Genomic DNA, 72,089 nt, shown 5'->3' on the forward strand with positions numbered 1-72,089 from the left:
CAATTTAATGAGCAACTAGCAGCATGAGTTCATGTAGAAAGATCCTGGAATACAAACCAGAACGAAAGTATGAGTATAAGCACAGTCAGCTACAGGAACCTGAATTTGTCTACATAACATTATACCAATAGCCATGTGAAAAACATGTTTTTAATTAAAATAACCCTATAAGGAAAAATATAAAACTAACTTTTGGTTGATATACTAGAAAAGACAGCACTTTATTAAAAAAAAAAACAATAATTGCTATTCAAAAGATACCTTCAACCCAAGCCACACAACCACCACTGGACTCCCAGTGGTACATTTGAGTGCAGAAGATACCATTTCAATACACCTACTCCATCTTCCAATAAGCAATTATTCACACCTTGCTAGTAAGTGGTTTTCAAACCAGGCAAATATGGACTGTTTATGTAGGCTGCCTTCATGAGTACCTCCAGTATGAAAGCCACTGTAGACGGAATCCTGACAAGATGACAGCTACTAGCAAACCAGGAGACTACAGATGCATCGAATTTTATTTTAAGATAATTTGCTTATGTGTAAGGAAGTATTAGGACTTCAGGGGTCAAATTAAAGATTCTACATAGACCAAGGGAAATTTCATTCATTAGTTGCCTCTAACCTAACAGTGCTTGGATTAGCTATAAACATCTACCCTGTGTCAAAGACATGTCTTTTGCTGATTAGAGAGGAGTCTTCTGCCTGGACCAGGAATCAATCATGCAGCTCAGTCAGCAGGACCGGAGCATGCGCTGGGCCAGGAGGGGCGTTCTCCAGGTGGCCGGGTGCCAGAGAACTGATAGCCAAATGGACAGCCTGGTATCATGACCTCTGTAGTGAGTAAAGGACGGTCAGTATGATTGTGTGCATGAACTATCTGACAGGAAATAGGGGGCCACCCATCAAAAATGAACCAAAATAAGAAAGATGGTAGAAAATATTTGGATTGTATTCTGAAAACAGTGGGAAATTAACTAAAAAATTCAAACAAACCAATAAAATTCAAACACAATTTTGCAAATGTCACCCATTTTTATAGAAATTTTATATAGGTGAAAATATATCCTTTTGGTCATCCTAAATACCTTTGCTCTTAAGATACTTCATTTCTCAGCACCTCTGTCTTTTACAATTTGGTATATAAAACTTTCTTCCATTATTTTTATTTCTTTTTATCTTTGTGGCTCTTTATCCCCTTCACCTATTGCTTTAAAATTTAACAGTAAGAAATTTATGTAACTGGTACATCAAGTCAGTCCTCTACACAGGTGATAACATATTTATTCAGTGATTATTAACAACAATATTCATAGACTTAAATATCACATCTCTTCTGTTGGGAATTTTATTTGTGCAGTATTTTTTATTCTTTCCTTTCATCTCTCGAGAGTTTTATTGATGAGTAGAGTAACGTTGCTTTTTCTTACATTACTTCAATACCAAATTGATCCATCTTCATTTACTACATCTGACTTCATCTCTAAAGTTAAGAATAGTTTTATTCCTATTAGTTTTCTCCTCTTTCCTTGTACACATTTAAATAATTTAAATCACTTAACTCCTAAAGCCAAATATAACTTAAAATATTTTATTCTTTTATATTCTTCCAAGTATCTATAAATTATATCACATTCACCAGCTTACTGGATAATATCCTTAAGCTCTGGTGAGTTATAGAATCTTGCAAATGTTTATTCTCCATCTTTATAAGTGAAAGTGATAAGAAACAGTAGAAATCCTGTCTGATTAATGATCTATGAAGTTTATAACTTTTCTAAAACAAGTTACATATGTAAAAGACAGAAAATAAGAGATGTAAAGCAGTGTTCATTCATTCTGCATATTAGTTTCTGACAGTATACTATAAGGACAATTGAAATAAGTCATCTGAGACATAGACCCTCATTATAATACAGAGCAATGTAAAACCCAGTTATACTCAATGAGCCTATGTGTGTACTTCAGCCAAGAATGTTCAACAATGCTATTCTGTTGTCACATTCATCTCTTTCTCTATGTTCCTGTAAAACCATTTAAAGTAGGGATTTCAATTTTGGTTAAGTGTATTGAATAAGATAGACCCTATCTTATTATCAAAAGGATTTCTTAGAATAGTGATTGTATTTGAATATTTGGACAACATACATGTTTAGAATTACTGGGGTTAATTTTAGAAAGCTAACATTTATTGAGCACTAACTACAGACCAGCAATGTTCTATTTGCTTTACATGTGTTAATTAATTTACTCCTCATTCACACTGAATTAGGTATTATTAGTACTAACATTTTACTGATGAGTAAAGTAAGGCACAGGAGGTTAGATTACTTGCCCAGTTCACACAATTTGGAAACACGATATTGGAAAACTCTTATTTTAAAGAAAAATTTAGATGTCAACTGGCTTGGCCAACCTCCACCGACACCTCTTGGGAAAAAAGAAAATGAACTCCAGTCTCTGAACTACTAATTAAGATCTCTTCCCATAAAATTATTCTACTTTATATTTTCAAAAATAGTACGTGAAGTTCAAAGGAGAAAGTGGTAAGTTCTACCAATTGTGAGCAGAAAATTAAAAACTGTCATTTGATCTGAGTCTCTGAGAACAGGCAAGTTTTCAAATGGCACAGATTGGAAGATAAAAATGGATCATCATGGGCAAAAAGATGAAAATAAAAAACTGAAGAGATGTGTGAGGCATAGCTGAGAGAATCTAGGAATAGAGTGAAAATTTTTAAAGCAGGAGAGGGGGAGGAAATTGGAATCAAAATGAAGCTCTGGGTAAATTTAAAGTTGATGGAGCTTAATGGTATTCTTTGAGAAAAAATTTTAACAGAAAATGTTCTTTTTATTTTTCATTTTGAATAATGTGACTGTTTGCATGAGTTCCAGTTTACAATCTCTAGTAGCTATACAACGAGTTCATTTGCAAGTACTATACATAGGATGAGACTATAAGCAGTCTAGCCCAGTGTTCTTGCTGAGACAATAAACCAAAGTTCATGCAGCAGCTGACTAGGGTAATGTCTGCCACGGTATCCACCTCACAGGCCTGATTCGATTCTCTCAGCATCTCTGCCGTCACTAGGACGGACCTCTAGTTAGAAATCAACTTGAACATGGCAAATATTTACATATGTTTATAACCACATTTCGTGTGTGTGTGTGTGTGTGTGTGTGTGTGTGTGTGTATACCCGAAATCTATACTGAATGCCACAAAATATGGGAGAAGCAAATGCACACTGTAAACCACAGAAATGCCCTAAAGCACAGGTACAGGCACACTCACGGGGTTGAAGCCACTGGGCCTTCAAGTTTAGTATTAGCAAAATCTGTGCACACACGTTCCTTGTTGTCCATACAGTTCCTGTGCTAAGTTCCCTATCTTCTTGTTCATCCTGTTTACTTTGTAATGATGTAATGGTTATATAAAATGTGCATGATTTATACAAGCATAAAAAGAGAATATAATCTATATTCAGAAGTAAAAATTATATGCATTTTAATTAATATACATCCACTTTTTTTCTCTGCATATGCATGTGTATGTGTATATATATTTCATGTGTACATATTTCAAGCTGGGCTTCCAGTCTCTGTCTCTAGTTATAACTCTAAGGTATACCCTTTTGCATAGGGCCTATTTGTTATTGTATCAGAAAAGCCAAGTGTTTAAACCATTCCTCAGCTGATTCATTACAATAATCATGATGCTATCAATATTTTGGAAACTTTTCCTTCTCATCTGCTTTTCGGATGATATGATACACCTAAGAGCAAATCCCACCTTTCCAGAGTTTGCACCCCCAAGAGCTGACTAAGAAACTTCCAGTCCTCAAAACTGTGATCATTTATAAAACCAAGTTGGAATTTAGTACAGGCATGAGTATAGATAATGATTTATAACACTAAATAGATTTCAAAATATAGAGATTTTAAAATATAATCTGAAGCTATAATTACAGGAGTATACTTCCTATTTTCACTCACAAACTCTAGAATTTATTTCTCACCCATCTCAGGCTTTTCTACAAAGGTCTTGTTATGAATGGTTCCAAATATTTTGCAAAGAGGCAAGTCACAAAGGGTCCAATCTCAAAACCAAGCAAACAAGTAAATTAATGCCTAGGACAAGCTTTACTCTATGTGGGACAGTTAGCTGTTGTGAGCCTCCTCTCTAGTCCCATATTCCTTGCACATGGATCACCCCAATATTTCCAGGCTGCCCCAGAGGCACCTGCAGACACTGCCACCCCCAAATCCCACTTCTGTAACAGAAGGAAAAGCCAGTGACATTGATCTCCCTTTCCCTCATCACTTAGCATAGCGCCAAACACAAAGAAGTTCAATAAATGTGGGCTAAGTAAATAACCCAGAAGAAGGAACTAAAAACTGTATACACAGGAAGATACACATAAAATAAAAAGAAATATCGCCAGTGTAAGTAGCCTGCTTGCTAGCAAGTATGGAAGAAAGAGGAATATCGCATCCAAGAAAGTGTTGTCTATTTAAAACAAGTCATGCTAAGGCTTGAAAATCACTGCTAAAAGGCAAGAAAAGTATGAGGAGTCCTAGAAAAAGCACTGGACAATCTCTGTGCCTTTACCCTTCCTCTTTTCCCCACAGCAGTCGGCAAAGGCTCCCTACCCACCCTCCCCTCCCCGGGGTAACTCTCCAAGTGCACTCTTCTCTCTTGGCCTTTTGCCCTGTTCCCTTGTTTGCCCATTCTCTTTCTTCCTATTTGCTGTTTCCCCAGCTGCCTATGATTCCCTAAATTTTAAATATAGTCAAGGTCTCTGCTGGATTCCATCGCGCTCTCTCTTCACTGCCCAATTTCTTGCAAGGTTCATTTCTGCAGCCTCCGCTGTCTTCTCTTCTGCTCCCTACCACATGGCTCATCACCTGATCCTGGTGTTCTCTTGCCTTCAGCTCAACTTCTGGATCTAATTCCCCATCACCATAGTCTTGAATATAAAGACAAATCTTTAAATGTCCCCCAAACCTATTAATATCTTTTCCAGTAATGTGAGCTAAGAAGAGGCATTCCAAAGATAAATAAATAAATAAACCTCGAAAGGAAGCCATCTCTCTCCCAATTATAACTGCCAGTGGGACATCTGGGCAAGGTCCCTAAATAAATAAACCTGATTGGCCACCTCTCATAACCAGCTCAGTGCATCTCCTCCCCTTCCACTGTCCTCAGTTATTTTCCTAAACCCTCTCTATTGTCTTGGCATTGTTTCTAGTCCGAATGTAATATGTAGGTCCTTGTTACCTCTCATTTGTTCTACTGGTATCCTTGCTTCTAGCATCTCCAAACTCTGATCCATCCTAAACTTCAAGCTCTTCCTCAAAAGCCTCAGTTATTCCTCAACAACCAAATCGAATTCAAACCCACCTAGTAATTTCTGGACCCCACATTCATGCTAGCCCTATCTTTCTGGTTCTTTCTACCACTACAATCTCTTAGCATAGCAAATGCATAGCTCTGACACCAGAGAACCTAAAATCTTGGCTCTGCTACTTACAAATCAGGTTACCTTGGGCAACTTCTTTACCTTCTATATCTCAGGTTCCTCATCCACAAAATGGGGATAATAATGTAGCTATTTATATGTTAGTTTTCTGTGATGATAATTAGGTTAATGATATGAAGGGTTTAATAGGTATCTGATGCATAGTAAGTATCCAATAAATGATAGCACTTACTGTTATTACTCACATGCTCTAGAAACTCTCAGCAGCCCTCTTTCACATACAAATGATGTTTTGCCAAATGTACTTTTACACATGCTGTTCCCTTGGTCCCCAGTTCAAAAATACTACCCAGCCTTCAAGACCCATCTCAAACAACATTTCTTCCAAGACATATGGCCTCTAGGGAGTCATTTCTGTCAGAGTGATTTGTTTACCTTTGTGGGTATTCTTATCATGTGCCAGGCACTCTGTGCATATACTGAAATTAGACAGGGCCTTGCCCCAGAGGCATAATCTAGTGGGGAAGCAGGTTGCTTTCTCCCTTCTGGGTTAGCACTCCAGGACCATGTCTTCCTCAGCTTTACATTCCTACCAAGTCTTCCTGGACAAACCTATGCTTATTATATATTTTATTACAGTGTAGTAAAATTGGTATTTTTAATTTGTGAGAATGAAAAAATATAAATTACCATCTAGTAACCCTATGCCTAACATTCTGAGGAACTGCAAGTGTTTTCCAAAGTACCAGCACCAATTTATCTTCCCACCAACAATGTAAGAGGGCTCCAATTTCTCTGTATTCTTGCCAATACTTTATACTATCTGACTTTTTGATTATAGCTATCCTAGTAGGTATGAAGTGATAGCTCATGGTTTTAATTTGCATTTCCCCCATGACTAATCATGTTGATAATTTTTTCACGTGCATATTGGCCATTTGTCCATTTTCTTTGGAGTAATATCTATTCAGGTCCTTTGCCCTTTTTTTAAATTGGATTATCTGTGCTTTTAGTATTGACTGGGAGAAGTTCTTTATATGTTCTGGATACAAACCTTTATGAGATCTATGATTTGCAAATATTTTCTGCAATCCTGTGGATTATATTTTAGCTTTCTTGATGTCCTTTGAAGACAGAAATTTTTAATTTTGAAGAAAATATTTAATATTGATGGAACATCTATTTTTCTTGTGCTGCTTAAGCTTTTGCTGTTCTATCTAAGAATATTTTGCATAACTCAAGATCACAAAGATTTACTCCTATGTTTTCTATTGTTTTATAAATTTACCTCTTACATTTTGGTCTATGTTCCATTTTTAATTAATTTTTAGTATATGGTGTTATGAGGTCCAACTTCATTCTTCTGCATGTGGATATCCAGTTATTCCAGGACCATTCGTTGAAAGGACTAGCCATTCCCTATTGAATTGTCTTGCTATTCTTGTCGAAAATCAATTGGCCATATTGATCTTTATGCCAATCTTAACATCTTGGTTATTATAATTTTGTAGTAAATTTTGAAATTGGGAAGTCTAAATCCTCCAGCTTTGTTTTTTTCAAGAGAGTTTTGACTATTCTGGGTCCTTTGCACTTATATATGAATTTTAGGACTTTTTAATTTCTTCCAAAACAGCTTGCTGGAATTTTGATAGGGATTGTGTTTAACCAGTATATTATTTAGAGAGTGTTGACATTTTAACAATGTAATTTCTTCCAATCCATGAAAATGGAATCTTATTCCATTTGTTTAAGCTAATTCAATTTCTTTCAACAATGTTTTCTGGTTTTCAGAGTCCAAGTTTTTCACACCCTTTTTGTTAAATTTATTCAGAAGTATTTTATTCTTTTGATCTATGGTAAATGCAACTTTTTTCTGAATACCATCTTTGAATTGTTCATTGCTGTCACAACTGATGTTTTATATTGATCTTATATCTTGAAATCTTGCTGAACTAGTTTATTAGCTCCAGTAGTATTTTACTTGATTCCTCAGGATTTTCTAAATATAAGATCATGTCATTTGCACATAGAAATAGTTTTATTTCCTTTATAATTTGAATGCCTTTTATTTATTTTTTCTTGCCCAATTGCCCTGGCTAGAACCTCTAGAACAATATTGACTGGGACAGTCAACATTCTTGTCTTATTCTTGATCTTAAATGTGAAAAAAATTCAATTTTTCACCATTAAGTATGATGTAAGTTTTTTATAAATTGACTTTATAGTTTGAGGAAATTCCTTTCTAGTCTTAGTTTGTTGAGTGTTTCTTTTCCTGAAAGGGTGTTAGATTTTGTCCCTTGCTTTTTCTGACTTAAGATGATCCTGTGCCCTTTCTTCTACTGACATGGTGTATTACATCAACTGACTTTTGGTAAATTAATCTTGCATTCCTGGAATAAATCTCACTTGGTCATGGTGTGTAATCCTTTTTATGTGTTACTGGGTTGGATTTGCTAATATTCTGTTGAGGGTTTTTATCTATATGCACAAGAGCTATTTGTCTGAGTTTTCTGATGTCTCATCTGGTTTTGGTATCAGGACAATACTGGCCTCATATCATGAGTTGAGCAATGATCCTTCCTCTTGTTTTTCTAGAAGACTTTGTGAGGAATTTATATTAATCCTTCTTTATGTAGTTGGTCATATTTTAACTTTTTCAATTTTTCTACTTTAAAAAATGCAATTCTGATAGCATCCCCAACAGGAGGAAATGAATGTCTACCTTTCACTCTGTAATCCTGAAACTAATCTATGGGACCTATGATCCACGTTATTGTCAAAGTTTGACTTACAGGAAAGAGAAAGAACTTCAATTCGTCCTTTAAAAAAAATTTTTTTTTTAAGTAGAGGAACTTACATCAGCGTGAGCTGCTTCTCCTGTCTCCCCAGCTCTCCTCTATTACACTACCCCTCTCAAATGCGGGGTTCGAGCCAAGTGAGAGCAGATCTGTTCGGCGACACTAAGGATGACATGTGGCTGATTCCACTTCCATCAGCGTCTGGAGAGGGAGGGGGTTGGGCCCAGAGGGTCTCCCGGGGCGGGGCGGAGGAGGAGGGAATGCAAAACAGAGCCTCGCCCCTGACACCCACGGAGCAGCAACGCCCCTCGCTATAAATTCGGAGCTGCAGCGTAGCTCATGATTCCAGCGCTCGGCAGTCAAGGTCCCGGGCATTGGGCGACAGGGCGCCTGGGCAGACGGACCGCTAGCCGCTCTGCCGGACCAGCGCGGCGATCGATGGGGAGCAGCCCCAGCGCACCCCGCGAGTGAGGGCGCACAGCCGGGGCGCCGAGGCGGCGCGCGGAAGCCCCGCACCAGCGCAGCCAGGTCCCGGCCAGGCGTGGGCGCAGCGTCCGCGGCGCGGGTGAGTCTGCGCCGACCGCCCGGCCAGCCTTGGGGACTGCAGGGCGGGGGTGGTCAGTTTGAAGTCCAGGGGTCCTAACTGCGGGAGCTGTCCTGGGAGGTTCACGCGGACCAAGGAGACACAGCTCTTATTTCCCGGTCGGCGCACCCCGGGAGCTGGCAAGCCCTTCCCCAAATCAGATGAGGGAAGTCTGGGCTGGGGGAGAACAATTTGATATCGTTTGCCCCAGAAATTTAATTACCATCTGACTAAACTTTTTCGACTTACCCTATCAAGAAATGTGCAGAAATGGGATGCAACCAGTAAAACTTTCTTCCTGAGGCTTTTAGCTAACTCTTGTCTTTTCACCGTGATGACCTGAGTAGAAAGCTGGTATAACTCCACGGGGTGTCCATTTATAAGTTGTGCTACTTCTAAAATGAAGTTAAGAGTGTCCCCAGCCTCCCTCTCTGCTTTACAGGCGATGCCCCAGCATCTCTCATCTCCCCCTTACCCCTGCCCGCAAACCATACCGGTGGGGCCTTGGCACCAGGCACTGCTCCGACCTGGGTCAAACTCTCCCGTCTTCAGGTGTTCCCAGGTGTCCCTGGAGTCATCAAATTGGGCTGGAGAGAAGCCTGAACGACTCCACAAACCAAGCCCCACAGGCCTCCTGGCCAGTGCACATTTGTAACCAAGGAGGGATGTTAGAAGCTCTGGCTGGCTCCTTCCCTCCCCTCTACTTCTCTGTCTAGCACCCCATTCTCCAGTTCTCTTAAACGCCCAACCCAGTCTCTCCACAGAGCCAACCTGTTACTTCTCCTGAAAGACCTCAACAAGTCGTTCCCAAAACATATCTTGCCCTATTGTCTTTGGACAGCCATTAGAGACCTGGCTATTTTACCCATCTGAAGCTTCTTACCAATTCTTTGTTTGTAGAGGGCCTCATTAAATATTAAAACCCCACTACAGGCCCTCAGAAGCCCTCAGTTCTTGGTGGAAGTTTGTGTGTTCACTCTCCCCTGGGATCAAATTTGGGATTTGTTTGCATTTATTGCTAGTGTCATTCAGAGAAGAGAAAATAACAGTGAGAGAGACAAAAAATCTGGCTCTCCATGTTTTATCACTTTATTGAGCAACTTGTATCCCCTCCTAAAGGTGCCTCCTCCCTCAAGTGATTCTCTTGGTAGTTAAATCTGCAGGTCCTGGATCCCCAGGTATTTATTCCCTTAGCATAAACTGTAACCCCATTACAAGACACTGCCTGCTCTCCTTGTCGCCTATACTGGCTCTCAAGGCCCACGTGGGTAATCTTTCGTCAGGCAGCCGTGCGTCCCACCACCCTTCCTGGCAGACAGTGCAGGGGCAGGGAAGCCCATGGGGCAGGGAACAGAGACTCCCACTTAGCTGACTATGTGCTATTAGAATTATTTCACAGTTCTGAACCTCAGGTGCCTGCACATAAGGTTTCCTCCAATGATAGAATTCCTTGATGTCTTTTGTTTCCTAGTTTACTGCTTAAAAAAAAATTACCCTTTTAGCCCTTGATTGGGATACTCAAAACCATCCCAATAACTCTCTGGAAAAATTACCTGCTCTGGAAAATCATTAGGTTTCAGTGCTGGCTCTAGGCATCCATCCCCCAGATTACAGTTGGTAGTTCTGTAACTTGGCTGAAAGCTCAGGGAGGGGCCCCAAGTTCCTAGATCTCAACATTTGATAAAGTTTCATGATTATTAATGTCAGGTCTGTTATCTACTCTGCCTGTCTCTTTTTTTCCTGACTTCATTGTTCTTTGTGCCCATCATGAGGCCTTGATTTCTGGTTTGGCTTCTCTTTGACCTTAAACTGAATCAACTGATCCACCATCCAACTCAGAAGAAAACTGGTTTCCTTCCACTGGGTCCACTGATGCCAAAAAATACTTATTTTCCTTAAGATTTATAAAATGTCTTCAGTCACTGTTGCTTTGGCAAAGCTCACCATCCCAAATTTCTGAGCTTAAATCTTTCCCATCCCTCTCTAACCCTGGTTAAGTGTTCGAAGAAGGACAAATCTGTCGACTGGGTGTTTCTTCTTGCTTTTCTCTTTTCCCTAATTGGAGTTGAAAATTGCCTATGTACATATATACTTTTGTGGGGGGGGGATTGTTTTTGTTTTTCTACTGCTCTTGTTGTTATTACCATGTCGATTTGGCCTATGCTAGAGGGAAAATAATGAAAGGTTTAGTCTGCTGCTTACCCGAAGCCCAGGTAAAATCCTCAGCTACAATGGAGTTTGAAATGTTACATACCTGATACATGTCTCCTATAGTTTTATCTGTGCTGTCACTTTGTCCTTTTTAAGCAGATAATTGAGAGTTGCTGTATTTTGCTTTCAAATTTGTTAGAGGAACCAAGCCCAAATCGTGCCCCGGCACACTTGATGTTTTGGCTGCCTGATGAAGGCTCCCGGCCTTTAGCCCCATGCTCATTAGTTTACCTAGTCCTTTGCCCTCTCAGTCACGACTGGGCAATGCCAGAAAGTCTCCCAAGTAGGCTAACAAATTAAGAATTTTATTTAGAAGTGTGAAGTAAATCCAAGTGTTGTAAAGATTAAAAAGCTGTCCTGAAGACACATTGTAGCAATAAACAAATATAAAGCCAGAGCAACAAAATATGACCAAGTATCCAAGGTCGGCTTAGCAACACTTTTCTCCCAAGTTGTCCAGCAAATTGGGCAAATTAGCTTTTAAACCCATCATCACTGGAAAGTACTATTATTTTTCTTCAAAATAGTTCAAAATATAATATATCTCTTTCAAAATTGTCTAAAGTCATTGAATTACATGGTTTGTGTTTCTTTTAATATAGATATTTATTAAAACAATATTCCAAAGTTCCCATAAGCAAAAGAAAATTTTTGTAAACAGGAAATTTTTCCCATTTCCAGCTTAAATTTAGCTATCACTTTATATTTTCTATTTTATTCATGATATGAATTTTAGCTACCAAAAATCAATTTTTCAGTGGCTTAAACCATGTTAAATGAAGCAGTGTCTAGAGATATTTAAGGTAATATTAAGCTGATTTGGCAAATGACTATTATCCTATTAAAGCTCTAAAATACATCTAAAATAAATACATCTAAAAAAACAACTGAAGAGCTATAAGTTTGCACAATATTTATTAGTAGTTATTTTAATGACAAGTTTGACAACTGGATATAGAAAACAAAGTATGTATTTCGAGCAGTCATAGAAGTGACAAGTAAATCTTGCTTTTAGGTATGGTCATATTAACATTGAAAGTTTTGCTACCTGATTTTGATTCTTTCTCTTCCTAGCAGATGATCACATGGGGGAAAAAGTCCCTTAAGCATGAAAACCAAAACTGTCTTTCAAAATACTTACTAACAAAGAATTCACTATATACTATAAATGCTGTATGACAGCTTTATTTTACATTATTCTTATAGCTCAATTTAGAAGAGATTGTTTTTGTTTGGTTTGGTTCCTAAATAACATTTGGATGGCATAATCCAAACATCTTAAGTAGGAATAAATGTCTAGAATCTGCCAGTTACTATAAAAGTTTCCTTCCTACTCCCAAGAATATTTTAAATTGTTTTGCTAGCAAAAGTAAATTTACTTACTTTTCTAACATTTACAAATGGAAAACCGGTATGCTTGGTTTTTCACAATTGCACTATACCTTCACAATCAGAGTCTCAATTCTAGATGTCCTTAAAATTTTAAATCAGAATTAATAGTCCTTAAAATTTTAAATCATAGAACTAATAATCATTTAGCTTGGGTCCACTTTTATGTGATTTCTTGTTCATTTTATACACATATAAGCTGTTTTGTTCTTAGCCACATGATATTAAAATCTCTGCTAGTTCAGTGGACTTAAACTCTTTGAATGGTTAACTTCAAAGTAAGAATATCAGAAAATACATCTGTGGTTGTGCAGTCTTGAAGAGAGTTTATGATTGCTGATTTGCTCTCTAAGATTTATTCACATGTTTCCTGACTTACATTTATCTAAACTTCTTTCATCTACCTTGGAAAATGAAGAAGTGTATCTATGAAATGTATCAACAAATGGAGAAAATACTTACAGAGGGAGTACTATATATCAAGTCGCATCAAGCCCTCAGGACACACGAAAGTATAAAACTGGTCTTTGCCCTAGAGAGATGTTGGTCTAGCTAAGTACATATTTAGATATGGGTCTCTCTAATCATCCCAAAGCCACTGGGACAGGAAGCCATTTAAAAACAACCCTCCTACCAGCCTACCTTCAGAGCAGGTGGAATGTCTAATGTGGCCACACTGTTTGATTGCAGCCACTTCCATAATAACTACCACAACCTTCCCCTCCCTGTGGGATGAGAACTCCTGTGATAGCATGGACCACACCCAATGCCTCTGACTTTAGAAGAGAGATGTTACCCTGGTACATACAATAAAATGACTTAAAATTGATGCTTTATTCATACTAACTGGGGAACTAAGTATTAATGCCATATTTTAGTCTAAAGCTGTAATGGCAAGGCAAAAGTAGAGAGAATGGTAAAAAAAAAAAGGAGAAATAGAATAAAAGGTTGAAATATAAAATCAGTGGTTCTTGAGACATTAGGAAACAGGTAAGGCAAGCATATTACAGTCACCAGGAAGCACTTTCAATGTGTATATGTTGTCTGCATTTCCACCTATTGAGAACCACTACTGCAGAGTAGGAGCAACCATCCACGATTCCCTCAGGTGTCAAGGTCTACAAACCAGCAGGATGGGCATCACCGGGGAGCCTGTTTGAAGTGCAGATTCTCAGACCCCACCCACACCTACTGAGAACTTGCATTTTAACAAGATCCCCAGGTGATTCAAATGCGCATTAAAGTTAGAGAAGCAGAAGGGTACAGTACCTATGCCTTGTAGAAAATGATAACCTAAAGGTTATTTTCTTGGCTTTTTAATAAGCTAACATTTTTAATAAAGGTAACATTTATTAAGCACATGTAATCTGCCTTTAAACATTACTTTTATTTAATCCTCACAACATCCCTATGAAATTGTAGCTGCTTAATCCTGTTTACAGATTGGGATACAATCAAATGTGGTAACTGGTCAGTCAAGATTGAAACTCAGCAGTTCTGATTCCTGTGCTCTTCACTGTCACCCCATAGTGTCTGCTCTACCCGAGGCTGCCTGTCTGTTAAGGTTAACTAATTGTTTGAGAATTTATTTGTAATTTAAAGTTATAATTTGAAATCAAATAATTTCCCTCATAGAAAAAAATAAGATCTTTTCCATTTTAGTTACATTTGCCTGTCATCTTACCTTTAAATGTAATAATGAAGAATTCTAGAAATTCCTTCTTTAGTTGGGAACTAAATACTAAAACTGTAACAACCCATTATTTATAACTTAAGATTTGGTACTTCTGTTTTTTTCCCCATAACTTACCTAAAATTTACTGTTTTTACCTTTTGGTGTTCTGATACTACAAAAAAAAAGGTCTCCTTGAATTGAACAAGTCATTCCCTACATACATAAAATGTTCAGCATTCCAACTCAGATTACATAGCACTCGGTTTTTAATGTAAATATTTATCTATAAGCATGGTTTACAAAACTGTAGTTGAATATAGTTACTAACAACTTAGTCTGTAAGCAAATGATGACTTATTTTATTTAAGCCAGTGACTCCCCCAAATGATCCAGTGTCTGAATGATTTCTCATAGTGCATTTAGATTCTCTGAGAGCTGTCAGTGGGATCAGTCTAAATGTCTATTGACAGGGTCAACCACTGATGTTGGTCAAAAGACAAGTGAGCCTGGGTTCCTGATATGATCATGTTTGAGAGGAGATGAATGTCAAGAGGGCTGAGCAGCCACAATTTTCTCAGTAATAAAGGGACTTCCCTGGGAGACAGAACCTCACCAGCTGTTTAGACCTGGAATGTTAAGCAGCACTAATAGTACAATGTCTAACATGTAAATTATGGCTAAGGGCAGATTCAACCCCAGGGCTGCCCTGATGCCGACTATCAGGGTTCAGAGAGAGCGTAGTGACCAACAGACACCCTGCACATAGCAGGCAGACTTTCTCAGGGCTGATAAATGATAAAATGCCAGTGATTCTCTTAGGGCCCTTTACAGCCCTGCTGCTCACTTGTGACTGTGACTGAGAATATAATCTGCCCTGGACCTTTTTCTAAACAAATAGAAAAAAATATCACAACATTTCTTCTAGGGAACTTCATACATTTATAATTTTATCATCACATACACTCTTCTTCACTTTTTGACCCAAACTCTTCTTATTAAGCCAATTCAAATACGTTTTACATGCTTCTAAATCCACATGGTATACCCCTCGAACAAGAATGTTCTATTAACTCAGTTTTAATAATCTCTTTCAGTTCAAATGATGTCACTTCACATAAAACACATTGTACTATGATGTCTCCCAGCCCTTAACCTTGACACAGTTAATTGCTGCCACTTTATCCAGAATGGAAAATAATCTGATGTGATTCCTATGCAATGATTTCTTAAAAGTGTTCTGGCATTTGATATACTTGGTTAACAGAATGAATTTTTGAGAGAAACACACATCTATTCTTTTAAATTCCCATTAGGTTAAGCCATATGATAGAATATTATAGAGTGCTATATATTTATAAAACTATATATTTAATATACAATTTTTAAATAATTTTATATGTTTAAAAATATTTTAGTGACAAGGGAAGATAATCATAAGCAAATAATAGAGTAATATGTAAAACATAAATCATGGTGTGATCCTGTGTGTGTGTGTGTGTGTGTGTGTGTGTGTGTGTGTGTGCATGAGATTCTTGTCACGGTGACATTATGGTCTTTATTGGGGTCACTGGTATTCTAATAAAAACAGCGTACTTATATTGGCACCGATTTATAACTAAAAATCACTGATATATTCTTTAAATGCCTGAATATTTGAGGAACAGATAAGAAAGACTCGGAAAAATACATAACAAATCTTACATGATTTTGAGGGTTATTAAGATCAAGGCTAAGATCAGATCAAAGGTGGCTTTTTCTTTTTTTTTTTGCATGTACTTTCAAAATTTCCTACAAGGAATCTCTATTACTTCTATACTTCTTTCTTTCTTTCCATGTCTCCTGGAATTTCTATTACTTGCCTTATAACTTACTCTAGATTTCAGGCCTTAAAAACTATTAACTCTCTAGAGAATGATATGGGCAAATCCAACCCTGAGTCTAGTTTTTTTTCTAAGATAGACTAGAGCCCGAGTCCACAGAATTCCCACCACACCAGTATTTGGTAGGAGAAATCTTATGGGAAATTTCTCTTGCTATAAAAACAAAGCCACCAAGAAATAGGAATAAAAATATCTCCTTCTAATACCAAAATTCTTTTACTTAGCAATACTATTGTAAAGTTGGTGTACAATGCTATTTAAAAGTAACCTATACACAGTCTTCTTGAATAACTCTTCAGCTTTAAAAAATTTTCTTACTTAAAAAAATCCCCCAAAGCTATAAGGAAAAATACTGATGAAGTTGGCACATATAAAATTGTAAATGATTGAATATAAAATAAAGTCAAAATATAAACAGGAACTTGGGAATGCTGTTTGCCACACATTACGTGCAAAATATCAACACTTTAACATGAGAAACAGTGAACGACCCAATTGAAAAATGAGTGAAGTCCATGACTAGGCAAACTGGTAGAAGAGTAACTATAAAAAGTAAGAAAACAAAAAGCTCAACCTCATTAGTAATTCAAGAAATGCAAATCAACCCAAATGTGTGCTTTTCATTTCTCAGACTGAGGAGAAAACTTAAGATCCAATGAAAGCCAGATTTCTAGTATCATAAATTGGCATAACCTTTATGGAAGACATCTTGTAAGTATCTTTCAAAAACTTAGAGTGTACAATTTGCTTCAACAGTTATGTTTGGAACTTCTTTTGCTAATATATTCATGTAAGTACAAAGATGCATATGTATAAATACGATCATTGAGGCATATTTTTTTTAAGCAACCAAAATGGGAAACTGAAAAAAAGAAAAACCTTAAGGCCCATTAATAGGGGGCTAGTTAAGTAAATTATCATGTAACAATGCAATGAATGAAATTCGGTATAATCACCAAAATGAATGAGATAGACTTATATATATTGATGTAGAAAGAAAGTTCTTGTTTGTTATGCCTCAGAAGATTGGAGACTGATGAAAATTAGGCTTGGGGTGGATTAATGATTGTGCATTGAGCATTGACTCCCCTATACAGAATTTTATTGTTGTTAACAACCATTTGATCAATAAATATGAGAGATGCCCTCACACAAAAAAAAAAAAAGTATACACTTCCAATGGTAAAATAATAAGTAACCGGGATGTAATGAATATAGTCAAGATATTGTAACAGCTTGGTATGGTGATAGCTGGTACCTAGAATTGTCATGTATATAAATGTTGAATCACTATATTGTACACCTGAAACTAATGTAATGTAATACCGTGTGTCAACTACCCTTCAATAAAAAAATAATTATCTACAAAAAATAAAAAAATAAAAAAATAAAATAAATTAAAATAAATTAAAAAAAAGAAAGTTCTGCTAGCCATATTATTAAGTTTAAAAGAAACTAAAGAGCAGAATAGTGTGATGTGTAAAATGAAGTACACATTTATATGCATGTGTATACATTTTGTGAAGTCTTAGAAGGATACATAAGAAACTATTAGTAGTAAGAATCTCTGTGAAGTGGATGATTCAGAGAGACAATTTAAGAGGGCTAGGAGATTGTACTTTCATTTTATGGTCTCCTGGGACTTGATATGTATACCAACTGCATGTATTATTTCAATAAAAAATAAAAGCAGAAGAAGACATTTTAACAAGTTTTTTTTAAATTATGGTACAATAATGCCTATATAAGGTTTATAGTAAAAAGAATCATTACTCAAAGTTTAACTGTAGATTCACAAGTAAAAATATATATATTATTATATTATATTTAGTAGTTATGTCTACATATGGGTGTTAGAATAAGATTGCACTATTTTTCCCCAAAACATTTTTTCTCCTGTAGTATATATCTACAAGGGCTCAAGGGAAGATGTTGACTATAAACAGGAAAAGGACAAGATCCCATCACAGACAGCCACTTAATACAACCTAACTCTACATAAGGAAAAGTACATCCTTGATGTGGATGAGATGGTCTCATTCCCTTCGGAAACATTTTTAAGATGTTGTGTTAATGCTTATTCTGTAAATTAAAAAATGAAACTGACTATATTTAGTGAATCACATTAATCTTTATTTTTACAACTTTAATATGTGTCATCCAAAATATGTCCTTTTTTTATTAAGGTATCATTGATATACAATCTTACGAAGGTTTCACATGAGCAACATTGTGGTTACTACATTCACCCATATTATTGAGTACCCCCCGACACACCACCACAGTCACTGTCCATCAGCATAGCAGGATGCCACAGAGTCAATACTTGTCTTCTCTGTGCTACACTGTCTTCTCCGTGACCCACACACACACCATGTGTGCCAATCATAATGCCCCTCAATTCCCTTCTCCCTCCCTCCCCACCCACCCTCCTCTACCCCTTCCCTTTGGTAACCCTTAGTCCCTTCTTGGAGTCTATGAGTCTGCTGCTGTTTTGTTCCTTCAGTTTTGCATTGTTGTTATACTCCACGAATGAGTGAAAATATTTGGTACTTGTCTTACTCCGCCTGGCTTATTTCACCGAGCATAATACCCTCTAGCTCCTTCCATGTTGTTGCAAATGGTAGGATTTGTTTTCTTCTTATGGCTGAATAATATACCATTATGTATATGTACCACATCTTCTTTATCCATTCATCTACTGATGAACACTTAGGTTATTCCATATCTTGGCTATTGTAAATGGTGCTGCAATAAACATAGGGGTGCATATGTCTTTTTCAAACTGGTATCGTTTTCTTTGGATAAATTCCTAGGAGTGGAATTCCTGGGTCAAATGGTATTTCTACTTTTAGTTTTTTGAGGAACCTCCATACTGCTTTCCACAATGGCTGAACTAATTTACATTCCCACCAGCAGTGTAGGAGGGTTCCCCTTTCTCTACATCCTCATCAGCGTTTGTTGTTCCTTGTCTTTTGGATGTTGGCCATGCTAACTGGTGTGAGGTGATATCTCATTTGTTGTTTTAATTTGTTTTTCCCTGATGATTAGTGATGTGGAGCATCTTTTCATGTGCCTGTTGGCCATCTGAATTTCTTGTTTGGAGAAGTGTCTGTTCAGATCCATTGCCCATTTTTTACATTAATCTTCTTTTCTTTCCAGACTTGATACTTGACAAATCGGTCTAAAATGGCTGACTTTTTATCTGAGTAAGTCATTGAAATCATCCCAGAAGTTCTGCATCCAGGTAAATATCTCACACCTGTAGTACTGTCAGTAGTTTTCTCTAATGTGTCAGCAGTGGCAGTTGTAAAAGAAGCCACACATACCATTTTCTAGTGACAGAAACAAAAAGTGGAAAAGAAATTCCAATCTTACCCTGCCCCTTCCAATATACAGCTTAAGAACATATATATTTATATTATTTTAAATGTAAACAGTGTCAGAATTACCAAGATATTTATGTATGGTTGATAAGCCATGTGAGAGATTTGCAGCCCCTTGGTGAGGATCTCCTTGTGGCTGCGGGTGACTGAACAGTGCTCTCCAGAGTACGTAAGCCTTCAGCAGGGCCAGGGGGAAATGATTGCTCCCTCCTCAACCACCAAATTAGGAACTCTTAACAAACATTTCCCTGACTCCAGTAAGATACAGGACAAGGGGCAATATGGGGCATGCAGTCCAGCCCCCTGCGAGGCATGCGTCCATGGTTACACAGTGGGCATTTGCTGCCCTGAGAACCTGAGAGGGCAGTAAGGCAGGCAAGGGACTGCTCTGCCAGTCCAGCTCCTGCACATGGCCCTGTATAATATTTTTCATAAAGAGACTCCTGAATTTTCCCCAGCTTGAAAGAATTTTTTCTCCTGACAAAAACTCAGCTCAAAGAACAGGCCCTCAAATTCCCAAATTAACAGGGGAGATGCTCCCTAGTCCCTCCAGGGGGAATGAAAAGAGTGGCTTGTCCCCTTCTGAATATGTTGTGATTCCATTTTATCAAAGAAGAAAACAGATAGGAGAGGTGGTGGGTGGGTAGACAGACGTTAGAGGTGATTTTATTCCTCTCTGCTCCATTGGCAAGTAGGAAACACTTGCAGGAAGGCACTCCACAGTGTGTTAGGAAACTATTTAGGACTACTTTAATCTGGGAGACAAAAATAGTAACGTTCTACAGAGCTCCCTAACCAGAAAGCTTCAGGGATTTTGTTTTTGTTTTTGAGTCTAGTTAAGTTTAGGATGCTAGGCTGTGCATGTTTTCAGCAAAAATCCAGCTCTGGAAAACATTCATTAAAACATATGTCCTAATTAGGGATACAATAAGACAGGGAGCTTTATTTTATATTATAAGACTACTGAACAGAAGGAGCTCTTTGTCTGTAATACCCCACCAATCTTAGCGCAGAAGAAACAGGACAGTAATCCATAGAGGCTCCTGTTGGAAATGATTCTTGGACCAGCCTCCCTTCTGTTATTTCAGAAGCTCTCAGTTTTTTACTAACATGCACACGTTTGTATCAAAACTTTCAAAGTAACTGTGACATTCTGTTTGCAAATAACAAAACACTAAAGAAAACATCTGTGATATGTTCAACTTCTTCAAAATCTTTAAGTTTCAGATGAATAAGCAAAACATGCTTAATTCCAAGACGTTATTTGTTTCTCAGAGAACCGATGCTACACCATTCAGCCACTAACAGCATCTTTGCCTTTGGTTTCCTCAAAAATAATTCCCAAGGCCTCATCCCAGTCTGTGGACACTGTACTGAAATATAAAAAGTGTTTTCAGAAGGACCTTCTGATTTTGTAATGTGCCTTTTACCAACTATGACTACAGAACCCTGATCTCATATTGATTTAACCCAATTATGTATAAATAGCATTATAAAAAAACAAAAAAGCTTGTTCATAGGACCAAAAAAATTAAGGTTGAAATGTTCTTATGACAAATAAGGAAAACCTGATTAGGACACTTAAAAGAATAAATGAAGACTATATTTAGTGGCTTCAAAATCTATAGACTTTCACTATCCAGTATGGTAGCCATGTGCTACATGCGGCCATTCAAATTTAAATATAAATTAATCATAATAAAATGAAATGAAAGTTCGCTTCTTCAGTTGTATTAGTCACATTTCAAGTACTCAATAGACACATGTGGTTAGTGGCTACTCTGGGATAGCACAGATGTAGAACTTTCCTATCCTCACGGAGGGTCCTACTGAAGAGTACTGCTATAAAAATTATTAATAATGCAGTAGGCTTCCATTACCACTTGGTAAGAAAGCTTTAAGCTCTATTAAATTTATTTGGAAATTTAAAATATTTTTTTATTTTGGTATCATTAATGTACAATTACATAAGCAACATTATGGTTACTAGACTAAAATATTTTTTAAATTCTAATTTCCTCAGTTGTACATTATCTGGTATATAGTTTCCATAGGTCCCTTTCTCTTCTTCCGATTTATTTGCATATTAAAATACACAGAATTAAGTATTTCATGTACTCTTCTAAAGTGAGATGTCTTTGTTTTCTTAAAATTCATGAGAAGAGGTGCACACAGTTATACTGAGCTTCTACATGGCTGTTGGTCTTTTTTACCTGTATCACTGATATCCCCAAGTAAGCAAAACTAGCAGAGATGTAGGATCATTTTAAACGCCAGTATTTTTTCTTTATTCTTTATATTCTGTGAGGTTTTATTTTTCCCACAATGATAGATACACCTCAATTGCATTGCCTTAATTAAAGCCAAGTTACATTTTTAAAGAAATTGGGGAGCTAAGCAAAATAAGTATTAGACCACTTACTTTTTTATGGAAATGTACAACATATTGGAAGACTGCACTTTTAGTTCCAAATGATATGTATCACAGATAACAGGAGTTTGTTCTTATTTAATATAATCACCCCATTATAGTGTATTCTTAAAGTTCTTGGTCACCATTTTTCTGCTAATATGATCCATTATTAAAATGTCAGCTGCAATTACTTTACAGTCACTTATACCTAGTAGTTCAATTACATTTGTTTCTGGACTAATGGTTGTGTGTTACACAAGGCAAAAAATTAGAAATAGATTTGCCTTTGAGTCATCAAAGCATCAAGGATTTGAAATAGCTATGTAACTAGCCGTGAGAAAAGCATATGACTCCAGCCAATATTGCATTTACATATTTAATACTCATTTTTCAAAGAAAGCATAAATAATAGAAGTTTGACCCAGTCTGAAACTGTCAAATATGAATCCTAGAGCCTTACCAATGAAAAAAAGACAAATTTGTTGGCCATTTGTGGGGGGTTTCTTTCGATAAACAAAAATACCGCTTTCTTTACAGACTAACAAGTTTACTGCAAATAACCTACTTCATGAACAACTTTTGTTGTGAATATGGCTGGTAAACATTGTTTATGTTATTAGAGATACAAAATGTTGGGATAAAAACAAAAATGAAAATTTTTAAACCACCACCCTCCCTGCACTCTCACCCCATTTCCAACCTTCATGTCCCTGCCCTTCTGGTCTGGACCTCCCTCAACTCTGAGCCCAGGGAAGGAGAGGAACCCCAGGGCTGGGGCGGCCCTGGGTACCTGCTCCAGGTCCGCACCTCCTCTCCCAGTGCTGGACAGGGCGGGATGAATAGTTTATTTATGTACCTCGTGCACATTCATCATCCTATGCAAGTCTCCCATCCCGGCTTCTGCCAGTTTCTGTGCCTCATTCCCTCCAGCTCCCAAGGCCTCTCCAATCCCCCGTCTAACTAGTCCTGAGAAGTGGGATGGACAGGGGCCGCCTTGTTTGGAATCAGCAGGGTGCCCCTCTTAATGGACCCTCACCTCCTCTCAGCCATCCAGCCTGATCATTACCCATCAGGGTGAGCAGGCCGTGCCTGCCACTGGGAGGTGGTGAGGGGCAACCCCCACACAGTAGGAGGCAAGAATTGCTCCCTTCCCCGCGCCTGACAGCAGAATGTGCAGGACCAGGCAGCCCCACTCAATGGGCAGGACCCTGGCCCTCTCCTGCTCCAGCCCCTGCACCATAGTTTCACCCTCCCTTCTATCTCCAGCCCCACTGGCAGAATCAGCTTTGAGTGACTGTACAGTTTCTCGCCGTTGGAGAAGACTTATTTATGGAGTTGCCCTTGTTTAATGGTCTGAACTTAAAAAAAATTAAAAAACAATTTTTATCTACAGAAACATTGTTCCTAGGCTTGAATAGTACAACTGGTTATGCTTAGTGCATAACTGACTGTGTAGGAGACTCAAATTTAAATTAGACTACTGTTAATACTTCTTAACCAAAAGAGCTCAGAGAATTAGCATCTAAACTTAGAGGCTCTGTTTTGCTGGCAGGAAAAACTTTAGTACTAAAAATGTCATTCTCCCCCTTCAATTAGTAGTCAATCCTCTTAAGACGTTTATGAAGATTTACAGATATGAGTCATTTTTTTTAATTCCAGAAAGGTGTAAGATAACTCAGAAATGTAAAAATAAATATTAAATGTAATAATGCAGTGCAGACCTGGGGGACGGTAACCAGTTATCTAGAACTAGGTCTTTGGCACCTTTCCAGCATTTAAACAAATGCTAGGAGTCCCCGGGACAACAAGTGCAATGTCACACCGCAAGTCCACCAATCAGGAGCAGCCTTCTTTCTCCTCCTCTCATTCAGGCAAGGCCAAAATACTTCCGCACACAGCATGGGCCGCACTGAGAGCAAACAGAGCTGCTGCAGATAGAACTAGGCCGTGGGTAAAGGCTGTCTGTTGACCTAGAGCCCGAACCTTGTCTCCTCATTGCTGCTCCCAGGTCAAAGAGGAAGAACAAGGTGGGTGTTCCACTGTCCCTCTAGTGCGGTTAGTGTACAGAGCAGGAGGATAAAGCAACTGTCTTCCTTAACAATGCAAAGCAAGAAGTTTGACCTGCTTTGGCAATATGAAAGCAGTGAAAATTTGAGTCATTAATGACAAAACCTTCTAATGTGATATATAAAACACTAATGGGCCAACCATATTGTATTTAAAGCTATTAATGAATGCCAGCCTTTGTTTTACACAAAGTATGTTTATCTATACACAACTGAGGAAACAGGGAGCGTCACAAATGACCCTGAGAGAAGTACTGATCCACAATACATCAGCTTGGTTTGGGGCCACTGAAGTCAGAGTAGGCTCCCCATGGATTTCTGCTAGAATTTAGTTTTAATTAGATGGATAAATTAGACAAACATACCACCTGAATTAAAGAATGAGAAATAACAATATGCACCAATTAAGTAAAGGAAAAGTTATACTACGAATAAAACAGTAAATGTCAACAAATCAAAAAATTTATCTTAGCTTCCTTAAGAGATATGACAAATGTAGCAGACCCAATTTCAATCTTAAACTGAAAAGAGCTATGTAATCTATTTTGTGATTTTTATTTTCTTAGGATGTTTTGGTATCTTTAATATTTAATCAAATTTTTTCTTTTTTTAGTTTCTATGTTGTCACCATCCACCAATCCATTTTGGAGATGTATATATACATATATATATACCCAAGAGAAAGTAATTCTGCAATCCTCCTCAGCAATTCATTTTAACAATTAAGAACCCTTAAGCTAAATAGAATAATTCATTTCACAGGAAACTTTTATTCAATACATATAATTAGTTTTAGTTAACTTTATTAATGAAATGTTGCAAATCAATTAGGTTTGTGATAAGCAGATGCTGAGGACCCAAGAGGGGCTGTGTCTCTCACAAGAGGGGAAGGTGATACACAATTTAGTCGGGAAGCAAATGTAATTAGATTTGATCAGCTGAGTATTCCTGTCCTAATGTGGAGTCAGGCATACCCAAGCCTGCGTAAATAGTTGGAAAGAGGAGGGAAAAACAGTGTGACTTAGAAAATGTCTTCATGGTCCTACTGGCCACAAACTGACAGCTGAAGTGGGCCTTTGAAACGATAGGTAGGCAGGTTTTCTTCAGACAGGGCTGTGTTTTAAATTTCTTTGTCAAGTCTGAATGCCTTAAGTAGGGTAGTATATGAACTATGGTATTTAAAATAGACCCCACCAATCCCCAATACCTTATCTCAGGTGCTTCACACATTTATATAACTGCCCAAATCCTGATGCCATTTCAGTTTGCAACTCTAGTGACATAGAAGTTTGGTCCTGAACAGGTGTGGGATAATCCTAACATTTATTTCTTCTGACTCTAAAATGGTAATATCAAAGAAATGTCATAACAGTAAGATTCCTTCTGAATAGGAATTACATTAAATACAAGTTATTCCTATTTAGGGCTGTAATGTGCAACAGATTTGGCTATGAGTCATTCAGTAAGATTTTTTTTTTGGTATCATTAATCTACAATTACATGAGGAACATTATGTTTACTATACTCCCCCCATCACCAAGTCCCCCCATATATCCCATTACAGTCACTGTCCATCAGCAGAGTAAGATGCTATAGTATCACTACTTGTCTTCTCTGTGTTGTACAGCCCTCCCTGTGCCCCCCCGACATTATGTCTGCTAATAGTAATGCCCCTTTTATTTTCCTCTTATCCCTCCCTTCCCACCCATCTTCCCCAGTCCCTTTCCCTTTGGTAACTGTTAGTCCATTCTTGGGTTCTGTGAGTCTGCTGCTGTTTTGTTCCTTTAGTTTTTTTCTTTGTTCTTATACTCCACAGATGAGTGAAATCATTTGATACTTGTCTTTCTCTGCCTGGCTTATTTCACTGAGCATAATACCCTCTAGCTCCATCCATGTTGTTGCAAATGGTAGGATTTGTTTTCTTCTTATGGCTGAATAATATACCATTATGTATATGTACCACACCTTCTTTATCCATTCATCTACTGATCGGCACTTAGGTTGCTTCCATTTCTTGGCTATTGTAAATAGTGCTGCAATAAACATAGGGGTGCATATGTCTTTTTCAAACTGGGCTGCTGCATTCTTAGGGTAAATTCCTAGGAGTAGAATTCCCAGGTCAAATGGTATTTCTATTCTATTTTTAGCTTTTTGAGGAACCTCCATACTGCTTTCCACAATGGTTGAACTAATTTACATTCCCATCAGCAGTGTTCCCCTTTCTCCATATCCTCACCAACATTTGTTGTTGTTTGTCTTTTGGATGGTGGGGATGCTTACTGGTGTGAGGTGATATCTCATTGTGGTTTTAATTTGCATTTCACTGATGAGTAGTGATGTGGAACATCTTCTCATGTGCCTGTTGGCCATCTAGATTTCTTCTTTGGAGAAGTGTCTGTTCAGATCCTCTGCCCATTTTTTCATTGGATTATTTGCTTTTTGTTTGTTGAGGTGCATGAGTTCTTTATATATTTTGAATGTCAACCCTTTATCGGATCTGTCATTTATGAATATATTCTACCATACTGTAGGCTGCCTTTTTGTTCTATTGATGGTGTCCTTTGCTGTACAGAAGCTTTTCATCTTGATATAGTCCCACTTGTTCATTTTTGCTTTTGTTTCCCTTGCTCAGTAAGTATTTTTGTTAGACACCATGCCAGTTGCTGTTCTCAACACTGAGGACAAAGTGTGAGTAAAGCAGACAAAAATCCCTAGCCTCACAAAATTGACATTCTAGCATATATAGACATAAAAACAATCAAGGGAAGTATTCGGTATGCTGTAAGCCATGGAGAATGAGAATAGAGTATAAAAGCAGTAAGAGGAGAAGATGCAGTTTTAAGGATGTTCAGGGAAAACCTCCCTAGTAAGAAGGAAGGAAGTCTATGGCATCTGGGGGAAGACTGCTCTTGGCAGAGAGGAGACCCAGTGCAAAGGCAGAACTGTGCTAGCAAGAAATAACAATATGTAACAATATGCTTAAAGATTTAAAATGCTCTGAAGTATAGTAAAATGCTTCCAAAACTGAAGATCTTAATAAGTCAGGCCTGTGATTCAAGGCACAATGAGTAGGCCAGCACCCTAGAAACCACAGAAGAAGAAGAGTGACAAAACAGAGATCAACTATTGAAGGGCATGGACTAACAGGATGACTAGGAACATGTAGAGGGGGTGCTAGAAAAGAGGAAATAAATGGAATTTTAAAACCTAAATGGTTTAATGACTTAAAATGCTTTGAAGTACAGTAAAATGCTTCCAAAATTGGAGATCTTAAGAAGTCAGGCCTATGATTCAGTCTGCAATGGCTGGCTCAGTGGCGATTACTTGACCTCTAACTGTTGGAAACCTGCATTTGATGTCCATTCCTCCTGGACACCAGCTGACTCATTCGGTGCATTTGGTATTCTTCCGAAACACTTTGCCTATCAGTGACCTGTAATCCCATGTCTCTAGGCCTGAAGATAAAACTCCTAAAGTAATAGAGAGTTAGGGGTACACAACATTGTCATGAGGTTATTTTGAGCTAAAACTTTGCCCTCTTAGACAAATACACCAACGAACTTAGCAAGTCCTAGGGATACCACTAAATGCAAAATGATTTCATATACTGGTTATTCTACTTAAATTATTTTATTTTCATGTCCAACAAAAAGAGAATTCTAAATGAAAAGATACATTTGGGATTATACATGTAGCATCCATCCATATATCACTAGGAATAAAATTATTTAATGGAAAATCTCAAGTTCAACTAAATCTAAACATATGAGATAGTCTGAATGAGAAGGAACAATCCTGACTATTAATTTTTAGTGATGGTATTTTCTCATAATCCCCATGATTTTTTCTGTTCTGCTATCCTTTAAGATTTCCTAATGAGGATTAGGGAATAGGCATATTTAACAAACTGTATTTGCAGGTTGGAAACAAGAAAATGAAAACTAATAGTTTGTCTCCTACTGATTTGATTTTCTACAGCTCCTCTCTTACCAGCTTAGACAAAAGACTTGGTTACTATTTCTAGAAGATGGGGCCAAGGAAGAGACAAACATCTGTGATGTCATGCTTCCCCCAAATAGGCCAGCTACTTTACGGGTCATCATTAGAGATCTCCCCTAGAGTACAAAATGAAAAGTGATCATGGATGGGATGACAAAAAATGAACTTCTTTGATTCTAGAAAAATAATACTCTGGTTAACAATGCTACAGTAAATATGTTGGTACATTTCTTCTGCACACAGGGAAGGTTTTAGGGTATCTACTCAGAAATAAAAATGGTTTGATTTCCAAAGCGGTAGTGATAGGAGACTCCTGGAGTTGTGCAGAGTTGACAGACAGACATGGGGTTCAGGCCCTACCTGCCAACATGGGCCCGGCTCTCCAAACTGAAATATGACCCAAAAGAACAACTTCTGGTATAATTCCAGGTCCTAAGGTCAGTTCCAGGTCCAAATAGTTATTTGTAACTGTGCAGGCATTTATTTCCCATGTATCACTGACATCCAGAAAATCAGCCCCACAAAGAACTGAAACATTTTGAGAATGTATAACTTTAAATGAGAAGTTTTCCTTCTCTCACACAAAAACATGAAAGTTGGTTTGAACTGACATGGACTTCTGTCCAGGTGAGTGAACACCTCTGATTTCAGGAAGCAGGCACCTCTTTTGTAATCGCAGCGTGTCCTTGGAAATTGCTGCATAAAGGCCCAACAGCCAAGTCTAGTCCTTCTCCGAGTAAAACCTCTTTAGTTGTATGTCAGTAGCTGCTCTTTGTTCTGTTCAGGGCTCATTACAAAATATAGCAGGTCTATTTCTAAATCCCAATGGTACTGGGAAGACAAGTTGAGTTAAAATAATGCCTGTAATTTAATCAGTATTCTGTTCCTAATAAAAAGCTAGTTAGTCACAGCTTCCCTCAAACCCCTCTCCCACTTATTTCTCTCCTGAAAGGAGATACTATACAGCATTTTAGGGAAAACAAACTTTCCTCAGTCACTAGGGGTGGAGTAATGAAAGGGTTGAAAATAACATTTTAAGCACAATCATGATCACGTTTTTTCTTTCAACTCCCTAAAGTTGAACAGTCTTAACTTCAGGTTTTTAACTGCTCTGAAAATAACTTCTGTCTCTAGCTGACTCATATTTCAGTGCAATATTTTATCTTCTTCATCTGGTAGAGTCCCAAATTTAAGTCATCATCCAGATCTAAATAAACAAATGAGACTTAAAGTAATCTAAATGGCAAATCTCACTCAAAAAAACAAAATCTCAAATCCAGGAGTGAGTCATCCTTGAGACTCTCCCAACTTGTGATCAAGTTTTATGTGTGAAAACTTTGGAAGACCAGTCTGGGAAACAGCCAGGGCCAGGTGCCATTTCATACATAAGCTTACCTACTTCTGATAACAATGCTTAGAAGCCACTATGATTATTGGTAGTGTACTGTATTGCTATTTTAAAAATGTAGTCACAAAGGATAGAGAAAATAATAGTTAGCCATCTATTAATTGGACATGAGGCACTGAGTCTGTCACTTCATCTGCCATTTTCTTACCTAATCCACCAAAAAAAAAAAATTCCCTGCAAGCTAGGTTCTCTTATTGGCTCCATTTTTTCAGGACTGAGCCTGAGGGGCCCACATTGCCAGCCAATGCCAGCACCTGAACTGGAATTTGAGACTGACTCCAACACCCTGATTCTGACCATATCTCTCCCAGATGTAACACATCAAACTCCAGAGCCTGAGATCTTCCTGTTGCTGTTTTTAATTAACTGCTACACTACCAGCATTTTTTAACATATATATATATACAAGTGAATACTGTGTTGATATTGAATTACAGGTTTATACTAATACTGCCTGCAAGTATAAGCTATCATTATTTTGAATAATAGAAAAGTCAGGAGCTCTGAAAGGAAAGTTCAGGATTGAGTAAAGCAGGTATTTTTCTGTCACATTTCAGTGAAAAAATTGTTAATTCATATGCGACCAGCCATACTCAGAATTCCACCAAGAAATGCAGAAAAACTTAACTACTTAAAATAATGTGGTCTGGAGTACAAATGATTGCACTGTGAATTAGCTCCCTTCTGCTGTAGAATTGATCACTTGGATTATGTAGATAAGCAGGGTAAGACATTACTAAAATTATCCTTGAATCCCAGCTTTGAGGTCTATATGAAACACTAGGCAACTTGCCTGCAAATACATAGAAAACTCTTCTTAAAAGGATTGGGATGGATTATTTTTCCCTCTGTTAAATATAAGCCTTTGAAATGAACCCAACTGATCTGCGAAATAACACTTGCAAATTGTTGTGTTTTAATAAAGTGACAGACTGAGAGAGAAGCCACAGTAGACCTGCCTAGGCTTCTGGAGGCAATAGAGGCCAGGAACATTATCCAATAATGCCTTTTAAAAGAAGGGAGCCTCTTAGCGGTAAACCTTGCCTGGCAACAAATGCAGCCACTTACTCCAAATGCAGGCATAATTAGAATCTATGAAAATCTAACATCAGAGCCCTAAGCCCCTGGTGCAAAACACAGTAAATTACAGCTTTTATTTCTGTAATATTTTCAACCATTCCATTTAAATATCTGAATATATGAGTGTGCAGTGTTTTAGGAGGGCTGTTCTGTACGGGTATGGCAAGATTTTGACACTATTAATCAGATGACGTGTAAATGGAACACCTCAGGTTTGGATTTTTGGAAGGCTTAGAGCCTGCACAGCTGCTGGCAGAGGGCAGGACCCAGATCCCTAGGAGAGAAAAATCCCTGGTGAACATGGAACACAGTGAAAACTTGGGGGACCTACCTGGCAGTAGGTACCACTACCAATCACCACCTTTATTATAGCTTTAACCAGGCAAGCCCAGGTTCATGCATGAGTTTCTAAAGTTGCAGCACAGCTTTATAAAGTAATCCTGCTAGGACATTAATTTTTAATCTAATCTTGGTGACCAATCAAAGAAAATCTTAAAAACCTTCATAGAAGTTGGGAAATTGGGGTTTTAAATGAACTGAGAATTAATTTCATTACTTTTTTGTTGCAAGAGGAAAAAGCTTTAAAATTGAAAGTTAAAACACAGAGGTCTTAAAATACATTAGAGAAAAAAACTAGTTTTTAGAAAATAAATTTTGTTTCTCTGATTTGTGACTGGCCATTGATTTCTGAGCATCAAAGTATGCTCAGCTCTCTGCTAGAAGTTGCAGGGAGACTCCATGCCCTTCCAAATGTAAGGGTTTCTATTAGCTTTTCTCTTTCATTTCCTAAAGTGTTGTGATTTTTATTCCCTGGTGTTGTGTCCTTAAGATATTTTACATCTTAAAACATAGAAATAGGTTTTGAAATTTAAAAGCTCAGTCTCAGTCAGTTGGGTATGCTTTTTTAAAATAGGTAATACAGACCTCTAGTGGTTGAATAGTTTGAAAGCCTCTGCAAGCAAAGGAAATTGTGAGGCAAGTGCCTGCATTTTTAAGAAGAAAAAACAGTTATTAAAATTAGGCATGTTGCAAACTGTTGCAAAATTCACATATTTCAGACAAACAAACCAGAAAGGTAAGAATGTGCTTTGAGGGAAGGGGGAGCATTTCCCATCCTTTTCAGTGCTCCTTGATTTTCCTAAAATAAGCAAGGACCTTCCCCCCAAAGTCCCAGCCAGAAGTGTGGATCTGTATTGATTTTCCTCTAAAAGATTAACATCCAGTTCATTCATTAGATGAATGGAGCTGACAAATATTCATGTTACGTGAAATAGACTTTATCTTCCTTGGTACATAATTTTGCCACACTAGGACTCCTTCCTCTAACTCCTGGGCTCCCTATGAAATTGCAGCAGACCCTCACACAGTCGCAGCTTGCCTGCCCTGTTCCCAGGGCTCTCAGTGGGCAGACACACTTCGCTGGAGTGGGCTGGGTGGCTCTCCAGTTGACAGAAAGGATAAACTATTGGATCCCTGTGCAAGCTTAAGTGATTGCTAATTGTCCTTCTAGACTAGCACTTCTCAGACTTGGATACACAAAACACCTGGAGATTGTTGAAATGTAGATGTTGACTTAGTAGGTGTTGGGTGGAGCCTGAGATTGCTTGGTAGTTCGCTCCCAGGTGATGCTAAGGCTGCTCAATCGGAACCACACTAGGAAGTAGCAAGGAGACGAGAACATCTCTTTTTTTAAGTATACTTTTTGTTTTTACTTATTTCATCATTTTTTTAACTTAAGTGACATCTCTTAACATTTAATTTTTGAATTTATAAAACTTTTAAAGTTCTCTTTTACTTGACTATGTACAAATGTCTCTGGGAACCTGTTATTCAAGTTTTGTAAAGTTGATCTTACATTTTAACAATGGATTCGATGTCATCTGTTTAGCTTGGTGAGCTCATGGTGGTTGTGAGCCCCTCTCTAAGCACCTGCAGTCATTAGGCGCTTGTAGCCACACTTAAATATGTGATTAGATGTATTGGGAGAGTGGTGAGATCAGGTTTTGTGCATGTTGAAAAACCGACAACCTAAAGTAACATCCACCTTGTAAAATCAGGCAGAACAAAAAGCACAAGCTGAAACCCTAAGAGTCAACAGATCAGAGTAAAACATGAGAAAATAGATTTTTTCAGATGAAATCTTAATTCTGTCATCTAAACAACTTCCTAGCATAGCTTGTTGAGAGCCTTAATTTTGAAATCCATAGCTTTAGAAGGTATGTCATGGGGTAGTCTTTTAAAGCATCCTGCAAACTTTTAACATCTAGTTTCAAATCAACAGTAATAGATTAGCAAGTCATAGTACAGAGGGAGTAGATAAATTATCATCATGGCCCTGCATTGAACAGTAATTGGCAGGTTTGGCTCAGGCATGACTTAGATGAAATAACTATGTACAGTACTTAACAGAATAAAAGTAATTAATCTAGCTGCCTCATAATGGTTTGGTCTAAATAAACATGCAGTAAAAAAAGCCATACAATTTTATTATTTTCTCACTCGTGTTACTACTTTCATAAGCTGGAATTTTAATTTGTCAGAAGAAAGAAATCTTTCCTTAAGAAAAGAATCACTTTCTTTTCAAATATTAGTGTACTGGTTATAAAGCTGAATGAGTTCCATATATTTTATAATTATGGGCAGGTGTTCTCAATTAATAGTTTTATGCATTCAATTTCACAGGAGGCTGGTGGCAATGATTATTTTAAATGAAGGTGTAAATAAAAAATCAATTTTTTAACCACAAATCACAGACTATTGATGGTAGTACAATTGTTGCGAATGGGTAACTTTGGCAAAATGTTTCAGGCAGACTTGGTTTTTGCCCCATGGGTTTTGGGAAGGGGTAAACTGCTTTTGGCCTGCAGGTCCTTTACCTATAGAGAAAGGGCAGGGTCACTAGTTGGGATGAGGACAACAAAAGGACAAGTATAGCTGCTCGGACAGGAGCAGAGGGCTCGGGTGATTCCTGCTGAGGAGAAGGCTCCTCCCACTCAGGTGGGTTTCTTTTTTACAGCCCCTCTCAGTGTATGGACACTCCTTTGCCTCATGTTAAGGGCTCTGACTTGTTCACCCCTATTTAATTCCATTGATTAATCATGGTATTATTATCCCCATTTCATAAGTGGGCAAAGAAGGGTATAAGGCTGAATATCTCTTCCAGGATCAAATAACACACAAGATGTAGGGTCAAAACTCAAAGCCAGAGACTTCTGCTTCCAGCCAAGATGGAGTAATAGGGATTTTACCTTCTCACCTAAAACAAATGTTGAATATATATAACAATGGTTTTCAAGACGTGGACATCAGGCAGCAAAGGGCAGTGACCTCTGAGGGATAGGAAACCGGTGAAGCGAGCCCTCTGAACGGCCTAGTCACTGCCTAGACAGAGCTTCCAGCCACGGCACAGGGAAGGGGCATCCAGAAGGAGATCCCAGTCCCACTGGCCCGAGATGGAGCTGAGAGTCCAGAGAGGCAAGGGGCTGGAGCTCACCTGGCAGAGCACCACAGGGTGGGAAGTTCTAAGAGCCCAGAGATCTGTAGAAGGCCCCCCTAGTGTTCCGGCGCATGTGTGTGGGTAATCACCCAAAAGGATTAGAGGAAACCGTCCTGAGAGATCATCCAGAGTCAAGAGAGAGTTCCTGTTCCCCCCCAGCCAGAGTGGAAAACCTCATAATTCACTGGACATCAGGTAGCATACTCAGAAGGGTTTGCCTCAGGAATGGAAAAAAATCAGCCCTGGATTAAATACTGCTCTGGTCTCATCTAACAAAGCTTAAAAGCCAAATCTGAAGGGATTAAACTGTTTGCAAGTAACTTAACTGCTTCCCAGAATTTAACTGCTGCAGAATTTTTTATAGGAATACAAAAACATGCAATACCCAGCAAGACAAAAGTCACAGTGGTGAGCATCCATTTGAAAACGGCCAGGCAGGCAAAGAAGCAGGGAAGTATAACCCATTAAGAGAAAAAAAAATGAATCAATGGAAACAGACCCAGTAATGACACAGACGATAGAATTAGTGTACAAGGACATTGAACAATTATTATAACTGAATCCATATGTTCAAGAAGCTAGAGGAGGGTTTGAACATGTGAAGTTGAAACATGAAAGATATAAAGACTGAAACTGAATTTCTTGAGATGAAAACTACAATGTCTGAGATGAAAACTACGATCAGGACTTAAGATACTAAGCCCATGTTCGTTCCAATGCCCCCACAATATTCTCCCCTAGATCTTGAGTTTGATTCCAGCAGCCCAATACTTCATACTAAATCCCCAGTGAACACCTCCTTTAAGAGGGGCATTACCAGCTGAAGGCAACAGATGCCTGAGGCCCTCATGTGGGCCCCTTCCCATCTCACTTTGGTCCTTTATGGACTAACCCTCCTTCCTTCCAGCACAGACTCCTTAACTAGCAGTCCTGAACATGGTTTCTGAGTTATAAGAAAGTCTATGTTGGCAGACCACCATTTTTTATCTTTGTTTGCTGTCTCACCTTGAAAACTCTAGAGTTTGGAAAAGCATGAAATTTGATCTCTTCACACAAAATAAAATGTAAGTCAATACTTTCGTACAACTCTTTTCACCCAAGGTACTGTGTATAAAATCATGAACTGTGTCCTTCCAGCTAACTAAGCAGTTAACCAGATTGTACTTTGGAATTCAAAATATGCTCACGAAAATTAAGTAACTTATCCAGCAAAGTTGAAAAATGAACTTTTTTGTCCAGGAAGTTTTATTGGGGCTAGAATCCAAAAAAATGTATATGCTGGCCAAGTGTTACTGTTATCAGAAACACTCCATATTCATTATCAGTCCTGTGTAACTATTGCTGTCAGTGTATCCACCTAATCAATAGCAGATATATTCTCTTTATGTACTTTATATTCCTAAAGCTGCAGTTAATTAATCTAGAAAATCTATTATTATCAAAAACACAAATGTAGCCTGCAACACAAATGTGTATAATTTCATGCTTGGAGTATCACAGTTCACTTTAGAAACACTTTACTTGACAATGAAGCCTTTGAAAATATTTTTCAGGCCTTACCAAAAATATTTTAAAAGTTAACCTTTTCATCAGTTATATAACCAGAGCCCCTGGGTTGATGTGGCTCTATGAAGTAGCATCAGCTCCCTTAACTATTGGCCATCTTCTGGGCACTAGATGATACTTTTTGAATGAATGTTAAAATAATATGCTAGATGGCGCAAATATCACAGATTCCATGCCGTATTCACCCACATGGAGACATCAGTTTAGTGAAACGTAGCAATGGTTTTAAAAGACTAAACAGTCTACTTAACGATATAGACAAAATGTAAGAGGAAAATACGTTGCTGCCAGGAACAATGAAGCTGGGGCAGGGAGTCTAGGCTGCCTTTGTGAAACAGTCACAAACTGAGTGAGGCTGTTCCTGGGCACCCAGATGGGGCAGCCTGGCTGCATGTGCCAGGTGGGACAATCACGTTGTCCTCTCACATCTTTGTTTTCCCACTACATCCAGCTCCCCCTCAGTCATGGATTGTTGTTAGATGTGGAACTGGAATGACTCACAGAGGTATACTTCCACTTTTTATGTTAATATAAAAACACTGGACTAGGGGGTGCTGCCGCACCTTGCTGTGGCTTGGAGTCTGTTCTCTCAGTTGTAAAATTAGGTGTCTGGCCTGCATCCTAAGTTGTATTCGACCTGCAGAAGAGTTGTTTAGTTCCAAACAGTGTTGGTTTTTTTGGCTTGGTTTGGTTTTTTGCTTTAGTTGAAAACATCTCAAAATAGGGTATTCCACATAAAATTTTGAAATTTCCAGCTTGTCTTTTAAAAAATCAGCCTGTATCTCCCATCTCAACTAGAAATTTGCTGAGAAGTGAGACTCCCCACTCCCGCTTCCTGTGAGAAAGGGGAAGGGTCCTCCATTCACAGCCGTGCTCACTTCACCCATCTCTGTTACTCTCAGCCCCAATAAGTATTTGAATATGTAAATCTTGAAGTATATAGTTTCTAGGGACCATTCCAGCAATAAAATGTTATGAATCTGAGTTAAGTTGTTTCAATAAAAGCAAAAAACTGTAGAGAATAACTTTTCAACTATATTATGGTTAAAATAGACTTTGCTTAGATAACCTGATAACCACAACACCAGTTAGAATACAGTAATTGTGTATGTTTACAGGGACAAAAGGCATACATATATATTCCTACATTTCTCTGACAAAGAAAAGCAATAAATATGACTCATAAATATCCTTCCATAACTGAAATTTCTGTTACTTCCTGATCCACACTGAAATAAAGCCACATTCTCCAAACCTAAATCAAAAGTCCACAGTTGCCGAATGACTTTTTTACACAAAGAGAACATCTTAATTTGTCAGTGTAACATAAACCATGTAATTATCTATAGAATGACTTTAAGGTGATCAATAACATACATACAACCATGTCGTCTGAAACAGACTGATTTCTAAATGTATTTTCTCTGAAATTGGAACTTCTTCATATCAAGGTATCCAAAATTATTAGCATATTATGTTATTCTCACAAAGTTCTAATGAACTTCGCCTGCTCAGAGTACAAAAATACTTAGCCTAATTTGTTTTTCCTTTATTTTATATAGTAATAAAGTAATACCACAAATGTTATTACCAGAAACAATACAGTGTTATATAATTATTAGAAAGTGAATCTCATGAAATCATATTAAAGAACAACAATTACCACATGTTAAGTCATATAATTCAAGTTACAGACGTATATGAATACTAGGGGAGCTGTTGGCAAAGAAACTTTTTTCTCTGAATCCTGCATTTTGAAGGAAATCTTTACCATTTAACTAGTTGAGGTACGGTTCACCAACCAAAAGTATTTAGTGTGATATTTTTTTCCTCCTCTAACTTAATCTTAAAATCATCTGACATTTATTTAGGGTATCAGTATCAAAAATACTCCTTAGTGAAATTCATACTTTCACTTCTTTTAAAAAAAAGGATCCTTCCTGAATCCTTTATGTTGCTCTATGGGATTAATAACAAATTATATCACCATACTGTATTGACAGGACTCCTAACATCATTCCAACCTGTTTCTTGGCCATGTGTAATAATGTGACAAATTACACTTATGTAAAGTTTTAAGGGGTAATTTACTTGTGTTGGGACACATGACTGTACATTGACAATATAAATGATGATAATAATATTTAACATTAATTAAGTGTTTAATATATGGAAATCTTTTTTTCCCCATGTTATATTTATCCCTCATGTTAACAGTATACACTAAGCTTTTATCCCATTTCAAAGATGAGACTAAGGCTCAAAGATGGTAAGCAAATTAGCCAGTTACAAGAATAGTCAGAGGAGGAGCCAGGAATTTAACTGACCTTTGTGACTACAGAGCTTAGGGTTTGTTTCCTGAAAAGGCCTAACAACCAACAGACTCTACAAATGTTCATTAATGTTTCCTTTTAAGATTCTAAGTGCTCAGTATATACACTTCTTGATCTATAGATCAGCTTTCCACTTCAGTCATGTATTAAAGTTATTTTTATTGTCTCTAGTCTATTCATACTGAATGGGTATAATATACTGTCTTTTGAGGAAACTATTTTAAACAATCTTACAATGATCTCTGAAGGGCAAGGTAGTAGCTTTATAGTCTCATTCTCATTTGTCAGGTCAAAGTTCAATGAACGTTTATGATTTGCCTAAGGTCTTAATTTCTACAAAGGCAAAGAAAAAAGTCCCCAAATCCTTCACCCCCAGTTCCAAACTAATGTTTGCACTGGTTTTTTCCCCCTGCTATATCCTGCAATCAACTGATTTCTACTCTTCAACTTCTTAAGTTATGTTGCTTTCTTACTTATTGCTTGTGGTTTTACATAGTACTGAGATTCAGCATCTTCATTCGCTATATTTTTTCACTCCTAATTCTCAGTGTTTCCACCTGACTGCTTATTATTTTTGTACTTTATGGACTTTTTCTTTATTTCTGTTTTACCCCAATTATCCATGAAAGGCTGCCCTCTTCTTTTGAAAGCTCTGATATTCTCAATGAAAAGACCTTCTAAATGACCTTGTCTGTCTCCCATGGACTTGCATATCATGACTTCAAATGCCTCACTGAAATGTTACCCATTTGGCATCACTATACAGAGAAGGCTGCACTCTGATAAGACACAGAGTGGGGTTTCCCTAGTGAGAGAATAGAGTTCTTCATGGGAAAGGAGGAAGTACAATATCTTCAGATTTAGCTGAGGTATTTCAAACATAGTGGTGCTTTTCTTCTAGAATTAGTCTATAAAAAATTGTAGGGAAAATACCACAGGAAGCAATAAAGAATTAAAATTTTGTTCACAGAACTCTATTAATACAAAGTTCCTTTGGAAATCCTTTTTCCAGAATTGTTCTTCTTTGGCTATAAAAATAACTGCTCAATGCCTTTATGGATCGGAAAAGCCGTTGGGTAGGGAGGCAAGTTACAGAGACTCAAACAAAGTAATTGAAATTCTTTGGTTGCCAAACTTAGAGATTATCATTTTTATCATACCAGAGTATGAGAGATCATACCAGAGTAACAACGTATTTTTATCCTCTCTATCACTTTTCTCTACTTGGTTTAATTTTAATGAGAGCCTTAATGACAGGCTAAATTTAATGTGTTGTTCCACAGAGAAAAAGGCCTAATGTGAATACAGAGTTGGATTTACATTCCAGTACTGCCAGGTCAGTTCACACCCTAATGATTCAGACTGACTGGCCCTCAGTCAGATTCCCAGCAGTGTCTTTGGTGGTGACACCACCAGAGGGCAGGGTATGCCTTCAAGAAAGGGCTTCCTCCATCCTGAGGCAACCTTGGGGCCACTGTAGGAGCCATCAGATCCCTTTAAGAATAGTGCATCTCAGTTCACATTCTCACATCTAGTGTGTTTATAAAGAATCCTGGAGTTCTGGAAAATGGCTACAGAGGGTAATTTTCAGAATGATCTGACACAACTGCTATTTAGTCAGCTCACAAATTTCAGAGCTCCTACTAAGTACTCAACCTGGCCTTGGAGGTTACCCATTAGGATTTTATCTTTTGATCTACAGTTACCCCAGAAAGATATGAACACATGAAACAAAAGCCACCAAGAAAATATACTATATGGTTAACTTACTCCATAAAGGATAAGAACTACAGATTATCAAGAATTAGGGAGTTGGGGAGGGAAGTCAGGACTAGAACAAGGTTTCTCAACAGCAGCACTTAGGCTAGATAACTGTTCGTTGTGGGGTCCTTCCCTGTGCCTTGTGAGGTGATTAATAATATCTCTGGTATCCACCCACTAGATACTAGTAACACCCCTGTGCTCCCTCTACCCCTGTTGGGACAACCAAAAAAATGGCTCCAGACACTGCCAAGTGTCTCTGGAAGGCAAATTTATCCCCAGTTGAGATGCACTGGACTGAAGTACAAAGAGACGACCTTTCCCCCAGCCTTGCCCAAAAACAAAACTGAGACTTGAAACTTTAAAATGTCAAAAATATAAGGACCTGCTCTTGCTAAGCCTCAATTTCCTCATCTGAAGAATGGGAATAATGGTGCCCACCCTCACAGGTCACATATTAGTTTACTAGCTAGGGCTGCCATAACAAAATACCACAGACTGGGTACATGCAACAACAGAATTGATCTTCTCACATTTCTGGGGACTAGAAGTTAAGATCAAGGTGCTGGCAGTGTTGGTTTCTGGTGAGAGCTCTCTGCCTCAGTTACAGCCAGCCACCCTTTGACTGTCCTGACATGGTTTTTCCTCTTTTTAAGCACATTCCTGTTGTGTCTTCTTCTTATAAAGATACCAATCCTACTGGAATGGGGCCCCCCAACTCTATGACCTCATTTAACTTTAATTACCTCTTTAAAGGGTCTATTTCCAAATATTGTCACATTAGGGACTAATTCATTAAACCTATGAATTTTGAGGGGACACAGTTCAGTCCTAAAAGGTGCTCTTGTTGAGATGAAAGCAATCATCAAAATACTTAACACATAGTAAATGCTCAATTAATCATAAATCATAAATGTTACTAATGGTAATATTAAGCCATTATTTAAAGTCCTCTTTGTAAATCATGTACCTAGCAAAAACACAGAAGAGTATAAAACAATTGCACATTAAGTACGCTTTTCTGAACACTTGTGTGTCATTTTGTGCTGAAGTTATGAAACTGAAAAGTTTAAATTGACATTTTCTCCATGACATAACTAAACACTTCAAGAATGCTCTGCCTTCCTTTATGTGAAGGCCAAAGGGCAGTAGCTCCTGCATCCTGAGAAGCTAAGTAGTTATGATCCAGAAATAAACTTTGAAGTGCATTAGGGGATTTCTGTCTGTAAAGAAATTCTAAGTACAGCAGTCCCTCCTTATCTGCAGTTTTCCCTACCACTGTTCCTATTACCTGGGGTTAACCAAGGTCCAGAAGCAGATGATCCTGCTTCTGACATTTCACCCAAAGGCAGCCCACTATGATGTGAGCAGTAGTCTAAAACTATGTCACAATGCCTACATCATTCCCCTCACTGCATCTCATCACTAGGCATTTTATCATCTCACATCATCACAAGATGAAGGGTGAGTATAGTACAATAAGAATATTTTGAAGAGAGACAGAGAGAGGCCATATTCACATAACTTTTATTACAATATATTGTTATCATTGTTCTATTGTGTTATTAGTAATTTGTTGTTAATCTCTTACTGTGCCTAATTCATAAGTTAAGCTTTATCATAGATATTTATGTATAGAAAAAACATGGTATATACAGGATTCAGTACTATCTGCTATTTCAAGCATCCACTGGGAGTCTTGGAAGATATCCCCCACAGATAGGGGGAAACATTGTAAATATTTATCCAAAAGGAGGCTTGAGAGTGATAATTGACTTTCACCCTCTTAATATGATTTATAAGTTTCACCCTTTTTATAGGCTATAAAAACAAAAATAAATTGGGGAGAAAAAATAAACAGTTTCAAACAGCCATGTTCTTCAGGTGAAACTCAGTAACTGGAGATTTTGAAATTACAAAGGAATATGGGCCTTCTTCAACCAAAAACATTTGTCCCTAAAAACTAGTAAAACACTGGCTTAGTATTTGAAATTTCTCCTGGATCAAGTAAAATTGAGCTGTCCTATTTCCTACTGTGGGGTTCTCTGCCAACCACAGTTTGGCTTGTAACTTTGAGGGGCCAGAACAGAGTGGGCTTAGCTAGCTGGATGAACAAGAGTGTTACTATCTCATGCAGAAAGGGAAAAGCACTAACAGGTGGTTGTTATTGCAAGTTCAGGAAGTTGACCTGACAGTTGCTGATATAAACAGTTTTGTTCTCAAGAATAAAGCAGAAGTTGCTTGCTGAAGTAAAGATGTGAAAAGGAGAAATTGCTATGGCAGAGTTAAAAACAAGAGGAGATGGTGGTCTTATGTGGCAAAGCATGTTCAAAAATATTTTCCTGTCCCTTAGAGAGTTGCTGCTGCATAAGTAACGTGTCACTTCACAACACAGCCCTTCTGTGTGGAAATACTCTATTTCCACTTTACAAACCAAGGGATGCATTTTATTGTATATTTAGAGGAAAAAGACACAATCGAAGGCAAAACTGGTGCATTATCTTATGCAGCTCTCTTGGAAAGAGTGCATTTTTTTCCTTCTGCTCAGACTACACACAAATACTGGGAATATATTTTAATTTCAAATCTGATGTGTGACATCTGGTAACTCATTTATTGCTAATGAAGTTTTCACAGGAAGCAGCAGTCACCAGTATCTCAGCGTATTTTTCAGTCGGCAAAGTGTTGTTTACCTTTTATGGGCCCAGCATCCGTGCCTCTTATCACAGGCTGTTTAATTAGAAAACACAAGTAGCCCCACATAGAAAATGGAGTGTTAAATAATAGAATGGTCTTAACCTTTCATCAGTGGTGTAGTATCATTGTACTTTATATTTAAAAATTATATAGGTGTTCAGAGAATGATTGGAGCTAGCAAATTGTCCAGTCCAAGTAGCTTGTCAATAGTACCTACAGCCTCCCTCTCTGAAAATTTCCACCTTTTTCTAGTACTTTATCTTCTTCTATTTCCAGTACCATGTACAGTTTCTCAGTACTTCTTATCCAAATTTACTTGCAGGGGGGAATTAGTCATTTACACTGTAATGTGAATTTAATAACTAACAAAAGTCTCCAAGATACAAGATCTCATAACATCTCCACATACATGATCTCATTTGATGTTCCCAATAATGTTATGAGCCAGAATGGACATATATTTTTTTACTCCATCATTATCATAAATTTCTTTATCATTATCATATTTTCCAGATGAAGAAAATGAGTCAATAACAGGTTAAATGAAAAGATGAAGATTCCATACCTCATACATGGTAAATTATGTACCTGATTCAGATCTTTTGGTTCCCATCACCATGCTCTTCCTACTGTCTTAATTCTGGCTCTCACCTGAGTCAATGTATCTCCCCCTCCAGCCCCACAGATCTCAGTTCTGACGGAGGTACAGAGGTGGGTACTGCCCACCCCACCCCAGATAAAGAAATTCTAGACAACTATGAGTAGGTGCAAAGAGTATTTTACTAGATGACATCCTGTTGGGCACCCCTTTAACTGTACCAGTCCTGAGTGTTTGAAAGAAATACACAATTTAATAAGAAATTCTCAAGGTGCTATACTCCAAATTTTGGTACCTTAGACAAGTAAAATGAAAACATTTTAGTTGAAGGCCCTTTGTTGTTTGTTGAATTTGGTTTTGCCTATTAATCATGATTATCAGCATATAAACCACAGTTGCAGTTAAGATGAAAATAGGGATTGATTTTAAAACAGTGTGCAACAGAATCACCTGGAGGACTCATTAAACCATGGATTGATGGACCTGCCCAGAGAGAGGTTCTAATTCAGCAGGTCTCAGGTGGGACCTGACATTTTCAGAACCATTGCTAGAAGAGCCAGGTAGGCGACAAATGAGGGAAGCTCCAGTTCGGTGGCCAGCCCCACGTGATGACTGAGCACCTGAAGTATGGCTAGTTCCAACTGAGATGTGCTGGAAACAAACTAGAATTCTGGAGACTTCATATGAAAAAAAAAGTAAGATATCTCAATTCTTATCTTGCTTACATGTTGAGATGATAATATTTTGGATATATTGGATTAAACATATATTATCAAAATTAGCTTCACCTATTTTTATTTTTTTTAGTGTGATTACTAGGAATGTTTTGATTGCATATGTGGCTTATATTTCTTTTAAATAGCACTGACCTAAAAAAATCAGAAAATAGAGAGTGGTGGGATTAGTAATCAACAAAGGATTCAAATCCCAAAAGCTGTAAATGGACAAAGAAAATATATCTAAGAAAATATATCTCTTCATCAGATTTAGTCTGAGGGATCCACTTTGTACCCAAACATTCACCATCCCAAGTTAAATGTAGAAGTTGTACAGTATCTACTATTTTACCTTTCTCTCAACATCAATCAAGTGCCTTGTTATAATTCCTAAAATAAAAGCATTAGATTATAACAATGAAAAATATTTCTGAATGAAAAACTTCCATTAATCTTTTGGAGTTCTGAGCTTTCTTTCATTAAATTTATTTCATTTACCCTTACATTACAGAAAGGTTATATTTTCAAAGTTCTTTTATATTACCTAAGACCTCACTTCTTACCTTTAACAATCTATGAAATAGAGGTGAGACCAGGTGTTGGTATTTCATCTAAATATTTTGTAATATTTAAGGATGATAAAGAGATTACCTGTGTGGTTATGGCAATGATTAGCGACAGAACAGGCTCTCTGATAGGACTCTAGTCCACTGCTTTCTCTGCCAGACTGTTCTGTTTTTTACAGCATTCTAATGTTTTAAAAAAATAGCATACAAAACTGGGTTTGAAAAATAGTGACTCTATGATAAAATCAGATAAATACTACCCTTACAGAATTCATTTTCTTAAATGAATTTAAAAGTCCATTTCACTCTTCAAAACATGTCTAATGTAATACTTCAGAATATCATTCTAAATAACACATTATTGTCAAGTTCTTTTATAATACTCTGCCTTCACCTTTATGTTTATATATGGTCAACTGAACCACATTAAACTTGCTAAATTTGAAAAAGTTTTATTTTTCCCACAGAGAATCTGAGAGGAGGTTCATTTTGTATGAGTTATGTCTTGCCAATGGGTTTCAGCCCTGGACAAGTTCACTGTGGATTCAGTGTGACCAAAGAAATGACAGTCAAATATTCTTGGGATGAAAGGGTTTATACCCAACTTTATTCCCACAGTGGCAGATCAGTCAATAGAATCTTGTCCACTCAGAGAAAGTCTGCATGCAGCAAGCCGGTCTCTGCCTCTGGGCCTCTCCGCCCCTGCAGCTGTCTCAGTCTCTGTCCTCGGCGCTGCCACCACTCCAGCCTCTTCTCTCCTGCAGCTGTGGAGCCCAGAGCACTGGGCAGAGCTCTTTATACAGAGTCAATAACAATGTATTCCCCACATGTGTGTAGTGAGCTAGCCAACCAGGACCAGGTGAGTACCCAGGCTATAGGAACCTTCACTTTCTCCACACTCAGCCCCTCCAGGATTCTCGCCTCTCGATCTATGTGCCCCTCAATCTTCGCAATGGTCCCTGGGTAAGGAAGCTTCTCCAACTTCTCCATCAGAAAGACTTGCAGACACACAGGCTGGTCTTGTCACTACGTCTCTAGCTTCTGCTTCTTTGTCCTCAGCACCTGAAACTGCTGCTTCGGTCTCAGTTGTTGCCACAGCTCCAGTAAGACTCTATTTGACTTTCCATCCAGTTTCTCTCTGTCTGCTCCTGCCTTTATCAAATCAACCCACATCTGGGTCCTCATGACCTTCATGGGGCCCTTTAAATTCTTTCTTCGGGTAGCAGACTGTATTTCCTTGTGTGCTTTCATTGCTTGAGTCTGAGTACAGAAGAAGAGCATAGAGTGCCCCACGACCTGGAAAGAGGGCTGCACCTCTCCTGGAGGAACCCGCAGTTGCTGTTTCTTTACAACTGGGCAGGCTTTCAACTGGCTTTCAACCAGGTGGGGTTTCAACCAAGGAGGGGCTGATGCCTCCAGCACCAGCAGGGCCTCCACCCCCACCTGTTCATCAAACCTTGGCTCCTCCTTCATTTCTGGGGGTGACAGCTCCACTACATCCTTCACCGGCCCCACAGCACCTGGCAGCCTGTACTCTCCTGCTGCTTCTCATGCTGCTCCCTCTTGAGCTACCATGACATCCTTTACCATCTCCACAGCACCTCATAGTGATGCCATTTCCGTCATCAACAAATTTTTTACCTCCTCTATGGCACCTTGCAGCTCACATTCTCGTGCTGCCTCTTCCCATGTTTCCTGCAAGAGGATGTTTTCTCCCTTATGGCCTTTCTCAGTATTGTGAGAAAAAAAGCACCCCACAGTTCTCACCACCTCACAGGCACTCTGTATCTTTAACAAATTCTCTGTTTTGCTGAGAGCTAACTTTACTGCCTGAGGCATCACCTCCATCTCTCCCCAGTCTTGGGATGGGGTCCAGTCCTCTAGGAGGCAATCCATCTCAGACCACATGTCCATTGGGGGACACTTGAATGTCACCCCATCCATAGGAGCAGCTCACTGAAACACTCCTCCCATGAGGACAGCCTGTTCCATTCTTTGGTCTACAATAAATCCTGCTGACATCACCAGTTGTCTTGCCACTGAGTTTCAGCCCCAGACAAGTTCACTGTGGATTCAGTGAGACTGAAAAAAATGACTGTGGAACATTCTTGGGGTAAAAGGGTTTATACCCAACTTTGTTCTCCCAGCAATAGGTCAAGCACTAGAATTACATCTGTGTCCAAAAGTCTGTGGATCCAATCCTCCTTCCTCTCTGCACTGGGCAGAGCTCTTCTTATAGTGACTCAGTCAATAATAGCTCATTGCCTACGGGTGTGGAAGCAGTGGCCTAGCAGCAGGCCAGTTACATCATCAAGCAGTTTAAGTTCAGGTGAGGATCCTGGCCACAGGAACTTCAATTTTCCCTGCAAGTTATTTTAAGAATAATACATTGTTTTGCTTTCTTCATAGGATGATGTTAATCTTGGTTCCCTAACTGTAGGGAATGCTTTTAATTTTGATTTGCAACCATGAAACAATCTGTCTTTACCCTTTCACCTGGAATTACCAATGAGTAATACAGGGGACACCTGAGAGGCTTACAGTCTTTGGCCTAAGTGTAGTGAAAAGCTAGTCTAGATAGGGCCCAGACCTTGACCTCATTAAGCTGGGGTCATAGCCAACTATCCAAATGCTGTGCTAGGGAAACATTTCTTTGAGTACATAGTTAATTTTTAAAAATGGGGGTGAGGGGCAGGAAACCACTGTCACTATAATAATCTTATGTGGAATTTCTTTATTCATCTTCAGTAAAAGGTAAAATTATTTTCATCTTTTTAATAAAAAGTTCTTATATTTAAATATAGAATGTTATTAAATCATTGTGGCTATAATTTCTATATCAATATAGACAGTTGGTTGATTCAGTGATTTGTCAGGTCATTTTTACTTATCAAACCATTTATTGCCTTTGCCTTCAAAAGATATATACCTATTCAAAAGAAAGATTATGAAATTTCAGTGTTTCAGGGAATGTCTTTATGTATGTACCAGCTCCCTGAGTATACAGAAATCTGGAGAAACTAAGTGGTTCAAGGTCATCTAACTAGTGAGTGGGGAAGCCAAAATTAGAACCCCAGTCTCCTTACACATTATACGGAACCAATTTATATGCTATCATTCAAAGAATATTCCTACAGCAATCAGGACAGTGGGCAATTTGGGGAATCATGTACAATATACTGAATATTTAATTCTTCTAGCTTCATTTAAAATTTATGGTTATGTGATTTGTATGATGTTAAAAACTTTAATCTGAAATGAATTGCCATGTGGCCAATAATCTCTAACATAAAACTCATAGTATATATAAATTCTATAATATCATCATAATTTCTTAAGGGTATAAATTAATTAGTGCTTCCTTTCCTTCCCAGTAACTTTACTCTCACCACTTAAAGTGGAATTTGCAATGAGAGAAGCAGTTTCTGCTGCTGATTTAAAGTCTCATAGAAGCAAATGTGGCTTCATGTATGAAATCTAGGGTTTTGCTCACAAGTCAGATAAAGCAGCTGTTGTTGACTGAGATGCCCACATAGGAGCTACATTCTTCATCTGTTGAAAAAGAAAAGCTTGGGAACAGTCTCCAAGAGTCATTATCATAAAAAAATGATGCTTCCTCCCTGTTGATGACCAAGATGCTAATCCTTTGAAACGTAGTTATGATTCCCTCAGGGAAATTCTGAGTCCATAAGTCTGAGGAATTTGGGGTTACAAGAGAACAGGGGTTCATTTATATACAAGCTTTCTTCCTAGTTAGATTTTATTTTTCCTACTCTCTGGAGCACCACTCTTCTTAGGCTCTCCAGGAAGCCTTCCACAACCCTCTGTATTTAATGTTATAGGAATTTTTTTCTACTAACACCAACAAGTCAAAAGGAAGATTTTTAAGCACATGATTACACTTACATATATTTCATCCCTCTTTCTCTTCTCTTCTCAAAATAAAAGATAAAAAAATCATACAACAAAAACAGGATAGAAAAGGGTGGAAAGAAATACCATAGGAATGAAGGGGGTTGCTCGGGGTGCTTCAGATATTCATCACAACTGAGTTGTTTAAACTATATGATAAGTAGGAGTTTCTGGAGTGGAGAGAATTTTAATTATAGTTTAGTGTTGCATTATTTCATATTAAAGTATTGAAGAATTTCCAAGAAGCAAAAATTTAGGATGAACATCTGTCTTGCCAATGGGTTTCAGCCCCGGGCAAGTTCACTATGGTTTCAGCGTGACCAAAGAAACTGCTGACAGCAAAACGTTCTTTGGGGTGAAAGGGCTATACCCAACTTTATTTCCAGGTGGCAGGTCAGTCACTAGAATCCCATTCACTCAGAGCGAGTCCATATGCAGCAAGCCAGTCTCTGCTTCTGGGCCCCTCTGTCCGCACAGCTGTCCTCTGGGCCCCTCTGTCCCCACAGCCGTCCCACACAGCCATCCTCTGGGCCTCTGTCCTTGGCGCTGCCACCACTCCAGCCTCTGCTCTGCTCCCCTGCAGCCTTGCAGCCCTGCCACCATGTTGTGCCCAGAGCACTGGGCAGAGCTCTTTTTATAGAGTCAACAGCCATGTACTGCCCACAGTTGTGCAGTGAGCTAGTCAGCCATGGCCAGGTGAGAATCCTGGCCACAAGAACTCTCATTTTATCCACATCTTAACTTTCCTTGAAATTTACACTCTAACTTGAAAGAAACTTCTGAATTTCCTTTTATAAAGGTGAGTTCTTTAGGTTCTTGGCACTATTTTAGAAGAAGCAAAAGGGAAGGCTAGTTGAGGATGACAAACATTCAACCACCATCACCACAGCTGGTTACAACTGGTATGTGCAGAAATAAGAAAGCAGCTTACAGTTTTCATTTCTTGTGTGGGCAGGTCACTGTGGATGATATTGACTTGGGAAGAGGGCCAGAAACCACTGTTTACCACTTAAACATATCACACAACCATACATTAAGTTTGAGGCAACTGAATCTGAAGTACTTAATTATTACAGCATTAATAAAAATATTTTCTGTTTCAAGAGAAATATTCGTCCAGGAATTACAGAAGTGAACAAAATCATCCCCAAGGAAAGTATCTCACATAGAGAATTTAGGCTAGGGTTGCCAACCAAGAGCATGGCATTCTCCTATGTGTCTGACTCACAAGCAATTCTGGTCACTTGCCCCATGGTACCAGGCTCTCTTCTTCATGGCTGTCAGGATTCCCAGCATGGAGAAGAATGCAGTGCAGAAAGGCCCAGAAGCTTCATCAAAGAGCATAATGGGGGGAGGGGGTGCATGAAGAGGGGCAAGACTATGATCCAAAGCTTATTGGGCCAAAGCAACTTAACTATTATCTCTAAATAATGTCCAGGGCAACTTCCAGTCAAGATAAAGACAACAAACTAAGCAGCCATGGACATTACCCTTCTTTCTCTAAATACATAAAACACCCGGTCACAGCTCTGAGTTAGAACTGAGACCGCAGGGGCCAGAGAAGAACATAGTTAAGATAAAGTTCCAGTGACTTTACCAGCATGGAAGTCAAGACCATTAGACTCATGTACTGAAGGCAATTGAAACTGGGTTTCCTGGTTAAATCCAGGAACTGGAAAAGTACTGCCTATTGTGACCAAAGACTAGATAACTTCTGTATACCAGCAAAAATTGGGAGAGTGGGTAGAGGGCCTAACCTACAGTATCTGCAAACAAAACATGGGGTTGAAAACTAGGCTGAAGATTACATTAAAAATTTTTGCAGATCGAATGCTGTACACCCATGCAGAAATTTCACAGGCCACCACCACCAAGATACTCAGGCCTCCTGTGAAGGTTAATTCCCACTACAGATGAATTCACAGCAGAGATTACCGAACCTAAGATGACAGCAAATGCCTAGAAAGGATATCCATAGGTGAAACAAAGAGAATTTATACCTGAAGAACTACAAAAAGGAAAACAATGGACAGAGGCTCTTAACATACATTTGATTTCAAATATTTAAGGAGATAAGGGTAGAAACAAATCTCATAAGAAAAGAACAGAAGGTTCAGAAATAAGAACAAGTGGATTTGAAAAAGAACAAGTAGAAACCTAAAAGGTTTAGTGCCAACTTCTATGATTCAATGACTTCACAAATGGATATTGACTAATGGCTGTTTCCTGGGTGAAAAAAACACAGAGGAGCAGAAAGAATTGTTTTCTAAAGCCTGAATTATAAAAAAGGAGCAAATAAGAGAATGACTTTTGAACAGGATGGTTTGAGCTGTCCAGCACTACAAGGAAATGACTTAACAAACACTAGCCTACTCTTGTTGATACTTTAAAAAGATACGTCAATAGAAGATTATTCTAAAATATAATTACCTAGTCTTTTAGTACTCTCTATTATCATAGGAAACTATGGGGTCTTTTTTTTTCTTTAGATTGCAAACTCATTAAAAAAAGGAGCTTGTAATGAACAACTTAATTAGATTGGTTTTGGCTTGCCTAGAAGCTTAAGAAGGTATTAATATTCTAATCAAAAGTCTTGGGGAAATATTCTTATAATTAAAAAAAAAAAAAGAGGGTAAGAAAAATCTTCTTTCTTAGGCTTGCTTTTAAGAACCAGGAACCTGCAAGGACTTCATGGTAACTGCTAAAAGAGCCAGCACTTTTGATGAATTTTGATGAATGTGACATGGCCACCGTGAGCCAAACTTGTGTTTGCAACAGACTGAAAGTTCCCACCTGATTCATGGCAAATTTATTCAGCTGCTTAAGATTATTTCTTACACATACTTTGAAATAACAACAGCTTGGTATTTTTAGCCTTTTAATGACAAGAGAAGGGGCTAACCAATGATAAATCTCTTTTTTAATCTCTCATACCCATGACTGAGTCAGCACTTGCCTTTCATTCAAAAATGTTAGTAAAGATTCAAATAAAACCCACTTATTGAACACTCACTATTTGCAAGCTATACCCCGTGCTTTCACATTTTCTCATTTAATTCCTACAATACTCATGTGCAATAAGAATGACTGCTCCTATTCTTGTAGGTGAGGAAACTGAGGCTCATGTGCAGAGACTCTCCAGCCAGAGTCACAGATTTGTAAGTGACCAAGGAAGACTCCATTACAAGTATTTTGGCTCTAAATCCCATCATCTTTCCCCCAAGAGGAAATGGTGCTATGGAATTCATGTAAGCCACAGAGCCTGTAAGATACGGTGAGTCCCAGAAACAGGGAGAGATGGACCTTCCTGTTCTTTCATCAGTATTCTACCTGCCTATATTTCTACTGGGAGAAAAAGCAGGATGAAACTGAAATGTGGCTCCTTTCCGAGGCTCACAAATTTGGTGCTCCTGTAGATCACACCCCTCTCCCCTTCCATTCCTCACCAAAATCACATCCTTTCAGCATCAAAGAAAAAAGAACCCCACTCCTTCCTACTCATTTATGATCAATCTAAGGAGGTTGCCAATCATGAGAGTTCCATTTTCCCTCTTTCATAAGAACCAAGTTTCTCCAAGGAAGCCTATCAGTGGAGGGGTGCAGACAAGAGCACGATATTTCTCATATCCCAGTACAGTCTGCATCACCCTCCCAGCCAGTGCACATTCAGACCCCAAGCCCTGCCCAGAGGGTTGTGCAATATCTGTAAATGGACCAGAGCAGCTTCCCAGAGATGATGATGCAGGCATTTGCAAGGAGGGAAGAGTTCAAGTGATGACACAATCTCTACTCCATCTCGGCTGTCCCTTAAGTTCTAGCCATTCTTTTTCCCATACATGCTCCAAACTCCACGTGCCATCTTCTCTGGGAAGCATCCTTGATCACACCCTCACACCCCTACCACCACGCTGGGTCAGTGATGAACACAGAACAAACCACTTGCCTCTGCTATGGTGAGATAATTGTGTCTTTAAGGCTCTGTCCCCCCAGCTAGATTTGAATGCCTCAAAGGAGGAGGACTGTGATTTTATTCACTTTACATCTCTGACCTCAGCACACAGTAGGTGTTCAGTGAATGTGGGATGAATGACTACCCACTAAACACACTACCTGCATTTCTGCTTCCCTGCACTTGCTCCTCCCATTTTCACCACCTAAAATTCCTCTCCCTCTTTCCTCCACCGTAAAATTTGTTTCCTTATTAGGTAGGAAGGCTTGGTCATTACTTATATATAAGCATTTATATAAAATATCCTTCTAATTTGTATATTCAATGTTGTATCCAGAGTTTTTCAAGTGATATGCTCATTAAAAATAATAAATACCTTGCTAGAATTTTGAGGGATGTTCCCCTAGTTGTTCAGAAGTAGGTTCTACATATTAAATATCAATCAGTATGGATTGATAGGAACTGAAGAGGCTGACCTCAGATCGTGAAGGATTGGAGTCCAAAACTATGCTTAAAAGTTGACCCTTTCAAATGCAAACTTTTTCCCCATAGAAATTCTTTTATAAATGATACAATTCCAGTCTAGTCAATAAAAGTCTAGTCACTCTAGACACAAGATTAATGCAACCAATGAGTTATGTACCCTCAAAGTTGGGTCAGTATAAAAGAGCAGTTTTTCCTAGATGATGGGAAAATCCCATAGATATTAGTGAGAGAAGAAGAAAGAGAATTTCCTCCCTGCCTTCAGACAAGCTCAGAGCACCCAAAGGATCCTAATGCATCAAGTTTATTCCTTCCTATCTTTCAGTGCCCTTGTGCTCAAGCTGAAACAAATATTTACCTCTGCCCTCATTTTCAGTTATGGAGCTCACCCAGGCAGCCTTTAATCTGTGAGATTCTTTAACCTTGATATTTCCAATGTTTTCTTAGGTAAAATCCAAATAATCTCAACAAAATGTTAAAAGGAAAGCAACTAAGTAAATTAATCCACATTAAGGTGTAAATGACTGCTAGCCATAAACCTTCGTTGAAACACTTACTTTTTAATAGAGAATATATTTGTTTGCCTAAATAAATTCATACTTCTAAATTGGCCTAATTTCAGTAACTACAATAAAATGAGCTGAAAAAGTCAGCAAAGTAAAGGGAATTCCTTCTGGGTGAGGAAGGTCATACCTTCCTGAGAGATTAGCCCTAGTTACTACTAAATTACTCCTTCTTTTCATCTTCTGCTTTTGTAAACCACAGAATTCTGAAAATGCCAAAGTCTGTTTTGTTTTGGTTTTTTGTCTGTTTTGGTTTGGTTTAGTTTTAGTTTTGGTTTCTTATTCAAAGTAAAGCCCAGGTTGACATTTGAATATTTTCTGTGATATTCTTGGTTAGCAGAATGTAAACTGATATCATTAACCCCCAAAAAATTCATCTCGGTACTCTACACCCATAGCTTTTAAGTTAAATGCTCATGCATTTGTCCATTCACTCTCTTATTCATCAGACACTTATCATCTGCCTTCTGAAACATGTCGGGGCCTACACTAGTAAACAAGATGATTCAAAACGGGCCCTCTCTTCAAGCAGCTGAGAGGGCATAGGAGAAGACAGATATGTCAACAGACTGTTACAATATAATGCCAAACCCTGCATCCAAAGTGCCAGAACAGCTCAGAAAATGGAACAGTCAGTTGTCCAGATAAGTAAGGAAAGTTCCACAGAGGATGTGACACCTACTTCTTTGTGGATACCAATGCCCCCTGGGAATGAAAGGGATCAAAGGTGTTTAGATTATGTAAGGCTGAGTACAGTGCAAGAAATAATGAGGACATGGAGCCAAAAACTTAGATAGGCACATATCTGCCTCCTGAGGGGAGACAAAAGAGGTCACTTAAGAATGCCTTCAGTGTATCTCTTAAAATTCGTTGCTTGAGTCTCATGCCTTTCGCAGCACCATTTTGCACCAAGAGGAACACTACCTTAGGCACATGCCACACACAGCCATCCTAGGCAGACTAGCAGTGTCTTATTCCCATTCCTGTTCTTGTCCTGGACAGTTTACTACAAGGCCATCTCAGCTAGGGACCTGCTCTGGTGCAGTAATAGGCTCTTTACCCAGAATCACTGCCCTGCCTAGCTAGTCTTGCTGGGCCCAGCGCTGACCTTCACCTCAGGGTGTGTCTATATCACATCCTGTGATTTTACCCTCACAGCATCTTCAGCCTCCCTACCAAGGGTTTTCTGGTGGACTCTTATCTAGGGCAGAATATGCTGATTTTCTAAATCACATATCTGAATAACTTGAGTGTTGATTATGTAAAACATTAGAGTAAATATTTGTGCAAGTCTTTGGGGAACTCATTCCTGAGCATCTGCTTTTTCCTAACACCCTGAAGAACTGCTGCTGTCTCAAGCTCCCACAAGGACATGTTTTACTGATGATCCCAACCTAACCTATTCATTTGACATCCTCATTATACAAATGGTTCATCTCAGAGTTAACTCCAGAAGTGGCTGGTAGGCACAGAAGTTAGGAGATTTAGGCTCTTTTGCTAGACTGCACTGGAAGTTAAAGAATAAAGTGGTTGCTTTATTTCCTATAGTGGCTTGGAAACCCATGGAAAGAATGTTACTCCCCAGAGTCTTGCACTTTCCCTGTTATTTCCTCTTAAATCAGTTCCTACAATGACCAGTTCCTCAGTAAGCTAGAGCAAGCTATTCTACCCACTTAAGGCAGATGCTAATAGTTTCTGTATCTAAGTAAGGATTGTGAAATGGAAGAAATGGTTTGAAGAACAAAATATGGATGTGTCAGACTTCCAAGGTTAAAGACAAATTATCAACCTTGCTTACCTCAGAAAGAACTCAAGTCTTTCTGAATAACTAATTTAATTCAGTAGTGTTTCCTGATATTTAGATTGTTATATTTTTTAATTAATTTGAAAGCTAGGATTTACTTCTAGAAAAAATGCAAAGGACCTACATAAGTATATGCACATAGGACCCCACTTCCATTTGACTGGAGGCTATTTATCACTTTGTAGAAAAGCAGTATGTTCTAAAAATTAATTTAAATGTGCAGTCTTAGACTTTATCAGTTCACATTTTTTCTTCAGAAAATGTGATCTAATTATTTTTCCTAAGGCTAAAGTTGAGTTACTGTATTTATGATTGAGAAATACAACTATTTGTTAAAACTGTAAGTTAGCGTTTTTGTTTTTTTGTTTACCTTTTCGTTTTTATTTTTTCCAGGTGCATTTGGTATTGTGTCTGAGACTAATTAACTCAGGAGATCAAAATGATCCTCAACTCTACCACTGAAGATGGTATTAAAAGAATCCAAGATGACTGTCCCAAAGCTGGAAGGCACAATTACATATTTGTCATGATCCCTACTTTATACAGTATCATCTTTGTGGTGGGAATATTTGGAAACAGTTTAGTGGTGATTGTCATTTACTTTTACATGAAACTGAAGAGTGTGGCCAGTGTTTTTCTTTTGAATTTAGCACTGGCTGACTTATGCTTTTTACTGACTTTGCCACTATGGGCTGTCTACACCGCTATGGAATACCGCTGGCCCTTTGGTAATTACCTATGTAAGATTGCTTCAGGCAGCGTCAGTTTCAACCTCTATGCCAGTGTGTTTCTACTCACTTGTCTAAGCATTGATCGCTACCTGGCTATTGTTCACCCAATGAAGTCCCGCCTTCGGCGTACAATGCTTGTAGCCAAAATCACCTGCATCTTTATTTGGCTGCTGGCTGGCTTGGCTAGTTTGCCAACTATAATCCACCGAAATGTGTTTTTCATTGAGAACACCAATATCACAGTTTGTGCTTTCCATTACGAATCCCAAAATTCAACCCTCCCCATAGGGCTGGGCCTAACCAAGAATATACTGGGTTTCTTGTTTCCTTTTCTGATCATTCTTACAAGTTATACTCTTATTTGGAAGACATTAAAGAAGGCTTATGAAATTCAGAAGAACAAGCCAAGAAATGATGATATTTTCAAGATAATTATGGCAATTGTGCTTTTCTTTTTCTTTTCCTGGGTTCCCCACCAAATATTCACTTTTCTGGATGTATTGATTCAGCTGGGCATTATACATGACTGTAAAATCTCAGATATTGTTGACACCGCCATGCCCATCACTATTTGCATAGCTTATTTCAACAATTGCCTGAATCCGCTCTTTTATGGCTTTCTGGGGAAAAAATTTAAAAAATATTTTCTCCAGCTTCTGAAATACATTCCCCCAAAGGCCAAATCCCACTCAAGCCTATCAACAAAAATGAGCACACTTTCCTACCGCCCCTCAGATAACGGAAGCTCCTCCACCAAGAAGCCCACCTTATGCACTGAGGTTGAGTGACGTGCGGAACCAGTCTGTGAGGTAATCTTTTGAAGGAAGGGATAAGAGAAATACTCCTCTGCAGCACTTCACTGCAAATGATCATGAGCTACTTCCTGGAGTTTAAGAAGAAAATGGATTATGCGGACTGACCAACTTTTCTAAAGCTCTGAACAATCTTTTCTTTACCTTTGTGACGAAACAAAGCCAAGCCACATTTTGCAGTAGATAGATGATGGCCACTCAAAGAACGATGTCAGAAACTGGATGAATGTGTCGATTTGAAAACTTTTACTGGCAGAAATGCCATCTCCCCAGTCTGATCTTGTTCTGTTATTTTTGAGTTCCACATAAAATTATTTAGAATATGTTAAATCTTGAGAGGAACAACAGGAGATCAGAGCTCATAATTGCTCTGTCCAATTTCCAAAAGGCGATAAAGCTCTTGTGCCTATTTAGCTATTAGCAACTGTGGCCCACTTGTACCTGCTGCTACACATTCTGTACAAAGACTTGCTAAGCAGTAGTTGTCAAGTTTCAGGAAGTTTTGTGAAATTCAACCAGTGTCTTATAGATTCACACTGCCAAAACATGCCGACTAAGTGGCTTATTTGTATAACGATGTTACTGAAGTCATATATAAAAGTTAAGTTGTGAAGGCATTACTCTCGTCCCAGGTAGTAGTGTCTTCCTGCTCATATTAGTCTCATTTCATATCTGAGAAGTATATATATTTTGTGGTAAAAAGATTATATATCATAAAATATGTGTTATTGTTTTAAAAAGTATATATTCTACCTATATATGTAAATGTTTATCTCTAAATTGTTACTAGATTAAAATCTGGCAAAGTAACATTTACATTAAAATAAAATAACTTTATTGTAATGTATTTAAACTTCATTACTTAAAATAGATTATGTATTTTTAAACAAGATGACTGTGAATAAGTATGGATATATTTCCATTTAAATTTTGGTACAACTGATACCATTGGTTATAGATTTTATATCCTGCCCTTGAAAAGATATAGTATGCATTTTATTCCACTGTACAACATGGAATAAATACATATTTTTAATTTTCCTAAGTTTTTCATGCATTGAAGAAGAAAACTCATTCCTTTTAACTCCAAATAATACCTAATTTTAACATAATTTTTTAATAGTAGGATTTTTCTTACATACAAGTTCATTTGTAGGACATTTAGAAGATATAGGAAAGAATTAAAAATAAGTCATGTTCAGTTCTCAAAATTACCACTTTTGACATTTGGATGTATTTTCTTCTACTTTTTTTCTATTCATTATAAACATACATGTCAAAATGTGAATAGTACTCTGTGTACACATTTTCCACTTACTGTTACAGCATACTAGTTTGCTACAACATCAAATACTTTTCTAAAACATTTTAATAATTGCATAATACTGCAAAATAGAGATCCATCCTGATACAGTTAGCTAGTCCCCAAATTGTAATGGTTAGCCTTTTTCTGGTTTTTTAGTATTGTAAGTTACACATGTGAGTCAAGGACATTAATTTGATAAATTCCTCATGATACACTTCTAGAAGTGGTACAACTGAGTAGACAGGTATTAACATTTTTAATATCCTAAATATGTATTGCCAAATATTTTCCAGAAAACCTACAATTTACAAAACTGCCAACTATGTATGGCTATATCTCACAGCCTCAGCAGCATGAAATACTTACTAGATTTGAGCAGAAAAGTAAAATTTACCATAAGGATCACGTGCCACACCAACAGCAGAGCATTTCTGCCCCCTTTGGGCAGTTGCCTCATTTCTTTTCTGCAGGGGCCTTCACTGCTCTGCAGTCTACACAATAGGCATGAATGCTCATCTGACTCAATAAACAGTGGCCAAAGGATTGGGGTGATGTATCAAACAGCTGATGGGAGGTGTGGTGAGGGGGCCATCAGAAAGGCCCTGGTAGGCTGGGCAAAATCTCCACAAAGCAGCCTATTACACTCACATTTCCAGAATAGTTATTTGGTGAATAAACATGGTTACATATGCCTCACAGTATGCCTCATTTTCCTTTTATGTTGTTTTTAATTTCGCTAATATAATGCTAGCCACTAGCTCCAAAGGTCTTTTACTATTTTTCACAAAGAATCACCTCTAAAAAATAAATTTGAGTTCATTCCAAATTACAGTGTAAACTTATCCTATCTGAAACTCCTCGGAGTCAGTTCATTTTTTTATTCAGTAATCATCTTAATGTAAGTGATTTATGAGCACTTCAAACTTGCTGAAACATTTGGTAAGTTACAGTTAGTAAGACTTTGTATTTAGATACCCTCATTCTCATATGTTTATTAACAGGTGTCAATAACACTCCAAGCCTCATTTTCATTTTTATTTCACCAAATTATATTGTGATTTTTTTTCCTCATCATATTTTGTGAAATAGATATTGATAATTTCAATGATTAATCTTGCTTTTTCAGTAAGACCAACTTAATACTGAAGTGTGAACATATTTAGAGACTAGGCAGCTCCTTATTTTTTGAAATATTTTTTAAATTGATGCAGAAAGGAATAGTTACCAAATTTTAAAATTTGATTGCATCAGTTACAGTATCTGTAACTATTCCCACTCTAGTCTGGAGTATTTGTGTTGACACCTGTGGGACCACCTGTGTCCCTTCTCCCTTCATCACAGCAACTTCCCACCTCACCCAAGGACAGGACCACCCCAGAATGAGTCATTTTCCTACCCAGCCCACCCCAGGCCACAGCTAATGGGTCCAGGCTTGAAGTGAGCCAGTCACAGCTTTCTCCTAAGGATTTTTCAAATGGATACTGATGAGGATTTGGTCCCTCCCCAGTGTTGGAGGATGTGAGATGTACACTTGGGCTCTATTAGTAGCCATGTCTGCACTCTGGAGAAATCCAGACTCTGCTGAGAGTGAAGTTAACAGAAAAGGCAAGAAAGCTCTGAAGATGCTTGAGTCCTTGATCTACCTGTGTCTGTGCCCAGCTGTATCCCTGCCCACTCCATACTTAGAGCCAGCATCCATGTTTCTAGTCAAGGGACAGAATATAATGATCTACAGCTGAAATCTGCATGTGTTCCTTTCTGCTTGACCAATAAGAATCTCCCTTCTGTAGTGGCCAGCACATCACCCATTGGTTATCCAGTAGGAATGATACCAGTCTAGGTCCCAAAATATCTTAATCAGGGGCCATGACGACTCTCCCTGTTTCACATGTCTTCTTATGAGAGAATGAGGAACAGCATATCCAGTGGTGTGTGTGTTAGAGGGGAAGAGGCATGGTGATATAGAAGGACCTGTAGTTGGATGGTACCAGGGGTACTATAGTACCTACTAATGTAAATTACTGTAAACTGAGATCTCTCTTTGTGGTGTCGCACTGTGAAAACACTCTTCTGTTGCCCAAGCAATTGTAATATAATTGAACCAGGAAGTAGTAAATATAGAGAGGAAATGAGCACCCTACACCATTCCTGAGAGCTCAAATACATGGCCTGCATGCTCCTGGACCCTTCCCTCCCTCTGTGACCTGAATTGGCCTCTAGATCTCACAGAGCCTGTGAGATCATAACTCTGCACAGATCCAATGGAAAAGGCTTTTGTTCAACAAGTCTGTCCATCTTGAGAAATGAGAAAACTGAGGTCTAAAAAAATGAATTTTCACAATCAGAAAGAGCCAGAATTATTGTTCTTTCTTTTCAAAACACAATAGAATGAGAGAGTTTATTAATATTTAATTCTAAATCACTCACATACAAAAAAGCTTTGTATAATAAACTCTCTAAGAGTTTAAATACCCTGAGATTTGCCCTTCAAGCAGCATAATAGGAAAATATTTATCTATGTGCACAAGAGATATAAATTTGATGAATAAATGATGTTAATTTTGAAACTATTAAAAGCCAGTTTGCTAGTATGATTGCTTTGATTCAAATATCAAAATGATGATGAGCCATATACGCCCCTGGGCCCATTTCTTGATTCTTTCCATATCTTATAAAGCTTCTTTTGAAAAACCAAACAAGATGAGAAATAGGAATCCTGGCTGAACCTTCCCAGTGAGTTGGATATATCTCATGCAGCCTCTTTTCCAAGCCTGTGATGAAGTTCTGTTATGCCATATCAGCACACACAGTTGCTAAATGATAATTTTCACAAAATAAGCTTCAATTCTGCAAAATGGCAGATAGAAAGCAGGCTGGTGTTAACCAAGAGGGAGAAGCCCTCACGGAGTTCACCACAGAGAGGAGGGCATCATCTATGCAGACTCCTGAGCAGACCACTGTGTGATGGAAGAACCCCCAGAGGTGGATTTCGTTTGGCTGGTGGCAGTCTCCCGGCGGTTGCTGTTAAAGAGAATTTTCTAAGTAGTATTGAATGGACACAAAGTAAAACATATGAGATAGAGAATATTCATGCAATTCCCTAGAGCTGCACCTCAATTTCAATCACTGGAGACATGTAAAAACCACAGCAACAAAGGAAGAGAGAGAGGAAGTAAAAAAGGAAAAAACCCCAAGCATATAATCTGATGCCCTTGCATATAAGCAATTGTTCTTTTCATTTCTAATTCATTCACATCGTAAATGAATAATAGAAAGAAAAAAAAAACCTTCCATTGATGATATCTTTACAGCTGTTCCTTGAGTACCCCCATTTCCTCCAGAAATAGCGCTGTATTTCCATTTGGGTGACCACCGCTTCCCACATTTAGTACAGTCTGGACAGGACTTTACCCCCATTTCCAGCACATCCAGTAGGGGATTTAAGAAGACCTAAGCAAATCAGCCCATTATCTTCCTCTGACTGCAATGACTGGCCCATAACCTAAATGGACCCCATCAAGGTGCATTTCCTGACTTTGCCAGTAGCTACCCGACGAAATGTTTGTTTTTTCTCATGACACAGAACCTACGCGGATGTAAGGAGCAGTCTCAGCCATTTGGTCACCTCAAAGGGAGAGGTGGGAATTTCCTGGAGTTGTCACAGGAGGCATAAGAATAAAGTCAGTGTATGAAACCAACATAGTGAAACACTGGACCAAGAAATGGAGAAGAACTAAATCCTTATGGCATCATTTGAGGATTGACTTTCTGTTACAGGAGCTAGCACTATCTTCCAGAGTTCTCTTTTTTCTTAAGCCAGTTGAGACTGGGTTTCCTGTCAAAATTACCCACTAAAATCCAATCTTCAGCCAAATCATTTTAGCTACCATCTATAAAATTCTTATTATAGGACAGCCACAAAGTTATCTGCTTATATGCATTATATTATTTAATCCTCTCAACAGCCAGTTTTATCAGTTCTATTATTATCCAGTGAGACAAAATGAGGCTTCAAGATGTATAATCAGTCCAAGGTAACTTGACTAGCAAATGCTAGAGCTCAGATTTGAACCAGGCATTCCGACTCTAGAATCTCTGGTCTTACTTACTAAACTAGGTTGCCCCCCTCCAAAATTATGGCACCAAAAAATATGAATCATGTAGGTGCCTTCCAAGATATTGTCCATGTCTGTTAATTCAAAATCAACATGAGAAATGTTTTACTTTGTCTTAAAGTCATACTTACTGGGATTCAAACCAGAATTTCAATAGTCTTTGTCCTTGAAAGTTGGGCTCATTAATGGAAAGTACTAATTGACCTTACACAGCATAACAATGGATTTTACACTTATTGTAATTTGATTTTGGATGAGCTTATATTGGGTCTAGCAAATAAACAGACTATGACTGTTAACTGTCACAGTAATTAGTTCAATGCTCTGGTCCTTTCTGCAGCCAAGAATGTAGATAGCATTTACTAAATGGAAGGGGGAAGGAAATTCCTAAATTAATTTTCATGTCAAATTTTACCTTCTTACAGTCTAATGAAATTTTATTCTTTTGAAAAAAAACACTATAGAGAAACTATATTATATTCTGAGACAGATTTCCTTTCACAGCATACAGTTCAGTTTTGGCAATAAATTTGGATGAAGAACATACCTGGAATAATGAAAACAAAAGTGTGATTTATTTCAAAAGTGCCCAGAAACCAGGCAAATAATGGTGATAAGATCACACCCATGAGTCTTAAGGACAATTCTGGCAGCATATTGAAAATTACCCCAAAATGGATGCTATTCAGAACAGTGAGAGGTAAGAAGAGAATTGCAACAGATCAGGCAAAATATGCTCACCACTTTACCTTTTGCTTCTCACTGCAGAAAGGGTGTGAAGTGGGTACACATGGCACATCGAAAAACAAGGCTATTCAGCCACAGGCTGAGAAAATGACCTACACACAATGGAAGTTCCAGCAGCCAAAATTAATCAGAAAGTAGTGATGAAGCCTATCATGACAGGTAAGTTGGGCAGAGAGGTAGATCAGTGACTTGCAGCTAGGGACAATTTTGTCCCCCAGGGGATATTTGGCAATGTCTGGAGACATTTTTGATTATCATAACTTCAGGGAGGAAAGTGCTACTGGCATCCAGCGGGTAGAAGCCAGGGATGCTGTAAGGCACAGGACAGCCCCACACAACAAAGAATTATCTAGTCCAAAATGTCATTAGGTCCAAGGTTGAGAACCCCTGGGGTTGAGAAAGGAAGAGCACCATTTAAGCAGTGTGAATTAGTGGCCATGCACGGTGGTCGATAAGAAAGTGTTAGTCTCCCAATTTTTATGACCCATACAGTGCCTTTTCCCCTTCTCTGTCTTCCATGCTCCCACTCACCTTATCAAATTTCATTGCATGTGAACTTAATTCAATAATCTATTTCATGGTAAAACTGTATTAAAAAGAGTTGTGTCATTTCTGGGGCTGTGTAGGCAAATCTATTAGGCTTGTACAAAAAGCTGTATGTTTCCTCTTCACTCATGAATGTTAGGAACAAAGGCAGCATGATGTAAAGCCAGTCACACACCTGACTTCCAAGGGAGACGAAAAGAAGGTGTGGGTCCCACTGAGCAGCTAATCCTCAGAGAAGACACTGAGGTGCCGAGATGAAATGCGTGGGCAAGGCAGCACAGCTGCCAGCTCCGCCAGGACACTCAGTAGCATTTTTAGCATTTGATGCAATTCTAATGAAAATTGTTATTGAACAAAATCAAAGGTGCATTTTAGTTTTACCCTAAGTCCTTCCATAGAGGATTTGAGCAGCTTCCACTAAAGAACACATTGGAACAGGGTAATGTAATAGAAATCAGAAATAAGGACCGTGGAAAGGAAGAAGCAAAACCACTGACAAAGCCAGCTGACAGAGTAGCTGTAACTGAGAAAGATACTGGGTTGGGAATTTCTTGTAAATGGGATGGAAAAAAAAAACATCACAGCATCCCCAGCCCTTTTCGTCAAAGCTACAGCAGACCAAGTTCCCAAATGGGGCAGTGTCCTCTTGTCACTGAATTCCTAAGAGAATTTCCCTCCTAGGATTGTGGATAGAGATGTAGTCAAATAATGGATCATTTTTAAGCAATGTATTTCATTTAGGCCTGATTCTTATGTGGTTGTTTCTTAATATTCTTCTATAAAAAACAAGAGCCTGATACCAGCAATTCAATGAAGGTGGCAATGTGAGGCTCTTTGGTACTGTGGTATGAGAGTCATCCAATGGTGTGCTTGTGATATTAGTGGGGACCTCTGGGTACACTGAAATCTAAGATGAGATCGACTCAGACTCCCTGAGAAAGTCCAAGATCTCCAGAATTTTCTGCAGAATGCTGAGAAGTTTACATTTCCATGGTCTCATTCTAGCCATCTGCTCCCTCCAGTTCAATTTGGAGATCATCTCACATGCCCCACTCAGACTGCAGGACACCCCTGTTGCATGTGATACACATGTGAAACAGCTCATTACACACACACATACTACATTCATGGACATTAAGGAATACCCTGATTTAAAAAGGCCTCCATCCCTCTGGACATTTCCCCCTAGACCTCATGCAGTGCCCACCTTCCCCCCATCTCACACATCACTCCTTCCTCCTCTGCACCCTTTCCTCTTTTATCACCAATTCCCTTTGTGAAGCAAACCCAGTTTCTCTTATTTTCTCACATAAAGCAACCTGATCATTCATCTCATTAGCTCCCTACTGCTGAGTATCAACATGCCTGAGGCAGAGACTCATCTCCCCCAGACAAACTGTCAGTATTTCCTTAGAAAAATTCCAGCATACAGTACTAAGATAAAGAACTGTCCACCCTGTTACAGACAATCCAGTGGTTTTCACATAGCAGTACCAGTCCTGATGGTGGAGAGCAGAAAAATTTCTCATGGATTGGAGGGCCTATTAATCTGAGTTAATCAGGATTCATGTTCCATCAATCTTCACATTTTTCTACCAATCTGATATGTCACTGCCTGCTGTTTCTACTTACCAGTGACTATGCACTGCTTTATGCAAAGAAAGACCTCCATGATCTGTGTGGATATCTGCTCGTGAAGACATGCTCCTGGGATTCATCCAGTGGAGTTTTAAGTGGAGCCACCTTCTCAACCTTTTGTCCCCTTATATCCATTTAATATATCAGTCGGCTTAGTTTTTAAGAAGTTCTCATATTCCACGGTTACTTAAAAATTTTAAAACAATATAATCTTTATTTTAAAATATAAATCATTGTATAGCAAATACACAGGAGTACACATTTTAAGTAATCATTTTCTCTATCTCATGCAAGCAAAATTATTGATGTTAATATAGCCTCACATTTAAAACAGATACTGGCAGCAAGTGATTCATTTTACTGAAGTTAAAGATAAATTTTTGCTCCCTTGAACTGTATGTTCTTTTCATCACCTTGTTGGCTAACCTCTTACATACCAAATACCTTATTTTTATAAATTTTTCTCCACCTATCCCTTATCAAGGTAAGTTTCAGTTCCATCAGAAAAGTTCTAATGTTTCACATATTATCAATTTTAGGAAAGGAAAGGTCTTGGCTATGATCTGTAACACCCTCATTTTAAAGACAATGACATTGTGACCCTGAAAAGTAAACCTAGCCCTCCTGGAGGCTTTCTGCTTTAACACAGTACAATGTCTTACAAGAAATGGAACTTCAGAAGTGGAATTCCAACTCTTAAATATCAGAGGGGAGAGAACTTTGGAGCAGGAGATATTTCTAGGACTCTTAAAATCACACCATAGGTCAACCCTGATAATAGGAAAAGGCAATTAGAGGAAATGACAAGTCACCACCCCCGCTAGGGGATCTGGGAAAGGAGAGGAGGGAAAGGTAGGTTTGCAGGTAATTGGGAAGGCAAAGCCTAGCTTCATGTGGAAGTCACTCTCTCTAATAAGCTAAACCCAGCTCAGTAGTAGCTTGTCCTCGTTAGTTCACAGGGACAACTTCCACATGTCTCCAGGGGTCACAATTCCCTGCTCCTACAACGCTGAGCTTGCAAAGCAAAGGGCCTGTGGCAGGGAGGATCCAATCCTCCAATAAATACTTTTAAAGCAGTGCCATCTCAAACTTTAAAGTGAGGATCCAGTGCAGAAGGTCAGAGGTCAGCCAGAGTTTAACGCAAATCTCCTATTTCCTAGACATGTATGGTACATGCTCTCACCTAGAAAACATTTCCCACATGTGAAAGTTGTACTAAAATGAACCTTGGGGAGCTTCTGCTCAAAATTTGACTTTTGTTACTTTTGACATGGCGACTATTTATGAAATACCACTTAGGTTGTTTAAGATCAATAACAGAAATTCAAAGCATTAAAAGCATTCAAACCAGAAGCACTTCCCAGCCACAAACCAAGATTACTACAGCTTCTCCCACACTGATTTTAGGACTTCTCTAATATCTTTCTGAGTCATCAAACATCTCCGAAGTGTCTACGGCTCTGTCCTTGCCATTTGATTTGGTATTGCTTTGAGGAACAAGTTGAAATTTCTTGTCCATTAAATGACAATGGTGAGACCTCATGCAGATTCTAAGACTCAGTCTGTACAGCAATACACAATCTCAGGCAGCCTATTTAAAGATGGAGAGAGAGCCCCATTATATCTCTTTCAGGGTTTCATCTTCTCTCAAATGCATATGGATGCACAGCAAGCAAGCAGCAATACGACACTTCCCTGGTCATTGAATATCCTGCCGTGTACTTCTTAATTAAAACCAGCGTCACAAATATGATTGCTTAAGTGCCAAAAACCTGGCCTGCTTAATGGCCAATCAGAGAACTACATGATCATTAAATCCATTTAGAACCTTTTTTTTTTTTTTCTGAGGTGAATACAGTTAAGCTGTAAATATTCTTTTTGTTTTCCATCCAGTGTATTTAAAAAAAAAAATACTGCTTCTTTTTTTGGCATCATACTTCCATTTCATTTTTGTCATCAGATTTAAACCTATGTTATAATAGTTTATTACAGGTCTTTTTTGTTTTTTTTAGCCAGAGTTTGTAGCAATGCCAGAGATTAAGGAATAATTTGAGTGAATGACACATACAGTGTTGCCTAGTAACACAGACTGAACTGTACCAAGCCATAAATTGCAAAATTTCATAGCAGCATAAAAACTTTTACTGGCACTTAAGCATATTTTTTCCCTGATTGAAGCAGAATTCATGCAACAATTACAACCACATGACAAAAGCTGGTAATGATTAGCCTTCAAGAGCTGCTGTTATTTCCTGACAGTTCCAAAGCTGTTTTTGTTTGTTTCAGGAAAGAAAGCATTGAATTCTTTATGGACTAGTCTCACTGACAAGGCAGAATTGAGCCTATTAATTAGCCAGTGCCAGCATTTTAACTACAGCTACCAATGAAAAATGGAAGAGTTATGTAATAATTTACAATTCTAATTAATTTGTGTCAACCAAAACCAGCCCTAAGTAAACCACTACACACATAGAAGGCAGCCCTCCTATTAGGTAACATAAAGGTGGAAACGCATAATCCTCTACTGGCACAAAAATGTTTGTGACTGTTAATGAGAAAAGAACCTCATAAAAATGAAAGCTGGAAGCCGGGAAAGTTATTTTTCACCTACTGTAACAAATAGCTTAAGGAACTACCTTGAGATATCTTCAATACTTATAGTTATTGAAGTAAAAATTACAAAATATAGTTGTTAAAGAGTAGAGGGGAATTCAAGGTCGCTTGTTGAATAATATCCCATAGCCAGCGCAAAGAAAATATGGGTTTCTGGAATAATAATTTATCATGTTGTCATACACATACACACATACACACAATGAATGAGTGTTTCACTGGTTACTGATATCTTTTTCTCTGCAAACACATTTCTATGAATAGATTCACCAATGTTAAGAGATTCATACTACAGTGCAAGGAAATTGAGGAATAAATGCTTTGATCCTTTCATAAACTTTTCATTCTTCTTGCACTGGCTTGAATAAAAAATGTTTAGAAAGGTTTAGTAGGAGAATGCAGGCCAAAAAGAACATATCATGAAACACAGGGGAAGAGTTGTATGTTCAGGATTAGTCTTTCCATCAGTTCTGTGGCTGAGCTTCCTGGTGTACATTTCAATAAGTCCTAATTTACTTTCACTTGAGCCCAATAATGCTGAAATTTTGGTTCAGTTTCCCCGAATACCCAAGCCAACATAGCTACAGAAAGATACTTGCAAAGAGCCAGATGCCACCAGAGGAAATGAACAAGATGGCACTGAAACAAAAGTAGACATATAAAATTAAAATGGAGCCAGAAAAGGGAATCCATCTAATAATACAAAGGCCCCAAAGCCTAAGAAAGCCCATCCACATGCCACAGAAATAACACTTGGAATGCATGGATGGTCCAGAAGTATGATAAGCCACAACTTAGTGACTGTGGGACCTTGAGAAAGCTGCTTAACCTCCTCCATAAAATTAAGGGACTGAATTACATGAGCTCTAACTTCCCTAACAGCTCCAACATCATAGACCTAAGCCCTTCCACTGACGTACAAGAAAGTCCCATGGCTGCCTCCCCTGTCATTTTACTACAAACAGCAATAAGGAAACCAGCAGTCAGAGAAACTAAAACCAGGCAAAAGTCACACTGGTCAAGGTGTGATATGTTTTCCAACCACACAACTTCATGTCCCAGAAATGAGACGTGTGTAATTACTTAGCATGCTCCATGCATAAGTGAACACTCAGCAAGAATCACCTCCCACTGCTGCCCCTCCTCTACATACACAAACCTTCAAACAGCATTTTTTCTGTTTGCCCTCCTTTGTGGGGTGAACTTCTGTGATTGTGAGTGTCAGTTACAAAGACTGAAAATAACAAATTTGAAAACTTATTTAGAAAGTGGCAGTACATAGCCTGGATTATATATAGACTGAATGGTAATTTAGTCACTAACTTCTGATTATATTTTAAGGCTGATCCACTTAGATATTTTGAAAATAAGTTGATGTTCATTGAATAAATCATGGTAAATGAAACTGTTTTCCAGTGTTAGAAAGCAACAGAAACATCAAATTCTTGAATGATCATTAAATGAATTAGACAGATTATGAATATTTTATGTTTCATTTAAAGTAATAATTCATTCTGGAAAAAGGCTATGGAACATGGATTCAATACTCTTCTGAAGCTAAGAGAAGTATAATGAGCATAACAGAACCTCTAAGCATCTTTCTACGATCAGCCCAAGAAGAAGCAAAAAGATTTATCAAGTTGCTACTCATTTGTTGCCAGTCAGAATATAACAGAGCACAGATTCCCTGAAACATATTTTCTAAAATATATTACTTGAAATTTTAAAATACTTCTTATTGACGAATATAGCATAATCTTCAATAACTAAGATAAAAATTCTACACTTTGTATTATGAGAGTCAATAAGTAACACTTTGCAATTTATTAACAGGCAGTACTAAAGTGCTTTAGACACTGCATTACACAAATGTAATGCACTTTTATTAAAGTCTCTGACCTAAATTGACAGGTGGAAATTTTTGTGAATCTGTTTTTATTAATTTAAAAAAACCAACTCTCAATCTCTAATTTAAGAAACCAAAATTATAACCAAAATTAGGGGAGTTCAGGTTCTTAACCAACTAAAGAGAAAGTGATAAACTTTTTGTTTTATCTACAATGTCATTTCATTTCCAAAGGAGTGGAGAAGTTATTCTTTTTATTATCATTTTATGTTAACTACCCCTAGTGCTCTTCTGGGAGTTTCCCATGAATGCCACTGGATATGCAGACTGCCTGATTTAAGAGATCTGAAGGTTTGAAGACCAACTTTCTTAAATGTATACTACAAAGCAGAAAACTTCAAATAGTGTACTTAGCTACATTAGAAGTACATTAGAAGTGCTCTACCTTTTAAACAAAGTGCCACAAGACAGTTTTGTAATGGGAAAGCCATTAAAAGGTAACATAGTGAAGATAGGGGGAAAAGGAAACATGAGTTTTGTGTTGCTTTGTTTTTTCCTTTTACTTGAGATAGTGGCTTCCTAAAATCTCACAGAAGGCTGGAAAGCAGTTTTCAACTTGGAGACACAGAAAGTAAAATAGGTCAAAGTCCACTGCATCTATTTTCAATTATTGAGACATATAGTCCTCAAGCAGCCAGCGTCAGCCAGAATTGTCTGAGACCTAGGGATCATAATGAAAATATAGTAAAATGTATTCCCCATAGGTTTAAATGCAAAATGAGAACCCAACTTTTTATTACTCGTTAAATGAAATGTGCAGTCTTTTTCCCCTTTTAAGGTCAAGTATGCAGTATTTTGGAAAACAAACCATAAAAACATGATTAGAGAGAACAGAGGAAGTCATTATTTTCTCCAGTCATAAAGAATGCAGCACCATTCTATCAATCTAATGTATCTTTGTAACGGCACTGGCAGCATGTGGCAGTGCTTAAATTGCAAATACAGTATTTAAGAAAAGGCTTGGACTGAAAGAGCACCAAAATGAAAAATATCTAATCCACATGGATTACATTATTTTTATAAACTCCATTTCTATATAGCCAGTCATTCCATAACATCCTCCTATGTTGACAGATGGTTACTGCACTAGTGGGGGTGAGGATTTAATAATATGGGTAACTGTTGAACCACTGTGTTGTATATTTGAAACCAATATAAGATTGCATATCAACAATACCACGATAAAAAAATTGTTTTAATTCCATTTCCTTCCCCAAATCCCCCTTATATATTGCCATATTATCTACCTGCATGGCAATAATATATTCATCAGGCCAAAAATCATTAAGTAAATCCAAATATAGGTAGTTAATGGAGATAGAGTCCATGTTGTGATATGTGGTGTAATAAATGAAAATATCTGTGAAATCAGTGTAGAAAATGTGAAATTGATAAATATATACAACATCTCTTGGTTTACTTTGCTTTCTTGGAAAGATTTATAATTCAAAAACTGAGGTGGCAGGATGTGCCATCAGGACACACTTCATGCGAAAGCATATCACAAAGACAAATATTTCAGAGTACGTGGTTTTGCAAAGTACAACTTCACTGTTGAGGCAATTCCAATGCAGTGTCAGTTTTTCAACAACAGCTGCTAGCTATCTGTCATATTTAGGGCAGTTATGCTTTCGATATACACTGCCAGAGGCAGCTGGATCAACTGAAACAAATTTGAAAAACATGCTTAGGAAAGTAAAGGAAATGACCTGTAACATTATAAACACGCCATATTGTACAGGGGTTCTCACCAGTCTAGCTTTATCAAGTCAGGTTAATTGGGAGGGGATGCATTTTTGAGCCACCATTCAGGTTTAGGATTTCATGTTTCAGGACTTAAGGATGGCTTCCACTTCCAATCTGTCTTCTTTCAAATGATGTATGGCATTTTCTGCAGGCCCTGCTTCTCCACAGAATAAGAGAACAAGAAGGTGAATCCTACCAACAGCTTCAATGTCTCCAACACATGATGAGCAAAATCATTCTGACTGCGGGAAAGCATGAGACAACTTGGAGATTCTGCAGAACCAATAGGAGTGGACTTTGTGTTTGCTTGGTTGGCTGGTTTTGGGCTTTTTTGTTTGCTTTTGTTTTTTTGTAGATAGTCGAGATGTTGCAACCTCGTCTCATATGCTAACATGAATTAGGAAAGTTGCCTCTGTCCAGGCCAATTTGTTTCTTCTCCCAATGGTTTGTTAGTGTAATGACCAAGATAAACAGTCTGTGCAAGAAATAAAGCTGACCTCATGGATAGGCTAAGGAAATGTCAGGCCCTCACTTGTTACTGAAAACTCAGCAGAAACACACACAGACCCAGGATAATTGGAAGGAAGCCAAAAGACACAGGCACAAATAAATGGAAGATTCTCCTGCAGGCTTCAGTGTCTTTATTTTTTCTACATATGTCTCATAGCAAAACCCACGATTGGTTAGACACTGTGAGGTAAGAATGTTGAGCTCATCAGAAAATTTGACATGAAATCCAAATTTATAATTTTTAAAAGCAACCTCTTTTCTTACACCTTTAAACTAGTAAACTAGATGCTTACCAGACTCAAAGTTAGTGGCCAGACTAAAAACTGGAACATTTATGTCTTCACTTTTATTACAACATGCTCTTTCTCATTTGGCATTTTAGAATTGTTAGTGAAAAGATTGATCCCACCTCAAAGAAAATTAAGAAGATAACCATTCCAGCTCTTCCTTTGAGCCATTCCTGGTTAACATATCAGCAATTCATTTCTAAAAGGAGATGGAAATGAGCAGATAGGACACCAGCTATGGTGTCTGGCCCATAAAAAATGCATGTGCACACACGCTGAGGAGGGTGCACAGGCCCACCCCAAATCTCCAGCCACGG

The 72,089-nt window shown here is 38.2% G+C and overlaps 1 protein-coding gene across 2 annotated transcripts; it reads left to right on the plus strand.

The window, feature by feature from the left end:
* The first annotated feature begins 8,618 nt into the window (after positions 1-8,618).
* Positions 8,619-57,201, plus strand: AGTR1 (angiotensin II receptor type 1). 2 transcript variants are annotated; one of them, XM_057499018.1, is made up of 4 exons: positions 8,619-8,846; positions 19,182-19,266; positions 51,122-51,290; positions 55,209-57,201. In XM_057499018.1, the coding sequence occupies exon 4, from the start codon at positions 55,255-55,257 to the stop codon at positions 56,332-56,334; it is 1,080 nt and encodes a 359-aa protein (XP_057355001.1). In that variant the 5' UTR covers positions 8,619-8,846; positions 19,182-19,266; positions 51,122-51,290; positions 55,209-55,254; the 3' UTR covers positions 56,335-57,201. The 2 variants fall into 2 exon arrangements, with proteins under 2 accessions (XP_057355001.1, XP_036752282.1); XM_036896387.2 differs by lacking the exon at positions 51,122-51,290 and having other exon boundaries at positions 8,620-8,846.
* Positions 57,202-72,089: the final 14,888 nt, after the last annotated feature.

The sequence above is a fragment of the Manis pentadactyla genome, chromosome 1 (assembly GCF_030020395.1).
Source record: "Manis pentadactyla isolate mManPen7 chromosome 1, mManPen7.hap1, whole genome shotgun sequence".
In the NCBI taxonomy this organism is placed as follows: domain Eukaryota; kingdom Metazoa; phylum Chordata; class Mammalia; order Pholidota; family Manidae; genus Manis; species Manis pentadactyla.

Excerpts from the sequence above, each read along its gene's own strand:
- AGTR1 (XM_057499018.1), top strand. The coding sequence starts at position 55,255 with ATGATCCTCAACTCTACCACTGAAGATGGTATTAAAAGAATCCAAGAT.